The sequence below is a fragment of the Hemiscyllium ocellatum genome, chromosome 12 (assembly GCF_020745735.1).
Source record: "Hemiscyllium ocellatum isolate sHemOce1 chromosome 12, sHemOce1.pat.X.cur, whole genome shotgun sequence".
Classification (NCBI taxonomy): domain Eukaryota; kingdom Metazoa; phylum Chordata; class Chondrichthyes; order Orectolobiformes; family Hemiscylliidae; genus Hemiscyllium; species Hemiscyllium ocellatum.
This window is the reverse complement of record NC_083412.1, coordinates 82077617-82149705: the sequence shown is the minus strand read 5'-3', so window position 1 is coordinate 82149705 and position 72089 is coordinate 82077617. Positions and strand designations below refer to the sequence as shown.

The 72089-nt window shown below is 40.2% G+C and overlaps 2 protein-coding genes across 2 annotated transcripts; one reads left to right on the top strand and one right to left on the bottom strand.

The window, feature by feature from the left end:
* Window positions 1–32713: 32713 nt before the first annotated feature.
* Window positions 32714–35633, bottom strand: LOC132820862 (non-histone chromosomal protein HMG-14-like). Its single transcript, XM_060833213.1, has 6 exons — window positions 35432–35633; window positions 34644–34667; window positions 34098–34133; window positions 33961–34011; window positions 33782–33886; window positions 32714–33707 (listed from the first exon to the last, which is right to left on the bottom strand). Exons 1-6 carry the CDS (start codon window positions 35444–35446, stop codon window positions 33669–33671), a joined length of 270 nt encoding a protein of 89 aa, XP_060689196.1. The 5' UTR covers window positions 35447–35633; the 3' UTR covers window positions 32714–33668.
* Window positions 35634–35809: 176 nt separating this feature from the next.
* On the top strand, window positions 35810–63857 carry get1 (guided entry of tail-anchored proteins factor 1). Its single transcript, XM_060833781.1, has 5 exons — window positions 35810–36213; window positions 55013–55178; window positions 56974–57041; window positions 59481–59595; window positions 60749–63857. Exons 1-5 carry the CDS (start codon window positions 36124–36126, stop codon window positions 60820–60822), a joined length of 513 nt encoding a protein of 170 aa, XP_060689764.1. The 5' UTR covers window positions 35810–36123; the 3' UTR covers window positions 60823–63857.
* Window positions 63858–72089: the final 8232 nt, after the last annotated feature.

Here is a 72089-nt window from a genome sequence, read left to right as displayed (position 1 = left end):
CCCCAACGGTAAATGCAAACTTATCTTGGGAATCACAACGGAGTGGGACGGACCAAAGTCCATCGGCAATATGCAATAAAGTAAAAATTTTGTGGGTCGGGAGAGCCCATTTAAGATTGTGGATGGACTGGCTACAATGGGGTGTAATTTAGAAGTGATCTTTATCAGGGCCATGTAATCAATCATGAGATGGTAATTCTCATCAGGTTTACCGACTGACCAGGTAGGGTACTCATAGTCTCTTGGAGAATTTCCCTCTCCACCAGTCCTTCCACAATTTCTACAACTGACTTTTGGCTTCAGGTTTTATGGGGTATTGGCAGCACAGTTTGTGTTCCGGACCCTCCACGTCTATGGGGTTGATTTTAATTAGGCCTGTATCTAATTTTGTTTCTGCCCATACCCCCAGGATGGAGGCACAAGTGGCACCGAAGCCATTGTCCTCTAATTGCCAAACGCATCCTGTGGCAGATGCGACTTGGACAATGCCCAAGTGGCTCGCATATGTTCCCATTTTTTTCTTCCCTCCCATTGGGACGGGGACAGACTAATTCACCCTTCCCACAATCTGTAAGGACTTCATATTCTTTCATTAAATCATTCCCCATAATAGCTCCTTCATCACTTTTACGCACACAAAATCACATCGGTATGTACAGATTATTGATTTCTACGAGAGTGATCTCACTCAAGTATGCACGTGTTCATTGTCCAATAATCCCCTTCATTTAGATCATTTTGTTGGTTGTGAGCAGGGGTAGGTCAGTAATAGATTTGGAGGCTCCTGTATCCACTAGCATATCACGCTGTCTACTCCCAACCAGTGCAGACATGTAATCCTACTCTCCTTATTACCTATATCCATGGGGGCTGCCAACGTCGGTCCGACTTGTTCTCGGCTTTCTTGGTTTGTTGTGTTTCTCCCACACGTGTCTTCAGAGTGGCCTTTCTTGCCACGGTGTTGGCAAACCCACCAAGACCTCCCTTTGTTCTGTTTTGAGCACCTGGCAAAGTGAGCTGTCTTGACACAGGTGTGACAAGTAGATTTTGGTTTTGGTTTTGTTACGGCACCTAAGTTTTTTTTTCTTGTTTTATTTGGACAGGGGTTTCTCTCCCATCCCCTCTTTAATTCGGGACTCCCATTCTCCCAAGGCGTCATAATCTTGGGTGGCGATTACTCCCATTTTGAGGATCGCCTGATGGGCAGGTGACATCATCCTTTAAAGGCTTGTATAAATGCCCTATCCAATCTATTTGTCATAGGCATACCTGAAATTCCTGGTATATCTTAAACCGTCTTTCTTCGTATTCGATTCCCCTTCACTGTTTTGTTGTTTTGTGTTTGTGATATTTGACCAATGTGTAGGGGTGTTTCACAGGACCCGTTGGACCTTGGCCATAAAGTGACCAGTGGGTTCTTGCTGGCCATTATTTTGGTTCTCACGCCAACACCTTGGGTCCACTGACCACCCCTGCAGTCATGCTTTGCCTGACTGCCAGGACCATCCTCATGAGAACCATTACCCATCCCCCACCACTTTTCTTGTGAGCAGGCTGCCTGGACAAGTTGGTGTATATCAGCCACAGAGGTGGCCCACCCAGACAGTGTCTAATTCTGCCCAAAATTTTGCATTCAAACTTCGGGGTAGCCCCAGTGATGCCACAATTTGTTGGAGCTCACCCAGGGTAAAGGGTTTGTGATGGGCCATTGGGTTTTCCTGAGATCCCCCTCTATTGGGGCGGCACCTACTTCCTCTGGGGAATTGTCTGGCAGTGGCGGAGGCCTTTTATACCCTTCATTGCATATCGTGTCACGTTCGCCTTCCTCTGGAAGGACCACAGAGCATTCCAGGCTATTGTCTGTCGCAAGATGTTTCTGCTGTTGCTGGCTGTGTTGTTTTGTTAGGTAGCACATTATGATGATGCTTTGCACAATAATAGGAACAGCCTTTATCAGAACAGGAATAGGCTCTCTGCAGTTGCTTGCAGAATCTAGTTTTGCACAGAAACAAAAACAGCCCTTCGACAGTCATTTGCAAAATCTAAAGGTCACTCTACAGTTAGCACAGCATTTGTCCATTTAACCTTTTAATTTCATGCCTTCAAGAGCAATGGCTGTGAGTCAAACTTTGAACAGCTGCTTTCTGTAAAAGAGAAGAGAACAAAAGAGGATATTATCTGTTGGGAACTGGCCTGGAATAATACATAGATAGAACATAAAAAAGTACAGCAGATCGCCCTTTGGCCCATCATGTCTGTGCTAACCATGATGCCATTTTAAACTAATCCCATCTGCCTGCACAAGGTCCATATCCCTGTATTCACTGCCTGTTCATGTGCCTGTCTAAATGTCTCTTTAACATTGCCATTGTCTCTGCTTTTACCACCTCCCTGCTCTTCCAGCTCTCAAATATCTATCTTCCCCTGGATCATGACCCGACCACAGGATACCAGGCCATTGTGTCCACAACGATCACTGATCTTGTTTCATCCAATGGTATCCCCCCTCTGCCTCCAAGTTCATAGTCCCCCAACCCATGACAGCCTGCTTCTACCTCCTTCCCAGAATCCACAAACAGGACTGCTGGGCAGTCTTTGCCTGCTCCTGTGCCTCAGTACTCATCGCTTCCTACCTCACCTCTACTTTTTCTCCTCCTGTCCAGTCCCTTCCCACTTATATTCACGATTCTTCTGACACTTTAAATCAGTTTCAGAATGTTCAGGTATAGACATGTACAGCACGGAAACAGACCCTTCAATCCAACTTGTCCATGCCAACCAGATATCCTAACCCCTGTAGTCCTATTTGCCTGCACTTGGCCCACATCCCTCTATACCTTCATATTCATATACCCATCCAGATACCTTTTAAAAGCTGTAATTTTACTAGTCTCCACCGCTTCCTCTGGCAGCTCATTCCATACACGCACCACCCTCTGCATAAAAATGTTGCCCCTCACCCTAAACCTATGCCCTCTAGTTCTGGATTCCTCCTTTATAAATCCATTCCCCCATCAGGATGGTCTCAGGACTCTCTGTTCCTTCCTGGAAAATAGGCCTGAATCTGCCCCATCCACCACCATCCTTGTCCGCCTGGCCAAACTCATCCTCACTGAATAAATTCTCCTTCAAATCTTCTCACTATCTTCAGGTCAAAGGAGTTGTCATGGTAACCAGCATAGGCTCCAGTTATGCCTGTCCCTTCGAGGGATATGTGGAACATGTCTTGTTCCAGTCCTACTCCGGCCCATTTCCACAACTCCTTCTCCAGTACATCGATGACACTGTCAATGCTGCTTCCCTCTGAGTCAAAATTGGAAAACATTAATCAGTTTTGCTTCCAATTTCCACCACACACTCACCTTTACTTGGTCCATCTCTGTCTCCTCCCTTCTCTACCTCGACATCTCTGTTTCCATTTCCGAGAATAGACTAGCCACCAATATCCACTTCCAACTCGCTGACTCCCACAGTTATCTTGACTCTAAATCCTCACAGTGTACTTCCTATAAAGTCTCTCCTCCATTCTCCCAGTTCCTCCATCTCTGTCGCAATGATGCCAGCTTCAACAAAGGGGCCTCTGAAAACTCCATCTTCTTCCTCAGCCAAAGATTCACCACCACCATGGTTGACAGGGCCCTCAGACATGTCCAACTATCTCCTGCACTTCAGCCCTCATCCCCTCTCTTTCCTCCAACAACTACGTTAGGGTGCCCCTCATCCTTGCTTACCATCCCATTAGAAGCTACATCCAAAGGATCATTAGCTGCCATTTCTATCACCTCCACCAATGCCACCACCAGAAACATAGTCTCCTTCCCTCCTTTGTCAGTCATAGCTGGGATGATTCCCTCTGGGACACCCTGATCTACACCTCCTCCACTACACACCCTCTTGGCACTTGCTCACTCAATCACAGAAGGTATGATAGCTGCCGTTTATTTCCTCCCCCTTCACTATCCAAGGCTCCCGACACCTTCCAGGTGAAGCAGCAACTTACCTGAACTTGGAATAAAAGACTACCAAAATAAAACCATTTTGCCAGTTCTGTGGTTTTTCCGCCTACATGAAAATTAAGAAAAGCAGATCTTTATGATCGGACATATCAGGATATTAGAACATGATATTTAGCTATCCCATGTGTTTCCCTCAGTCATTGTAATCTAGCTAAACTACACATTGTACAGCCCAAGCATTCAATACTGTGCAGAAAGAGAAGTAACTTACATATGTCAGTGTAATTTTCAGATTCATAGGAAAGCAGCTTTGTGTTTTGTATCAGACCAGAAAACATCCATGCGAAGTATGATTGTCCAGAATGGAAATAATGTCATTTACCATGGATTCCCATGAACAGTAATATGGAGGAGAGTTATTCCCCACAAAAAGATCTACCTTTTGTTTTAAGCCAAGCTTGATCTTCCGAATAGCAAGTCATCTTTTGTTCCTGCACCAATTCATAGGGCGGCATGGTGGCTCAGTGGTGAATACTGCTGCCTCACAGTGCTAGGGACCTGGGATCAATCCCAACCTTGGGCGACTGTCTGTGTGAAGTTTGCACATTTTCCCCATGTCTGTATGCAATTCCTTTGGGTACTCCAGTTTCTTCCCATAGGCCAGGTGAATTGGCCATGCTAAATCACCCATAGCATTCAAGGATGTGTAGGTTAGGTGCATTAGTCAGGGGAAATGTAGAGTAAGAGGGTAGGAGAATGGGTCTGATTAGGGTACTCATCGGAGGATTGGTGTGGACTTGTTGGGTCAAGTGGCCTGTTTCCACTCTGTGGAGATTCTATTATATCATTGAGTTAAGGGTCAACTTTTTAATAGTGGACGAGGTGCTTAAAGCAATGGCAGAGTTTGGATACCCTTTAGAAATTAAGTCTGAAAGCTGCAGTAGTGTCTGCGATGACCTCACAACAGCACTTCATCAAAATAAATCAGGATTGTGAGCAAAGAGACAATAGGATAAGGGCAAAATAACACCAGGCAGTACCACGTTAATAATTATTCAGATCCAGACTTTGGTATCTTGATCAGTAAATTGAATAAACAAGCTAATAACTCAAAACTTTCATTAATCAATAGAAATTGTTAATTATTGAGTGATCAGTAAATATACTTCACCCTTAAAGTCGAAAACCTCGTGGAAAATCCTATCTTGCAATCAAACTATATTCACTTTGTCAAGTTTGCTGTATTAGCACAGTAGGGAGTTCCCTAAGAACTCTGGGTAACTTACTCTCACTTGAAATTATGAGTGCTATGACTTTTAAAAGTGAATCGTTAACACCAATTGCACTGACAAATCCACATGTTTAACATAGAATTCAAAGAACCCAAACTCACAGTAAATAGTGTTAAAATAGGTATACATACACATTCATAAATCTCAATTTCATCACATATTCCCACCCCCCCTCAAAAAAAGAATGAAAATGTATCTGAAAGAGGACTGCAATGGTTCAAGAAACTAGCTCACTGTCACCTTCTCAGGGCAGGCAATAAATACTGGTCCAGCCAGGTATCCCTCATTCCATTAGTGAACGAAAAAAAATTATGTATCAAAATTATTTAGTCATACTTACAGTAATAACATTAGCATTAAATATACAATGACTGGTGCGGCAAACATTTTCACGTGCACTCTCAACAATGCAACAACATTCTGTATTGCAGGAAAAATTCTCAAATTATATGGTTAGAGAATTAAACACTGATGAAAAGCTTTAAGCTTCTGTCCTGAAATCTTTTCAAGAAAGGAGTGGCACGGTGGCTCAGTGGTTAGTACTGCTGCCTCATAGCACTAAGGACCCGGGTGTGTGGAGTTTGCACATTCTCTCCATTTCTGTGTGAGTTTCCTCCCACAGTCCAAAGATGTGCAGATTAGGTGAATTGGCCATGCTAAATTGTGCATAGTGTTCAGGTTAGGTGCATTACTGGGGGTAAATTTTGGGGAATAGGTCTAGATGAGTTATTCTTTAGAGGGTTGGTCAGACTTGTTGGGCCGAAGGGCCTGTTTCCACACAGTAGGAATTCTATGAAAATCAAAGGATTTTGTTCCTTATAAATGATAGCTCCTTCCATGTTATTACAGGTTATTCTGCTATAATGTGCATTTTGTTAATACAAATTCGCTGTAACATGTTTGACAAATTGGAGACACTACTTCCAAAGTGCAAACGTTTAAAATGTGTGTTGGCTGTAATGCACTTATACCTCCAACACCTCAAGCACTATTTCTAAAGCATGGTTTTTCTATAATGTGTGGTTGCACAAGAACGCAACTATCGCATTATATAAGAACTACCTGTACATGAAGTGTGAATATAAAGATGATGTGGAGTCAACACAAGTCCCAAAGTCTCTTTTTTTTTAAGTTGAATATTTCTCTTGGCAGTGTTGTTCGTTTGAAAAGTAACTGACAAGTCATTCCATTCTCAACTCATCATCTTGTGTAAAACAGTTTCCGCACCAAGGTCATTGGCATCAAAAGTCAGTTTGAAAGGTTTTACATCATGTGAAACATCTACCTCTGGTGTTAATGTCAGTCTAGCTTCCTAATTCTTAAAGGCAATTCTTGTGTCCATTTCAATCTTTTACTTATTTTCAACATGTTTGTTAACTATGCAATAACAGTACTTAAGTTTGAAACAAACTTTTGATAGAACATAAAATTTGGTCTTCGATATTGGATTCTCCAAAGTACCATGCATCATAACCCACTGAGTCTGTACTAACCCTCCAAAGAGAATCCCACCCTAACCCCATAACCCGACATTTACCATAGTTAACCCACCTAGCCTGTAAACTTCGGGACAATCTAGCCTGGCCAATCTGCCTAACCTGCACATCTTTAGACTTTGGGAGGAAACTGGAGCACCTAGAGGAAACTCACACAGGTATGGGAAGAATGTGCAAATTCCACACAGACAGTCACCCAAGCTGGAATCAAATCCAGGCACTGTGAGGCAACAATGATTACCACTGTGCCACCCTAAAATTTTGTATAACTTGATGCTACTTAGCCTTGTGCCACAGTATTGGCCAACTAAATCCTTTTGATGTTGGCAAATGGTACAAAACTTGGAAAGATTGTAAACCATGATGAGGACAATGTGGAATTCCAAGAAAAGCTTGACAACTTGTTGGGATGGTGAGATAGGTGTCAGATTAGGTTCAATTCAGTAAAGTATGAAGTGTAGGAGGAACATTGAAAGGTAACATAAATAGGGGTTTAATTCTAAAATGGATGCAGGAGCAAAAGGACCTGAATGTATATGTGTACAGATCATTGAAAGTGGAAAGACAGATGGAAGGAGCAGTTAATAAAGCAAACAGTGTCCTTGGTGTAATTAATTGAATGCAAGAACAAGGAAGAGGTTTGATTTGGATAAGACACAGTTTAGACATCAATTGGTGTCTTGTGTACTGTTGATGGCATCATATTATAGGAAAGACGTAAATGCAGTAGAGTGCAGAAGCAATTTACAAGAATGCTTCCAGTAAAGGACAACTTATAGACTGAAGAAGTTGGCACTGTTTTCCTTGGAAAGAAGAAGGCTGAGAGGAGATTTTTCAAAATTGAGTGGCTGGATAGAGTAGATAGTGAGAAACAATTCTTAATTATTTAAGGAACAAGAGTGAGAGTGCGTAGATTAAAAGTGATCTGCAAAAGAAGCAAGGGTGATCTGTGGAAAAAAATTTTTTCATACAGGGAGTAGTCAGGGTGTAGAATGTACTGCCTGGGAATATGGTGGACGCAGGTTGAGTTGAAGCATTCAAGAGAGAATTTGGTGATTATGTGGATAGAAATTGAGTCCAAGGTTAGGGTTAAAATACAGAAGATTGATGCTAGGTAATGATGCTCATTTCGAGAATGGTGCTGGAAAAGCACAGAACGTCAGGCAGCATCAGAGGAACAGAAGAATCAACGTTTTGGGCATAAGCCTTTCATCAGGAATGCGGCTGTGGACCAGTAGGGCTGAGATAAATGGGAGGAGGGTGGAGCTGGGGGAAAGGTAGCTGTGAATGTGATACGTATGTGTGAAATGATAGGTCGGAGAGGAGGGTGGAATGGATAGGTGGGAAGGAAGATGGACAGGTCAAGAGGGCGGTCCTGAATTGGAGGCTTGGGACTGGGATGAGGTGGGGAAGGGAAATGAGGAAACCGGTGCTCATTTGAAGAGTTGATACTGTTGATGTCCTCCTTCTGTGCCATAACAATTCTATGATTTAATGTGTTAATCTTTTGCAACATTAAGTGATTTGAATTGGTAATTCACAAATGACTATCTTAAGATAGCTTGATATCTTAAGATAGGCAGTGCCTGCCTACTGAATCTTCTACTTATGTGCAGGGTCTCAGCTGACATGTGAAGAATAGTTACAGCAAGTTAGCAAAAGACTACTAGCCCAGAAGAATTAAAATTTAAGATGACACAGTGATACTTGGTGTAGAGAAAAAGGGAAGAGAAATAGGATGACATAGTAAACACCTTTTGTGAAACTGGGGTCATATCAGCTCCTCAGGAAATATGGAACCACAGATGATCTGGTCTTTGTCCACAGAATAACAAAAATACACAACTGACTCAGGACTAAGCTTTACATTAATGTGTATTCATGGAGAATTTGTCCTAACTTTGTTTGGCTTTTTCCACATGAGCAAGTACTGCCTGTCCACCTGTTTCAATGCTCATCTATACTAATCTTTCAAAGAAGATTAAGACTTTTATCATACAGAAACACAGAAATTAAGAGCAGGAGTAGGCCATTCAGCCCACTAAGCTCATTAATTATGAACAGGGCACTGATAATTAAGCCTATCTATTCCACAAGCTGCTACTGATGTGTACTAATCTAACGAAACCACAAAAATCAATTTATTTGACTGACTGTAATTCGCAACCAAATGTAAAGGCACAATGGGTTTCATGATGATCAGGAAAAGTAACTATTATAAAGACTTATGCTTTAACAGAAATGAAAAAAGAATTACTAATTACTTCTGTCAAGATGTACCTTCGAACTCTGTGGGAAGCTAAGGAAGTGATTGCTGGGCCACTTACTGAGATATTTGTATAATCAATTGTCACAGGTGAGGTGCTGGAAGACTGGAGGTTGGCTAACATGGTGCCACTGTTTAAGAAAGGTGGTAAGGACAAGCCAGGGAACTATAGATCAGTGAGCCTGATGTTGGTGGTGGGCAAGTTGTTGGAGGGAATCCTGAGGGACAGGATATGCGTGTATTTGGAAAGGCAGGGACTGATTAGGGATAGTCAACATGGCTTTATGTGTGGGAAATCATGTCTCAAACTTGATTGAGTTTTTTGAAAAAGCAACAAAGAGGATCAATGAGGGCGGAGTGGTAGATGTGATCTATATGGACTCAGTAAGGTGTTTGACAAGGTTCCCCATAGGAGACTGATTAGCAAAGTTAGATCTGATGGAATACAGGGAGAACTTGCCATTTGGATACAGAACTGGCTCAAAGGTAGAAGACAGAGGGTGGTGGTGGAGGGTTGTTTTTCAGACTGGAGGCCTGTGACCAGTGGAGCGCCATGAGGATCGGTGCTGGGTCCACTACTCTTCATCATTGATATGAATGATTTGGATGCGAGCATAAGAGGTATAGTTAGTAAGTTTGCAGATGACACCAAAATTGGAGATGTAGTGGACAGCAAAGAAGGTTACCTTAGATTAGAAAGGGATCTTGATCACATGGGCCACTGAGCTGAAGTGGCAGATGGAGTATAATTTAGATAAATTTGAGGCGCTACATTTTGGGAAAGCAAATCTTAGCAGGACATATACACTTAATGGTAAGGTCCTTGGGAGTGTTACTGAACAAAGAGAATTTGGAGTGCAGGTTCATAATTCCTTGAAAGTGGAGTGGCAGGTAGATAGGATAGTGAAGAAGGCATTTGGTATGCTTTCCTTTATTGGTCAGAGTATTGAGTACAGGAGTTGAGAGGTCATGTTGCAGCTGTACAGGACATTGGTTAGGCCACTGCTGGAACATTGCGTGCAATTCTGGTCTCTTCCTATTGGAAAGATGCTGTAAAATCTGAAAGGGTTCAGAAAAGATTGACAAGGATGTTGCCAGCATTGGAGGATTTGAGCTATAGGGAGAGGTTGAATAGGCCAGGGCTATTTCCCCTGGAGTGTTGGCAGCTGAGGGGTGACCTTATAGAGGTTTATAAAATCATCAGGGACATGGATAGGATAAATAATCAAAGCTTTTTTGGTGGGGTGGGGAAGTCCAGAACTAGAGGGCATTTGTTTAGGGTGAAAGGGGAAAGATATAAGAGAGACCTAAGGGGCAACTTTTTCACGCAGAGGGTGGTACGTGTATGGAATGTGCTGCCAGAGGAAGCGGTGGAGGCTGGTACAATTGCAGCATTTAAAAGGCATCTGGATGGGTATATGAATAGGAAGGGTTTGGAGGGATATGGGCCAGGTGGGACTAGATTGTGCTGGGATATCTGGTCGGCATTGATGAGTTGGTCCGAAGGGTCTTTTTCCATGCTGTACATCTCTATGACTCAACAACTTAAGCCATATCTACTTTACCCACAATACTCACTCATTCATGAGTGTCACAAAAAAAAACAGCTTGATGCAAATATTATTGATAGAGACAACATAAAGTTATGGAAAACACAATTCTATATCACATGCCCTGAACGCATACATAGGATCAGTTGTTTTCAAAGTCTTCATAATTCTTATTTATGATAACATAATATTTTCTTTTGTTTTTCATCATTCACAAAATGTGGGCATCACTAGCTAAGCCAGCATTTATTGCCCATCTCTATTTGCCTGGTAGGCAGTTAAGAGTCAACTACATTGCTGTGGATCAAGAGTCACATCTAGGCCAGACAAGATAAGGAAGGCAGATTTCCTTTCCTGAAGGACATTAGTGAACCAGATGGGTTTTCCTAACAATCAGCACCAGTTTCAAGGTCGTCACTGGACTCTTAATTCCAGATTGTGAATGGAGTCCAAATTCCATCATCTGCCATGATGGGATTCGAAACATGATAGTCTTTAATTTACTGATTGCTTGGTTGGACCCAGGGCCTTTCCTTTTCCTTTACGCTTTAGAATTCTTTCAGTGTTGCTGAATGTAGATTTTCCTGCTCTTTGGACAGGGAGAGGGAGGCCCATGCAGCCAGAAAGAAAATTAGATGGATATCTGGTTATGAGTTAGTTTTTAGTACTGCATTGACTTTTCTATCATCTATACAGAATTTAGTTGCACCATATGAATTAGGAAACAACACCAAGGATGAAGTTCGCCTGCTCGGTTAAGTCAGGTATTCTTTATTGCATCTATTTCCACTTGAATTTGATTTCATGGCTTAACTACGAAGGATGTTTTATTGACACCACTTCTCTTAGTAGGCAGAAGTGAGGACTGCAGATGGAGATCAGAGTCGAGATTAGAGTAGTGCTGCCTGACCTGCTGTGATTTTCTAGCATCTACACACCAATTCTCTGATGTCCAAATCATGTCCAGCTAACATAGTACATCCAGATGTACATCTCTATGACTCTACATATTTCCTTGTACTTTTAAGAGAACTTACCTGTCGTCCTTCCTCTAAGTATGAAAATACTTGTCTTACTATTCCAGTACGTCCATACTGGCTAGTCCATACAGGCCTATGAACTGCCCACCTCTCCCATCTCATTCTTGCTGTCACTGTCATCCTCCATTATCCTACCATCTGACCCACTTTCTCTTCCTTTCTTCCTATGATGAGGGTCACCCTGCTACAAGAAGGATGTTATTAAAGGAAAGGTTGCAAAAAATATTTTCAAGGATGTTACTGACATTGGAGGGTTTGAGTTAAAAGGAAAATTTGAATAGACAAGGACTTTTTCTCCCTGGAGTGTGGGAAGCTGAGGGATGACCTTAGTGAGGTTTATAAAATGATGGGGGAGGGGGCATGGATCAGGTAAATAGCCGAGGTTTTTTCCCCCCAGGGTAGAGGTTTTAGGTAAGAGGGGAAAGAATTAAAAGGGACCTGAGGTGCATCTGTGGAGTTTGGGGCATTTCCTGCTATCTGTTGTTTATTCTGGCCACTTACATCCTTTTACTCATTCACATCCTTTAAGAATCATAGAGTCTTAGAGATGAACAGCAGGGAAACAGACCCTTCGGTCCAACCCATCCATGCAGACCAGATATCCCAACCCAATCTAGTCCCACCTGCCAGCACCCGGCTCATATCCCTCCAAACCCTTTCTATTCATATCCACATCCAAATGCCTCTTAAATGTTGTAATAGTACCAGCCTCCACCACTTCTTCTGGCAGTTCCTTCCATACACGTACCACCCTCTGTGTGAAAAGGTTGCCCCGTAGGTCTCTTATATTTTTCCCCTCTCACCCTGAACCTATGCCCTCTAGTTCTGGACTCCCCGCCCCCAGGGAAAAGACTTTGCCTATTTACCCTGTCCATGCCCTCATAATTTTGTAAACTTCTATAAGGTCACCCCTCAGCCTCCAACACTCCAGGGAAAACAGCCCCAGTCTGTTCAGCCTTTCCCTATAGCTCAAATCCTCCAACCCTGGCAACATCCTTGTAAATCTTTTCTGAACCCTTTCAAGTTTCACAACATCTTTCCGATAGGAAGGAGACCAGGATTGCATGCAATATTCCAACAGTGGCCTAACCAATGTCCTGTATAGCTACAACATGACCTCCCAACACCTATACTCAATACTCTGGCCAATAAAGGAAAGCATACCAAACGCCTTCTTCACTATCCTATCTTTCAAGGACTGCCACAAACACTACGTGGTCCAACAGGAAGAAAGTTAGCCACCAGGATACACGAACACCAGCTGGCCACAAAAAGACAAGATTCTCTCTCCCTCGTAGCCCTACATACGGATGAAAAAAACCACCATTTCGACTGGGACAACACATCTATCCAGGGACAGGCTAAGCAAAGACATGCCAGAGAATTCCTAGAGGCCTGGCACTCCAACCACAACGTCATAAACAAACACATAGCTCTAGATGCCCCTCAGAAAACAAACAGGAAATGACATCACCACAAACCCCAGGAACCCCATCCAAGAGAAAGATATAAATAGAAAGCAGGAGACAACAGCTTCACTTCACTTGGAGGTCGCCACTGATGATGTTACCTCGCCAGGTAATGAAACATCAGAATATCAAACCTACAGCTCAGCGAGCAAACCTACACCCTAAACCAGGTATAGTCCAACAAATTTATTTGAAAGTACAATTGTTCAGAGCACTGTTCCTTTGTCAGGTAGCTAGTGGGGCAAGATCATAGGACACAGAATTTAAAGATCATTGTGTCATACAACTTATGTGATACATTGAACAAACCTAAGTTGCTGTTAAATCTTTCATCTTTTAGAATGGGTTGCAGGTTTTCAATTCATTAATATGTAAATCCCAGAACTTCTTTCATGTCACATTCATAGAACATAGAACATTACAGCACAAAACAGGGCCTTCGGCCCTCGATGTTGCACCGCCCTGTCATACTAATCTGAAGCCCATCCCACCTACACTATTCCATGTACATCCATTTGCCTGTCCAGTGACGACTTAAATGCACTTAAACTTGGCAAATCTACTACCGATGCAGGCAAGCATTCCATACCTTTATTACTCTGAGTAAAGAAACTACCTCTGACATCTGTCTTACACCTATCTCCCCTCACTTTAAAGTTGCGTCCCCTCATGTTTGCCGTCCCCGTACTTGGAAAAAAAAGGCTTTCCCTGTCCACCCTATCTAACACTCTGATTATCTTGTATGTCTCTATTAAGTCACCTCTCAACCTTCTTCTCTCTAATGAGAACAGCCTCAAGGCCCTAAGCCTTTCCTCGTAAGACCTTCCCTCCATACCAGGCAACATCCTAGTACATCTCCTCTGCACCCTTTCCAAAGCTTTCACATCCTTCTTATAATGCAGTGACCAGAACTGTACACAATACTCCAAGTGTGGCCGTACCAGAGCTTTGTACAGCTGCAGCATAACCTCCTGGTTCCGGAACTCAATCCCTCTATTAATAAAGGCCAAAACATTGAATGCCTTCTTAACAACCCTGTCAATCTGGGTGACAACTTTCAGGAATCTGTGTACATGGACACCGAGATCTCTCTGCTCATTTGCACTCCCAAGAATCCTACCATTAGCCCAGTACTTTGCATTCCGATTACTCCGACCAAAGTGAATCACCTCACATTTGTCCACATTAAACTCCATTTGCCACCTCTCAGTCCAGCTCTGCATCCTATCTATGTCTCTGTGCAACCTACTACATCCTTCGTCACTATCCACAACTTCACCGACCTTAGTGTCGTCCGCAAATTTACTAACCCACCCTTCTAAGTCCTCATCTAGGTAATTTATAAAAATGACGAACAGCAGCGGACCCAACACCGACACTTGCGGTACGCCGCTAGTAACTGGACACCAAGATGAACATGTTCCATCAGCTACAACCCTCTTATCTTTCAGCAAGCCAATTACTGATCCAAATTGCTAGGTCTCCCACAATCCCATTCCTCCGCATTTTGTATCATAGCCTACTGTGGGGAACCTTATTGAACGCCTTGCTGAAATCCATATACGCCACATCAACCAGTTTACTCTGATCTACTTATTTGGTCACTTTGTCAAAAAATTAAATAAGATTCGTTAGGCACGACCTACCCTTCACAAAACCGTGCTGACTGTCCCTGATCAGATTATTCTTTTCTAGATGGTTATAAATCCTATCTCTTGTAACCTTTTCCAACACCTTACCAACAACTGAAGTGAGACTCACTGATCTATAACTAGCAGGGTTGTCTCTACTACCCTTTTTGAACAAGGGAACCATATTTGCTATCCTCCAGTCCTCAGGCACTATTCTGCAGACAATGATGATTTGAAGATCAATGCCAAAGGCTCGGCAATCTCTTCCCTTGCTTCCCAGAAGATCCTAGGATAGATCCCATCCGGCCCAGGGGACTTGTCTATTTTCACACTCTGCAGTATTTCTAATACACCTTCCTTGTGAACCTCAATCTCTTCTAGTCTAGGTGCATGTATCTCTGTGTCTTTCTCGCCAACATGTTCATTTTCTATAGCGAACACTGTCGAAAAATATTTATTTAGTGCTTCCCCTATCTCCTCTGATTCCACACACAACTTCTCACTATTATCCTTGATTGGCCCTAATTTAACCCTAGTCGTTCTTTTATTCCTGACATACCTATGGAAAGCCTTAGGGTTCACCCTGATCCTATTTGCCAACAACTTCTCATGTCCCCTCCTGGCTCTTCTGAGCTCTCTTTTTAGGTCTTTCCTGATCTCCTTGTAACCCTCAAGCGCCCTGAGTTTTCACATTTTGTCCTAACATAAGCCTTCTTCTTCTTCTTGACCATGGATTCCACTTCCTTAGTAAACCACTGATCACGCATTCTATATCTTCTTCCCTGCCTGACAGGTGCACACTTATCTAGGACACACAGGAGCTTTTCCTTGAATAAGCTCCACATTTTTAATGTGCTCATCCCCTGCAGTTTCCTTCCCCATTCTACGCTTCCTAAATCTTTCCTAATTGCATCGTATTTCCCTTCCCCCAGCTGTAACTCTTGCTCGGTGGAGTACACCTATCCCTTTCCATCACTAAAGTAAACCTGACAGAATTGTGATTGCTGTCTCCAAAGTGCTCACCTACTTCCAAATCTAACACCTGGCCAGGCTCGTTACCCAGTACTAAATCTGAAGTGGCTTCGCCCCTTGTAGGCCTGTCTATATAGTGTGTCAGGAAGCCCTCCTGCACACACTGGACAAACACCAACCCATCTATAGTACTCGTGCTGTAGTGATCCCAGTCAATATTTGGATAGTTGAAGTCTCCCGTGACAACTACCTTGTCTCTCACTTCTATCGAGAATCATCTTTGCTATCCTTTCCTCTACATCTCTGGGACTATTCGGAGGCCTATAGAAAACTCCCAGCATGGTGACTTCTTTTCCTGTTTCTATCCTCAGCCCATACTACCTCAGTTATCGAGTCCCCAGACATCCTTTCTACAACTGTAATATTGTCCCTGATCAACAATGCTACACCTCCCCCTCTTTTACCATCTTCTCTGTTCTTACTGAAATATCCGAATCCCGGAACCTGCAACAGTCATTCCTGTCCCTGCTCTATCCATGTCTCCGTAATGGCCACAACATCGAAGTCCCAGGTACCAACCCACGCTGCCAGTTCACCCACTTTATTTCGGATGCTCCTCACGTTGAAGTATACACACTTCAAACCAGGTTCTCGCTTGCCAGTGTCTGATATTTGATTTGGGAACGCTCTACTCTCATCCTCTTCTATACCTGTACTACAATTTTGGTTCCCATCCCCCTGCTGTATTAGTTTAAATCCACCTTAATAGCTTGAGCGAATTTCCCACCCAGGATATTGGTAGCCCCCTGGTTTAGATGAAGACCATCCTGCTTGTAGAGGTCCCACCTACCCCAGAAAGAGCTCTGATTATCCAAAAACCCGAAACCCTCCCTCCTGCACCATCCCTGTGTAGCCACGTGTTCAACTCCTTTCTCTCCCTATTCCTCACCTCACTAGCACGGGCAGCAAACCAGAGAAAACAATTCTGCTTGTCCTAGCTCTAAGCTTCCATCCTAGCTCCCTGAATTTCTGCCTCAAGTCCCCATCTCTCTTTCGACCTATGTCGTTGGTGCCAATGTGGACCACGACTTGGGGCTACTCTCGCCGCCCCCCCCCCGAAGGATCCCAAAAACACGATCAGAAACATCACTGACTCTGGCACCCAGGAGGCAACACACCAACCATGAGTCTCTCTCGTCCCCACAGAACCTATCTGTCCCCCTAACTATCGAGTCCCCAATGACTACTGCTCTGCTCCTCTTCCCCCTTCCCTTCTGAGCAGCAGATGCCCCACTGCTTTCCCCCGGTAAGTCATCCCCCCAACAGTATCCAAAACGGTATACTTATTGTTGAGGGGAATGGCCACAAGGGATCCCTGAACTGCCTGCTCGTTCCCTTTCTGTCCCCTAACTGTCACCCATCTGTCTTTTTCTTTTATCTGGGGAGTGACTACCTCTCTGTAAGTCCTGTCAATAACCCCCTCTGCCTCCTGAATGATCCGTAGTTCATCCAACTCTAGCTCCAGTTCCCTAATGTGGTTTTCGAGGAGCTGGTGTTGGGTGCACTTCCCACGGATATAGTCAGCAGGGACACTAGTGGTGACCCTTACTTCCCACATTCTACAGGAGGAACATTCCATTGTCCTACACTCCATTCCCACTGTTCTAACTCCCGAAGTGACTAGTAATAAAAAAGGATTAGGAAATAAACTATTTACTTTACCTTGTCAATCTGGCTCCCACAACTTTTTTTTTAGGTTAGACGAAGAGGATGGGTGGGAGACACTACCCGAGTAGTTATCCTGAGATAACTTAAGTTTTTTTTCAATAGAGGTGACATCTCAGCTCAGACAATGCATTAAAGGAGTGAGGTTAGAGTCTATCCGTATCCTAATCTTGAGTCAGACTGGTTCTGTTTCCAAAGTAGGAATTTGTAAAATGTCACTTGGATTGACTGCCTGCAGATTGTGTGCTTTCTGAGCAAAATAGAATGTACCTGCAAATACAAATCTGTAAATGTAAATTCACCCCATAAACCTTTATGTTTGTGTACATGCATGCGAAGGAGAGAGAGAGAGAGAGAGAGTGAGTATGTGTGTGTGTGTGTTTATGAAAAGGAGAGAGTGTGTGCATGTGTGCATGCTTGATCGAGTGCGTGAGTGTTACTGAGTATATGCCTGTGAGAGGATCTGAGTGTGGTTGTGAGTGTGGGGTGGTGTATGTGTGTCTGAGAGTGTGTGCTACGAGAGGATCGCGTGAGTATGTAAGTGTGTGTGTGTGAGAGAATGTATAGTGTAGTGCAGTCACTTGTAGTGTGACATAAACTGTGACACTTCAGTGATCAGGGACATTCGGCCTCTGATCTTAAGGTGACAATCCTCCAAGGCAGACTTCTGGATATGCAACAGTGTAGAATGACAAGCAGAGGCTGATAGCTGAATTCGGTATCCATGAGGATGGCCTCAACTGGGACCTTGGGTTCATGTCACACTACAGGTGACCCCACTATGCTATATACTCACACACACACACTCTCACTCTCACTCTCACTCTCACTCCCCCTCACATGCACGGACACACACATGTAAGTCTATGGGGTGAATTTGTATTCGCAGATACATTATAATTTTGTTCAAAAAGTTTACAATCTGTAGGCAATTTTACATTGACGCATTCAAAATATCCCAGCAAAAAGTACCTAAATGCTTGTCATGACAGTGTTACTGATAATCAAGTCCCACAATTCCTCAGGCCGTGCCAAATATATATGAATCGAATTAAACCACAGAAATCAATTTACCTAACTGGCTGCAATTCAGCATTCAAAAGTAAGACACACCAAAACTCGTCATGAACATGAAAAGTAATTCTACTTATTACAAAAACATTTATAAACACTTATGCTTTAACAAAAATGAGTAAAAGATGAATTATTAATTAATGGCATGAATGTAAGCTTTTACATACATTTACAAATGACAAAAGACAGACATTTTGACTCATATACTAAGGACTGCAAAAAAAAGTCAAAGAAAACAGTGCGAATCCTCCCAACTCCTGAATGTTAGCGTCAGGGGGAAAGTTGGGGAAATTGTATGAGATGGCCAGTGAGAAGCTCCTTGATGTTGAGAACAAAAAGTGTTATATTCCAGTCAAGAACTGTGAGATGCAGTTCTCACGATTGAGTGGCAAGAGGCCTATTTGCATATATTATCAGCTTATTATTATTATATGATATCACTAATTAATATACAGTTGCCCATTCTTCTATCTGCTGGATTGACACTAGACAGCAACAATTCCTAACATGAAATTCAGAGTGGTTACCTAGCAACTTTAGCTTACTGCTTGGTCTTCTGGGACACCTGACACCAAAACATACCAAGACTCACCACATCAAGGGGGTACAAGTTACAGTACCCACATGCTGACTTGTCATGATTGATACAGCAGGACTTTCAGATTTATTCGCTATACTTTTACTGCAGAGTTATGCAGTCATCAGTTTAAATAATATACTGCTTTGACTCATTTTGATTTCTAAGTTTAATTGAAAATAAACATTGACAACAAGAAAAATTAGTCTTTGCATTCAATTGAGTCACATTCACAGCCATTTTGAGACAAGGCCATTTGGTTATAGAGATGTACAGTACGGAAACAGACCCTTGGGTCCAACTCGTCCATTACGACCAGATATCCCAACGCAATCTAGTCCCATCTGCCAGCACCCAGCCCATAAACCTCCAAACCCTTCCTATTCATATATCTATCCAGATGCTTTTTAAAATGCAATTCTACTTGCCTCCACCACTTCCTCTGTCAACTCATTCCATACATGTACCACCCTCCGAGTAAAAAAGTTGCCTCTTAGGTCTCTTTTATACCTTTCTCCTGTCACCCTAAAGCAATACCCTCTTATTCTGGACGCCCCACCCCAGAGAAAAGACTTTGTCTCCGTATCCTACCCATGCCCCTCATGATTTTATAAATGTCTATAAGGTCACCCCTCAGCCTCCAATGCTTCAGGGAAAACAGCCCTAGCCTATTCAGCCTCTTCCTATAGTTCAATCCTCCAACCCTGGCAACATCCCTGTAAATCTTTTCTGAACCCTTTCAAGTTTCACAACATCTTTCCGATAGGAAGGAAACCAGAATTGCACGCAATATTCCAACAGTGGCTTAACCAATGTCCTGTACAGCCGCAACATAACCTCCCAACTCCTGAACTCAATACTCTGACCAATAAGGGAAAGCATACCAAACGCCTTCTTCACTACACTCCCTAGGACCTTACCATTAAGTGTACAAGTCCAGCTAAGATTTGCTTTCCCAAAATGCAGCACCTCGCATTTATCGGAATTAAACTCCGTCTGCCACTTCTCAGCCCGTTGGCCCATCCGGACCAGGTCCTGTTGTAATCTGAGGTAACCCTCTTCGCTGTCCACTACACCTCCAATTTTGGTGTCATCTGCAAACTTACTAACCGTACCTCTTATGCTTGCATCCAAATCATTTATGTAAATGACAAAAAATAGAGGACCCAGCACCGATCCTTGTGGCACTCCACTGGTCACAGGCCTTCAGTCTGAAAAACAAGCCTCCACCACCACTCTGTCTTCTACCTTTGAGCCAGTTCTGTATCCAAATGGCTAGTTCTCCTTGTATTCCATGAGATCTAACTTTGCTAATCAGTCTCCCATGGGGAACTTTGTCGAACATCTTACTGAAGTCCATATAAGAGAGGTCAGAGAGAGAGAAGACCAGCATAGGCCTGCTTCTTTGCATGCAACAGCTTCAAAACTGACTGCCTGCTTTCAGTGAATAGCCAGACTGCTTAAACTGAATTAAACCAGAGAAAAGCTGAGGTGGGAGAACTGGCCACTCCCCTTTCATTGTACAAGTGTTTTTTCTAAAAACCTGAAAGCCTTTTTTTCCTGAGGCAGTATCTGTTAGCTATAATCAAATTGGTCCTAAAACTCTTCAAACTTCTGTGGATATTGATGGTTCATTTTCATTAAGTTGGCGGGGGGAGGGGGGGTGGGGTTGATGATGCTGCTCCTTTAACGAAACCGTGTTGTCCTTGTTTTTTTCTGAGAAGTCATAAAAGACACAGACTGCGAAAAGTCTACGTTTGAAGAGTTCTTGTGGCACTCCACTGGTCATAGGCCTCCAGTCTGAAAAACAACCTATATAAATCACATCTACTGCTCTACCTTCATCAATCTTCTTTGTTACTTCTTCAAAAAAACTCAATCAAGTTTGTGAGACATGATTTCCCACGCAGAAAGCCATGTTGACTATCGACTATCCCTAATCAGTCCTTGCCTTTCCAAATACATGTACATCCTGTCCCTCAGGATTACCTCCAACAACTTACCAACCACTGAGGTCAGGCTCACTGATCTATAGTTCCCTGGCTTGCCTTTACCACCCTTCTTAAACAGTGACACCACATTTGCCAACCTCCGGTCTTCCGGCACCTCACCTGTGACTATCGATGATATAAATATCTCAGCAAGAGGCCCAGCAATCATTTCTCTAGCTTCACACAGAGTTCTCGGGTACATCTGATCAGGTCCTGTGGGATTTATCCACCTTTAACCGTTTCAAGACATCCAGCACTTCCTCCTCTGTAATCTGGACATTTTGCAAGATGTCACCATCTATTTCCCTACAGTCTATCTCTTACATATCCTTTTCCGCAGTAAATACTGATGCAAAATATTCATTTACTATCTCCTCCATTTTCGGTGGCTCCACACAAAGGCCGCCTTGCTGATCTTTGAGGGGCCCTATTCTCTCCCTAGTTACCCTTTTGTCCTTAATATATTTGTAAAAACCCCTTGGATTCTCCTTAATTCTATTTTCCAAAGCTATCGCTTGTCCCCTTTTTGCCCTCCTGATTTCCCTCTTCAGTATACTCCTACTTCCTTTATACTCTAAGGATTCACTCGATGTATCCTGTCTATACCTGACAAATGCTTCCTTCTTTTCCTTAACCAAACCCTCAATTTCTTTAGTCATCCAGCATTCCCTATACCTACCAGCCTTCCCTTGCCCTGACAGGAATATACATTCTCTGGATTCTTGTTATCTCATTTCTGAAGGCTTCGCATTTTCCAGCCGTCCCTTTATCTGCGAACATCTGCCTCCAATCAGCTTTCAAAAGTTCTTGCCTAATACTGTAGAAAGACAAGTCAATACCATAAAGATAGAATGTGTTGTTCTAGTGTTACATTTTTATTAATGACATAATGTTGACTGTAAATTGTGATCAGTCTTTAATTCATCGTTTAATCAATTGAATTGGGTCTTTCCTTTTCCTTTGTTTTAGATTATTTTCTTTCATTGTCTTTGAATGTAGTTTCACCTGTTCTTGAGAGCGAGAGAGAGAGAGAGAGAGCGAGCGAGAGATGTCAGTTTCTGGCGGTTTCTCCCATCCTCTCTCACATATCTGAAGACTTGTCTATTGAAAAGGCAAATCTGGGCAGCATTCCCCTGAACAAACAACAGGTGGTGCCAGTTTGTCTGGTCACAGTATTGAATCTGTTTCAAGAGAATACAATATTGTGTTATATACACACCACTCCTTGCCATTTCAAAAGAATAAAAGCAGCGTCCATTTTACCATTTACAGTCCACATTGCAAAGTGAAAAACTGTGATCATTTTCTCATAGTTGATCCTGTCTCAATGGTATGCTTCTGCTGTCACCCCAACAACTTTAGCTTCCAGCAATATTTGACTTAAGTAAGTAATTGTCCTAGGATATTAGCAGGGGCTTCTGCTAAAAATTGAACATTTGTCTGGAGCTTGTTGATCATCTTGATATGTTTAATTCCAAATTTACCAAGGGTCTTTTTCCATGCTGTACAATTCTATGACACAAGTTCTATGTAAATGAAGCTGCACCTTATGATGTATCTGCAGCACAGCACAGCACCTGACTGAAGTGACAATGCAGTGAAAAAAATGTCATTAATTTATCCAGATTGAGGGCAGAGGATGTATAAAAGACTGTCAGTCACAACAAGGGGCACAACATAGTAAGATAAAAAGAGGTGTCAAGAGCTTATAGTTTATTATTTATTGATTTGGTTGTTTAACATTTACGGTTTGTTTCAGCAGCATTTTAAAATAAAGTATTTAAAATACTTTTAAAATAATTTTAAATTGCTTTTGACAGCATTTTAACACATGAAATTGGTAACCTAAAGTTCATTGTGCCTGGTCAAGCATCAGCAGTCCAGATTTGCTTTTCACCTTGCACTCCAAGGCAGCAATCTGATGCTCACAGGACCCACTTCATTTCACGTACAACTGAACTTTCACACAGCTAACTATAGAATTCTGTAGTTTGTTTATTGGGTGAATGGGCATAGAAGCGCTAGGAACTTGTGCGAGGGTCTTATGGGGTCACTGATGGAGGCATGCACAAGTGCTTTTGAAATTACTCAGAACACTGGTTCACAGCTCCTCTGAGGGGAACTATCTGCTCCGATGTTGCTTTGCAGAAGGGAACATTGTTTGGAAATACCAAACCCCACAGTGGTGCTTGCCAGGTCAGGAATGTGAACCCGTCCTTTTCTCCCCTACTAGTGTAAATTGGAAGGAGTCAGGAATTGGATGGGAATCCCAGAACTGGGTCCTTTCTGCCATTTAGAAGTCTGTGGAATCACCATAACTGTAGGCCAAAATGGTAAATCTTCCCAGATAACTGTTGGGTTTCTGTCGGATTTGAACAGATATTACACAATATTGTGTTACACCCTTTACATCTATTATATCTTTGCGAATTTGGAAATACTGAAGATTCAGTTAATATTCCTCATTGGCATGAATTTAATGATGTAACAAAACACAGTTCTACCCAAGCAATGTAGGGGGATATAAATACTAATTTAAAATTATGTGATTGCATGCATGCATATTATCTTGACTGCTTATCATAGCTTTGGAAAGACCAGAGATTCTCAAAAAACTCTTTACGTGGTTTTTATGCTTAATTATATAGGAAAGATATGGGTACCATATGTCATGTTCTATCTGTATGCTATTGACACTTAAAACTAATTTAGTTCTTAATTTGTTGTGCATCTTTTAGAAATCTGTTTATCACACTCTGGGCATTTCAGACAGGTGAACATTATTTCATCTCATCTATTCCCACTGCATCCATAGGCCTATTCATGTTCACCTCTCCGTCCATATTCTTGACAGATTTGCTGTATCAAATTATCAAGACTGATTCTGGAGATAGCAGGACTGACAATACAAAGAAAGACTACGTCCATTAGGACTAAATTAATTTAGAAGTTAAGAATGAAGGGGTCATAGAAACCTTCAAAAATTTTAATGGGACTAACAGGATAAACTCAGTGTTCCAGATGACCAGGGAGACCAAAACCAAGGTCACAGTCTAATGATATGGAGGAGGTCATTTAGGACTGAAATGTAGAATCATTTCTTCACCCATAGATTGGTGAGCCTCTGGCATTCTCTGCTATATGAAGCAGTAAAGGCCAAAACTTTAACTGTTTAAAGGAGATATGGTTCTTGGAGCTAAAAGGTGAAAGCAGGAACAGGGTACTGAGTAGAATGATCAGCAATCATATTGAATAGTGGAGCAGGCTTAAGGGCTGAATGGCCTAGTTTTGTGTCTATTTCCTACATTTCTATATTCCTTTCCTCTTCTCATTGATGGTTAATCCTGTCTGTCTTTCCAGCCTGATACCTTATTACCCTTGCAGGAGTGAATACTTTTATGCCAGTATGTTTTTCAAAAGCTTCCCCTTACTATTCTATTTCCTTTGTATATATGCTGCCCTGTGCTGAGCTACTACTTAATCACTTTGATTGGAAAGTGAAAATGTTTAAATGTTGCTTAGGATCTAGTTCAGTGTCTATTGCAGATGTCAATCATAATTAAAAGCTGTGAGTGCTCTGAAACTATACTATTATTCTTTCCTTTTGTGAAGATGGAAATAATGACTTTAGCAGTGACAGATTGGATATCTGTACTATTTACTTACCTAGAACTTTGCACTTATATTTCTTAGTCTTGACTTTGTAGTTAGTCTCCAAAGGCTTACAAATTTCCTCAGAGCTGACCTAATTAATTATGGTTTCTACTGTATTTGCAGCAAAATTCTGCTGACCTGGAATTCCTTGACCAAAGTGTAGTCATAAAGTAAAATTGAGTTAGAGAATGAGAGCTAATTTGGAATATAGATTCAAAGAAGGAAAGACTTACATTTATATGGCTTTTTCACAACAGCAGAACCTCTCAAAGCACTTTATAGCCAACGGAGTACTTCAGGAAGTGTGGTCATGAAGCTCAGTAGTCGACACGCACTCCATAAACTTCCACATACATAATGTGACAATACCAGATAATTATTTTTTAAAGCACTGGCCAAGACATCAGGGATAATCTCTTCATCCCACTTCTTTAAAATAGCAGATGGGATCTTTATATGCAACAAAGTACATAGATGGTGCCTCAGCTTAATGTCTGTTCTAAAAAGTGGAACAGTGTAGCATCCCATTAGTAGTACATGAGTGTGTTAGCCTGTTTTCTGCCGAATTCCTGGATTGGTAATCAACCTGGAATCTGGTGACTTAGAGGTGGGAACATGATCAACTATGGCACAACCGATCCTGTCAATATAATTATTTCAATAAAAACTATTAATGTTTTCTTGTATTTGTATTTATCCACCTCTTCCCATTTATTTCTGATGTATGAAATTTTATAATTAAGCAATTAGCATTTACTATTTCTGTAAACAAAAACATAGATGACACATATTATTTTAATGTTTTCAGTAAAAATGTGAGGGGAAATGTGTTAATGTCTGTGTACTCATGATCTCCACTTAATACAACTCGAGAAATGCTGACTGATGTGTAGTACACATATGCCAGTTTAAGTATAAGCACATTCCACACCAAACCTTTTAAAAAAAAATTGTCTCAATAAAATTTGAAAATATCTGCTCTTGATTTAAAGAATTAGTGAGTATAAAATTGCTAGAAAATAGAAGTATAATAGCAGTAGCATTGAATAAACTGAATGTTCTGGAAAATTAAGTACAGTCCATACATTCAATTTAAACACAGTCCAAATTCAGCATGCAGTCACAGCTTGATGCAAACTGCAAATAACAATTTGTATATATACACACACACACACACACCTTTATTAAAGTCCCACAATATGCTTCACAGGAGCAAATATCAAACATAAATTGACAAGCCACATAAATAGTTGAGTATGATTAATTATTGGGGCAGCATGGTAGCTCAGGGGATAGCACTGCTGTCTCACACAGTGACAGGGACTCTGGTTCAATTCCAGCCTTGGTCGATGTGAGGTTTGCACATTCTTCCCACGTCTGCGTGGGTTCCCTCCGGGTAGTCCAGTTTGCTCCCACAGTCCAAAGATGTGCAAGTCAGGTGAATTGGCCAATTTAGCATAACCATAGTGTTAGATGCAGGGGTAAATGTAGGGGAGTGAGTCTGGATGGGTTACTGTTTGGAGGGTCGGTGTGGACCTGTTGGGCTAAATGGCCTGTTTCCATACAGTAGGGAATCTAATCTAATTACTTAATTATTAGTGAGAATAATTGACCAAAGAGATAGATTTTAGTGTCTTAAGTGATGAAAAATAAGATTGTGCAAGGATTGTGGCTAGAAGAGTATTGGTATAGTCGAGTTTCGGGGGTAACAAAAACAGAGACAAATGGTTCAGGGAGAATCAAAGTTTCAAACAATTTTCAGACACAAATCAGTGGCCAAGGAAAAGTTCATTTACTCACTGCCTGGAGAACAGGCAGGAATCAAAAAGATAGAGTGAATGCTATTTTACACAAAGCTTACAATCACGTGTCATATGACTAATTAGCAGTCTCAGTATACTGAAGGATTGAAAATATCTAACATTTGGCTGTGAAGTAGATACCCGAGTTGGTTGCTGTTTTGAAAATAATTCAAAATTTAACCAGTTTAAAATTGTGCTCCAGGATACTAACACCCAGTCAAGCTTGAATTTATTGGTTAGAGGTTGGCAAAACAATGAGACGATCTGGTGCTAGGGGTATTTAAAAAAAAAACAGGCATTTTGAAAGTCAAACAGAGTAACTGCCATCAAGAAAGACTATCATTCAAAACATTCTCTATCAAAAGGTACCTTTTTCCGTATGAAACATCTTTGCAGTAAAAGACAAATGTTGACTCTGCCAAGATCTTCAACTGAAAAGGTGGTGGACACCTGTGACGACACCACTGTGTGGTTTTAAAATTAAGTTGATGTAATTTTAAAATAGGTTCTTATTGGAACAGTATATTGTTAAGAGTTGGAAGCAGATAACAAAGAGTTAAGAGAATGGGGGGCTTAGAGTTGTGAATATTTGTTAATGTTCACTTTTAGAGTTAAGAAATAAATTGATATTATTCTCTTTAAATAGTGGAATTTGGGAGTTCTCTGTCACTTATATTTTAACAGATTACAAAAGGTGAGCTATGTGTCTGGTTTAATTAACAGAAAGGTCACTGCCGTTATGTGATAATCGTTAAATGTCTTGGGAGAAACAAAATTTCTTTGAAAAATAAAACTGAATTTAATTTTTGCATTTATAATTGAGCAAAATAAAAAACATGTTAATGAATGGGCCACCAGTTATCTCTTTCACCCAATTATGAAAAAGAAAATTGAGCAAAGCATAAAATGGAGGCATTTATTATCCAGAGGGAAAGGAGAAAATTCACCTTTAATTGTTTGTAATTTTAATGTGTTAGCTGCATAGAATTCAAATTCCTTATCTTATGCCAGAAATCTTTCAGGAAATCTAATCACTTGTTAGATGAAGTAAATCTGGAGTCATTATTTCGGCTTCAGACATTGCCTGGTACTTGTCTGAATACAATAGTCATTTCCAATGAAATAATTTTTAGTTTATAGTCAAAAGACTTCCAATTAATGCATCCTCCTTATTAAAATCTTGGATGTCATTATCAACCAAAAGCTAGGTAAACACTGTGGCCAAAAGAGCTCAGAAATCAGGAAGTACAATTTAATTGGAATATAGAATACAGCACAAGAACAGGCCTATCAGTCCATGATGTTGTGTCGAACATGGTCCCAAATTAAGCTAATCACTTTTCCCTGCCTTTGGTCCAAATCCCTTCATTCCTTGTGTATTCATGTGCAGATCTAAATGTCCCTTAAATGCCCTATTATGTCTGCCTCCATCACCATCCCCTGCAGCACATTTCAGACTCTGAAAAACTTGCCCTTCATGTCTCCTTTTAACGCCTCTCTCATCTTAAATGCATGTCCCCCAGTATTAGATTTTCAACTCTGGTAAAAAGATTCTGACTGTCAACCCTATCTATGTATCTTGTAATTTTATAAAATTCTATTAAGTCTCTCCTCAGCCTTCACTGCTCTAAAGAAAACAAACTGAATTTTTCTAGCCTCTCCTTTTAGCTCATACCCTCTAATCCAGGCAGCATCCTGATAAACCTCTTTTGCACCCTGTCCAAAGCCTCCCTGTCCCTCCTGTGATATAACTAGAGTTTAATGTAATACTCTTAAGTTGTGGCCTAACCAAAGCTGCAACAGGACATCCTGACTCTTTTACTCAATTCCCCGACCAATAAAGATAAGCATGCCATTCACCTTATTTACTACTATGTACTTGCGTGACCACTTCCAGGGATCTACGGACTTGATCCCTGTAAATCAATGCTGTTCAGGGCTCTGCTATTGACTTTTGCATTTGATCACCCAAAGTGCAGCATCTTACACTTACCCAGATTAAACTGTCTGCCATTTGTGCAACTAGATCTGCATCCTTTGACAACCATCTACACGATCCACAACTCCACCAAACTTTGTATTGTCTGCAAACTTACTAATTCCCCAAAGCTTTTCTATCAGGAGAGCAAGGATAGACTCTCTACTTGCACATGATTGCAGCTCTGACAACTCAAGCCTGAACATCCAAGGCAAAACAAGTTTTTTTTAAAATAACTGCTTTTATCACTTACACAACATGGCTACAATGTGAATTATTTCATACGTGACCTCTACTGGTGAGGTCAAGCAAGGTTCCCTCCAAGGTAATGCATTTAAGGTGGAATGACACGGACAGACAGGAGTACAATGCTCAAGAGCATGTAGGAACTCAGGGAACTGGGTGTGTACATGCACATATAGTTGAACAGGATAGGTGGAGAGAGCAGTTAAAACAGCATACAGTATCCCAGGCTTTATTCTTAAAAGCGTACAAGAGCAAGGAGACTTGTTCAAGTAAAAAATGAGGTCTGCAGACTTGTTCAACCTTATCTGGAGTATGGAGCGCTATTGTGGGTGCCACATTATAAAAGGAATTTGAGTGTGTTGGGGACAGCGTACAAGCGATTTCCAAGAATGGTTCCAGGGAAGAAAAACTTCCCGGGAAGAGGATAGATTGGAGAGAAAATAAAGAGATCTGTAAGAAGTTTTCAAAATCATGAGGGGGCTGGACAAAAAGATAAGCTATTCCTGCTCAAAATAAAACATCAATTGACAAAAAAAAAGGCACAGATTTGAACTGATTCACAAAAGTTGAAAATGTGGTGAGAAAGAAATTTATTGCAACTGGAAAACACTGCATGGAAATATGGTGGAAGCATTAGAGAGGACATTAGATGATTATTTAACTAGAAATGACATGTATGGTATGGAGAGCAAGACAGGACAATGACACTAAATTTTTATGCTTATGGAGAGAGCTGGTGCAGATACAGTAGGCTAAATGGCCTCCTGCTATGCCATAATACTTCAGTGAAGTCCCACACCATCCAAACTTCAATCCATATTGACATTCTTTCACCACTGCTTTTCAAAACTCTTCATCTTCTCCCAACATTATGGGAGGACTATCCACAATACGAACTGCAGTGGTTTACTTCACAACATTAACTACAATAGTTCAAAGTGACCCATAAACACTCTGAAGGGTAACAAATATTGGCAGTAGTGCTCTATTCCCAAGAATTAAATGGAAAAAAATTAAGCTGGGCTTCTCCAACATGTATGAAAGCTGACTCTGGAGCCAAGAGCAACCTGCTTCTCCTTTCCTGGTTTACCTCAGTTTCATGTGTTGTTAGATTGGATTTAAAAAAAAAGATGGCCAATTGAAACCAAAACTAATGAAATCTGTCCTCTTCATGTTCCATCTCAGGTCATTGAATATCTTTCCGAAACAGATGAGAATTTCTTAATGACTACTGAAACTTCTGCCAAACTGAAAAATCATCAAATCTAAATATGATTTTTTTTTCAAAGTTTGAAACTAGTGGTTAAATCTTGATTATCACACAGTGGTAGCATGCTTAACTCTGACCCCGGAGGCTCAGGTTCAAGTAATACCTGCTACAGAGGTATGTCATAACATCCCCAACAGGTTGATATAAAAATACATTTTTTCTAACTCGCAGAAGTAAATAACAAATTCATTTTAAATCTCATTCACTTTGGTCTCCGTTCCAATCACTAGCCAATGGTCCCTTTAAAGAATGATTTCATTTATCATTTTCACAGCCAGATATCATAAGCAATTCACAGACATTGAAGACTTCTAAAATGTGCAGTTATCAAAATCGAGAATGACGTTCAGGAAAAAGTCTAGACAATTGTAAGGCACTGCCAATTGTTAGATTCAGTGAATTCAAAGGTAAGAGGACTGTTGACACAAATACAACCATATCCCTAACATTAGTAAATGCCTTAAAACAAAATAGGTTTCACCATCTTTCTGAAAAATATTTGAACATTCTACTCGAAACTCAGTATTCTAATCAGATATCAAAAAATCAGGATAAATTCAATTCAATGAAAAGTACAAACAGAGCACATGTAAATTCAGATTTAAGTGAACTGTAAGATTAAACTCCAGATCATTGTCTGTGGACCCTGCTGCAAAATTTACAAAGTAATCAAATTGGAAGAATTACCATTAAAAACATCAAAAGCCATCCATTGCTTTTGTATGATACCAACATTAAATCCATCATTTACTTATTGCTCACAATATGGTCTCCTCTATGCTGGGGAGATGGAAGCGCAGACAGAGCAGAGACTGGGCAAATACTTTGCATAACACCCATGTTCTGTCCACAAAAATACCCCTCAGCTTCCCCATTGCCTGCCATTTCAACATTGCATGTTGCCCAGCCAGCATCTGTCTCAGGCTCGCTACACTGTTCTACTGAAGTTCAACGCAAGCTGGAAAAACCTCGTTTTCCACCCTGCAACCTTCTGGACTCAGTATTGAATTCGATAATTTTAAGACTTAAGCACCTTCTCCCATGTCTTTACTCCAACCACCACATATCACACCCTATTATTAAATTGGCTGCTACCACACACAACCCATTGCCAGCCACTAATGTTTTCCATTAGCAACTATTCATTCTCCCAGGCTGACCTTTGCTCATTCTTTTGTCTGCCCAAACGGTTTTTTCCTCTCTTGCTCTGGGTTCCATCTCCACCTACTCCTGTCTCCATCAACCTTTTCCTGGCTACAATCTAGGCTGAAGGGTCACTGGACCCAAAACGTTAGCTCTTCCTTCTCTCCGTGGATGCTGACAGACCTGAGTTTTTCCAGCAATTTCTGATTTTGTTCGATCATTAAATCTTGGAGATTTCACAACGCAACTTGTACCAAAGGTACAAGACAGATGTTGGAATTTGCATGTCATTATCACCATAAGTTGGAAAGTTAAGTTCTTCTGATATCAGATAGCAGAAAAGTAAAAAGGTTTATTTCAACCAAGCAGAAGTATCCTTCCTGCATTACTAATATTCTTTGCAGAATCCAAACTTTCAATCAGATATTTACGTACTTATTCCCTCAGGTTAGACTTTGCCCTCCCACCATGAGCATTCTCCATTAAACCTAGCTCATTCAAAACTGTTCTTGAATCCAACTTGCCACTAAGTCCTATTCATTCATCACCCACACTTTTGGCATACATTGACTCCCAATTAAAAAGATTTTGATTTCAAAATCCTCAGTGTTCAAATTCACTTATGGACATGTCCCCTACCAACTCCATAACATAGGCTTATAACCCTGATAGAATGATATACCCTTTCAATTGTACAGATTCCAATTACCTTCAGAGTTTAGATTAGAGTAGTGCTGGAAAAGCACAGCAGGTCAGGAAGCATCCAAGGAGCATGAAAAAAAAAATCGAAGTTTCGGGCCTTCATCAGGAATAGAGGTAGAGAACCTCCAGGGTGGAGAGATAAAGTGTGTGTGTGTGTGTGTGTGGGGGGGGCAGCTAGGGAGAAGGTACCAAAGAGTACAATAGATGAATGGGGGTGGAGATGGAGGTGATAGGTCAGAGAGAAGGGAGATTGGCAGGTAGATCAGGTCATGAGGACAGTACTGAGCTGGAAGAATGGAACTGGGGTAAGGGGGGTGGGGGAAGAGGAGTGGAGGGGAAAATGAGGAAACTGGTGAAGCCCACATTGATGCCCTAGGGTTGAAGTGTTCAGAGGTGGCTTTTGCCCGAAACGTCGATTTTCCTGCTTCTCGGACGCTGCCTGACCTGACCTGCTGTGCTTTTCCAGCACCACTCTAATCTAAACTCTAGTTTCCAGCATCTGCAGTCCTCACTTTTGTCCAATTACCTTCACCCTATCTGAACAGCTTTTCCTCCAGCAAGTCAAGCCCTGAACTATCCCATTTCTTCCTCAAAAATCAAATCTCCTCCATCCTCTAAGAATTATTTTCAAACTTACCTCTTTGACTAAGTTTTGGGTCAACTGTTCCAATATTTCTTTATGTAGTTCAGTGGCAAATATTCCCTGACAAAAGTTCCAGGTGCCTTGGAATTGTTTTAATCACTTTAATGATACATTGTTCCAAGATGGCTTTGTGAATAATTATTTTTCTTAAAAATTAAGTGTTTCTCAACACCCTTTTTTTTCCAAAAGAAAAAACCAGCCCATTTCTATGACCTAAAAATCCACAAAGTCCACACTTAAGCCATGTATTTTATTGATTTTTTTAAAATTCACCATTACACAGATACAGCTATGAACAGTCTGTACAATCCTACACAGAACCTGTACCGAAATAGGAAGAAAGGTTTCAAAATACTTGTAGTTAAAAATGTTAATACCATAATTCCAAAGTTTCAGTGACCTTTCAGCATGATGTTTTGAAAACTTATGTAACTATGGGAACATTGACCAAATATGTATAACATTTGTTACGCACGCATGGCAGTCAGAACTTTCTGTAGGTAATTAACCTATTCATACTGCTGACATATCACACTATAAACCCCCAAAGCTATCTTACTGAACCCATTCACAGCAGTTTCACAGAAGAAAAAAGGAAGTCCAAGAAATACTATCACAGATATTGTCCAGACAAAATTGCCACACAGTCTATGAGGGAAATCCATGACTAAAGCAGATTTGGAGGCAAAAGTTATCTATTAAAATTTCAAACAATGGGCACACAAGTTTCCTAAACCTTTGTTGTTTAACATACAAACAAGTCTAAAATATTTTGAGAAAAGCCAGTTTTTCAGTTCTTTTAAAATGTCCATGACAGTCAGGATAATAAACTGTCCCACCCTTGCCCATGGAATGTTACATGGATTATCAAAACAGATTTTCAAACTCACTAACATCTCTCACCAGTGTGTTTGTGGATTTCATGGCAAAATTCCTGTAACATCCAAGTACACAATTATTTTATCTTTAATATAAAAGAAATTAACATTTACACACATTAACTTCTTTAGATGGAAAACGGATGGCAGGGAAGAAAGAACGGTGTAATTGTGTTGGGATTCCCTCCTATTTCAAAATGGCGTTGCCCATTTTTGAACTACTAAAACCTTGCATTTACAAAATAGTTGATAAAAATATTCCTCTGAATTGTACAAGAGGTACATCGACCAATGATAAGGGGCAAGACAGATGTTATTCTGACTTGGCTTCATTCTCTCCAGCAATGGGTGCCTGAAAAATATGAATCTGCATTAATATCCAAAGTAAACAAAAATTCATATGATCATTTTGATTAATCTATTTACCTCATTGTTTTTCCGTTCACCATTTTCTGCAGGTACAGAATCATCAGTGGTTTCTTGATTAGCTTGTGGTGGATTTGCTTTGGCTGCTCTGGCCTTGGTTTTTTTCTGCAGAAGAAAGGCAGTTCTAGGGAATATTTCAGGGGAAAAAAATTCAGAATTGATAACGAACTGAAACTCACTTGAGGAGTCGCTTTCTTTTTTGGGTTTTCTTTGGTTGGTTTTATACTTCTCTGAGAAGGTAGAAGGTTAAAAAGTCAATCATATTCTACAAAAGAACTTCACTTAAATGAAAATTAAAATGAGTTTTATGCCATACCTTCCTCAATTGCATATAACCTGGTGCTGGTAGTGACTACAAGAGAACAAATAATTAGTCAGTTTATACAATTAAAATGCAGACCTTCTCCATACATTGACATCTTGCATTCAACTCCTATATGTTGCAGACATACTTCAACATAAATATCTCTGCAATGAAGCTCAGCTTCTTAAAATTCAAAAGAAAAAGCTGAATCAAGGTTGCCAAAAATTCTTCTCTGATAACTTGAGAGAAAGGCAGCATAACTTGGCTTTACTAGAAACAAATCTAGTTATCAATTTGCACTTTCAGTAGTGATGTAGTGCGATATGGAGAGGAACAATAACACATTGCTTCGAGATAAAACAAAATTTCAAACTACACATTTATAATATTTAAACAATTTCAATAATCTTACTAGTGATTCATAATCAGCAATTAATGTGCACTTTTCCAAATAATGTTTTAACACCTTTTGTACAATTGCGATTTAAATCAGATTTGTAACTCTAGACTATAATCGTAAACAAAGTTGACAGCAATATTAATGAAAATGCATCTTACTTTGTCTATTACTGTATCAGCGGCCTGTTAAATAAAAAAAACAGCAGTTACAAAAATAACTAATTTAATAGCGCAAGCAACAACGTCATGGAGGAAAAAAAGCCTTGAGGACCAGGACGGTACTGCCGAAATGTTTGCAAACATCCTAGTCCGGAAGATCGAGGAAACATGCGTAAGGGGGATGATGCAGAGCGCAATAAGGGACGTAATGCAAATCCTTCCCGCCTATTTGTAACCTGCTGGACAAACTTCAGAACTCCGTACTGCATTCTCACCCCTCCAAAGGGTTACAGAATATTCCAGATTCTGAATGGAGCTGCCCAGTTTACAGAATGAACAACAGCAACCTAAATCAACATGGCTCTTTACCATTTCGCGCCCACCCCCACACACCTTTGTCTCCTGGAAAAGCCCGTCTGTAAAAAATAAATACGCGAAGAAAATATTTTCAACACTTTTATGCACGTGCGGTTGCGTGTGGAACAATGTACTATACTTTAATTTACCGACAAGATTTTGACCTTTCACAGAATTGGTGGAAGCGCAATTTTCCAGTCTGCTTCTGGAAAGGGTTTGCTACAGTTTTAAAAACATTCTAGTACACCTCGTCGCAACAGAATTTTTTAAAAGGGTATTTTTTTTAAAGCCAAAAGCCAAACGTTGCAGAATTCTGATTACAATTCCATTAAAAAGTCAAACATTTAATACACTCGCAATATCTCTCGTCACCCCTTTTACAAATCTATTTGTTCCCTCCTCGAAAAAAATTAAAATTAAAAACTACTCACCGCCTTCTTAGGCATGTTTGGAGGATTTGTATAAAATATTTTTCTGCGTAATAAAAAAATTGGGATGCAAGATAACTAATACACAAACAGATTGCACTCCTACAACATCAAGTTGCACTGCCAAACCCCGGATCCTATACAACTACCTTGTTACAATACAAGTCTGGAACGTTAATACATCCAAACCAACTAGTTCGAACCAGATTCGTTCCTTCACTCAATATCAACGAACATGATGGCAAGTCCCGGGCGCCGATTGGCTGTCGTATCGTATTCGAAACATAGACAGCACGTTGATTGGTGCAGAATGGCTATCAATCACATAGCCCCGCGCCGTGCGGACTGTTTGATGTTTTAGTTGGGAGGGGGGCGCGTGCAGAGCAGCAATGCTGATTGGAAGCTGTCTCGCTCTCAGGTTTCTACACGTTTTGCCGTCTTCAACAAAGGCGTAGTGAAAGCCTTCTGTGATTGCAAATTTCAAATCCAAACGATTATTTCCAACGTGTATGCATTAAACCATTTGTAACCCTCCCCTGTAGCTTTTTAAAAAATTGTTGTATTCCACTCAAATTGCCTTACTGATGAAATTCATTATTAGTGGAGGGTACCATTTGCGAGGAATGACTGGAGTTTAACTCCATTTGCGGCTGTAACCGTGAGCTTTTTTTGGGGTGGGGTTAAATGATAGCAACATGGCGGAGAGCTGTGCGTGGTTGTTAGTGCTTGGCTCAGTTTTGTTATGTAGTCTGTTCAAGATGCTACTGCCAACCCTTTCCTCACTTGTAAGTATTTGTTTGCAAGTCCAGACTAACAATGATAGTTGAGTAGTTTTGTTAAAAGTGCCGTATATATATATATTACACATTTTAATGTTTTTTTCTGTACAGATATTGCAATGAAGAAAAATGTTTAATTAGGTGCGTAAAACGCAGTAAAATTTTGGAAGATATCTTTTATAATTTAGATACGTTGCTGTCCTTCTATTAACATAAAACGCATTTAAAGCAAACGTTCTCATTAGCGATTCCTTTTCAACAATGTTAAGTCACTTGTACTTTATACTGTATTTACAAATGGAGCCAGAGTTATTTAAATCTGGGGATTAAAGTGTGTCATAAACTGCAATGAATGATGCTTGTGTCTTATTAAATTAAGATCACTGAACCTGATGCTCAACTCTGATTTCTCTCCATAGATGCTGTCGGACCTGCTGAGTTTTTTCCAGCCGTTTCTATTTCTTGTTTCGGATTTATATCAACCGCAGTTCTTATCTAAATTGTGGGGTGGGTTGGGGGGGTCTCGCATGTAATTGCCAACAGCTAGGGGAAATATGTACAGTACGTTTATGGAAGCCTGTGGTTTTTATTTGCCTTTTTGTAGACTCAAACTTTATGATCTGTGACTTTATTATGTGGTTTAAGGAAGATGAATAAAGCTGATAACCAAAATTTACCATGATTTCTTTTTAAAAATCCAGATTGTGATTACAAAAAAATACAGTAAATTGGGTATTATGTTAAACATAGCTACTAATACCTTCAGAAACTAAGACTTTAAATGGTGGTTTAGGTGATGTTACAACAAAAATGTTTTCATAGTTTAATTTTATTGTCTATGGGTTCAGTGTTGGTGAAATTAAAATAATAATATTTGTCATGTGAAAGCACAGATTGAAGGTTCAGAAATTAATTTCTTCAAATTTGAAATGTTTCTGGCAATTTGATGCTTAATTAAAATTGACATTGCTGAATTAAATATTGCTAATTGATGACCAAGTTCAGTAGATCAATGTTTAAAAATAAATATTTCTTCTTGACTTTAACCATTTTTGAGATTGAAATGGAAGGGCAAACTACCAATTTTTCCTCTGTATCCTCTCCCAGAAATATTCCAAGGATGAAATGAAGGCTCACAACTTCACAACGTGCTGTATATTTTTTATTTGAAACTATGTCAAACTATTTATTACCAACCCTGTTGGGTACAATCATCAGATCCAAAAGAGATGAAGTGGGCTGAATTTTTTGGCTAAGGATTATTCATAATTTAAAATATACTAGCAAAATGGAGAACAAAAATTGCATGGTGGCATGCTTCCTTTTTCTCAGAACATGCTGACCGATTTATACGGTTATGATTTGTTCCTTCACTTTGTTTTTGCTACTACTTGAACTTCATTGAGAAAGTGTGAGGACACAAAATTGCAGTTCACAGTCACTGAAATGCACAAGTTGCAGTTTGGGATCAAAGCGTTAGTGTATATGTGTGTGTTAACTTCATTCAGAGACCTTTTTGAACCCTTTGCATTTTTAAATTAATTGCTGTATTATTACAATGCAGCACAAGAACAGGCCTTTCGGCCTTTTGTCTGTGACAAAAACCAACAGTGCAAGTGGCAGTAGTGGGATAAGAATCCATGCCTACATTTATACTGAGCCTAAATCCTAAACAGTACTAAAATATGAAATCTCTGGGATGCTTTTTAAGGAAATCATATTGTCAGAGAAAATGTAGATTATGAAGAGGAAAGCAAATTAGTACAACAGTTTTCTCTATTGGCACATAGGAAGGAATGGGGTAAGTCACACCATACGTATGGTCACATTAGTGGGGATACATAGCTTGCAATCGTCTGTTGTAATATGTCGGGGTCTCCAATGACCATTGCTATGGACTTGACTAAATGTTTATTTAGTGAGGTGAGCATTTTAGTATTTGTTGAAGGTGGGTGTAGTCTGAAAAATCATTAAATTATGTGTGAAGAATGTAAATTTATTAAAGATGTTGTGCTTGAGCCTTGACATTGTTTTAAGGTTTGCAGATTCCAAATGAAAATGCTCAGGAATAGTTTAGTGGTTTTAATTGTGGGCGGCACAGTGGTTAGCACTGCTGCCTCACAGCACCAGAGACCCGGATTCAATTCCTGACTCTGGCGACTGACTGTGTGGAGTTTGCACGTTCTCCCCATGTCTGCGTGGGTTTCCTCTGGGTGCTCCAGTTTCCTCCCACAGTCCAAAAATGTGCAGGTTAGGTGAATTGGCCATGCTAAATTGCCCGTAGTGTTAGGTAAAAGGGGTAAATGTAGGGGAATGGGTGGGTTGCGCTTCGGCGGGTCGGCGTGGACTTGTTGGGCCGAAGGGCCTGTTTCCACACTGTAAGTAATCTATTCTAATCTAATGTGACAGGTGTAATTGTGAGTCAACTGCATTCCTTCAGAGTTCCATGTACAGTACTACCTAGTTTGCAGCATTATTTTACAGTCATGCCCTTGCTTTTACTTGTTTAAAGGAGCAATGTTATAAATGCTGACTTAACAAGGCAACAGGAATGTAAATCGACTGCGACTTTTAAGTTGGACAGTCATTTTCATTCTATTGAAATATGTGCAATATTGAGTAATTCTGCTTTTGAAATTCCTTTTCTTTGATACCTGGACAATTACTTTCATATTCTGGACTAGGAAAACATGACTTAATATTTCGTTTCTTATGAAATTCAACTGGTTGAAGCAAGCACACTTACATTTTAATCAGCGCAATTCTGATTAGAATTTAACTAAATCAACTGTGGAAGCTACCAGTTTTAAACTTGCTGCGATCTAATAAGAGATCTTGCTTTTTTTAATCAGAAAATCAAATTATGATCATTATATTACTAGTTCAACATGCACATCTGATCATATCTAAAGTTTGATATACTTAACCTGCCTAAAGCAATAAATTAGCAGACAACTGTCATTTATATTAAATTAAAAATGGGCAAAATCTAAATTCTGAGGAAGGGTCACCAAACCCAAAATGTTAACTTTGATGTCTATTCGCAGATGCTGCCAAACCTGCTGAGCAGTTCCAGCAGCTTCTTATGTCATTTATATTGTCTGTGTTTATGATTCCGTAATACCTTTTGAAGCTTTATGTGCTGACCCCATTCTTTGGCTTATTTCATACCTGTGGAAAAAGCAATCATTCATTTAATGATGTCTTGAGAAGCAAATGTTAGAGACCTTAGCAGCTGACCCAAATCATAGAGATGTATAGCACGGAAACAGACCCTTCAGTTCAACTTGTCCATGCCGACAAGATATCTCAAGCCAAATCTAGTCCCATCTGCCATCACTCAGCGCAATCACTCCAAACCCTTCGTATGCATATACCCATCCAGATGCTTTTTAAATGTTGCAGTTGTACTAGCCTCCACCACATCCTGTGGCAGCTCATTCCATACACGTACCACTCTGTGTGAAAAAGTTGCTCTTTAGGTCTCTTTCATATCTTTCCCCTCTCACCCCAAACCTATGCCCTCTAGTTCTGGACACCCCGACCCCAAGGACAAGACTTTGCCTATTTACCCTATCCATGTCCCACCAGGATGAAGGGCTTCTGTCCAAAACGTCGATTCTCCTGCTCCTCGAATGCTGTATGGCCTGCTGCGATTTTTCAGCACCGCACACTCTCTCTCAACTTTGATCTCCGGCATCTGCAGTCTTCACTTTCTCCCAGGTTAGGCCATGATAGAACCTATCAAATCAGTGCTGGCTTTTTCTTTTGAAATGCAGTTTTTTTTATTATCTAGTCGGGTCTGGCATGGATGCATGAGGCCCAGTGGAATTGGGTAAAAACAAGGACTGCAGATGCTGGAAACAAGATTCTAAATTAGAGTGGTGCTAGAAAAGCACAGCAGTTCAGGCAGCATCTGAGGAGCAGGAAAATCAACGTTTCGGGCAAAGCCCTGTGGAATTGGGGTATAGGTAATGGCTACATGCTAATTAAGTGATATTGTTGTTTATAAATTGTCAATGATATGAGAAATGTCATCAGTGGAGTTGGAGTTGTGGTGAGTGTAGGGATAATCTGAAAAGCACTTGCCTGCTCTCCTTCTAAACATTTTGTAATCTTCGGTGTTCAGCAGTCCAGTTAGTTACACTCGGTGCCTGTTTTCTCAAAAACATGCAATATTTTTCTCTTTCAAAATATTTAAGTATTAAGTCGTTTCCATGACACTCAAGGTAGTGCATTGAAAATCCTAAAAAAAATCTGTCATCTTTTTGTTACCTTTACCAAATGCATCAAATTTGTACTGTCCTCTATCTTTCTGCAGTTGGAAACAATTTAGTCTCGGATTCTCTCTCACGGTAAACTTGCAGGTTGAGCCACCATTTCGGAAGGCAGTGATGGCATTTATTTTAAGAGGACTTTGAATATAAAAGCAGGGATGTGTGAGGCTTTATAAGGCTCTGGTCATACCACATTTGGAGTATTGTGTGCAGTTTTGGGCCCATTTCTCAGGAAGGATGAACTGGCCCTGGAGTGTATTGAGGAGGTGCATGAGAATGGTCCCAGGGAAAGCTGAACATATGAGGAATGTTTTTAGGACTCTGGGTTTATACTCAGTGGAGTTTAGAAGGATATGGGGGAGATCTAATTGAAATGTAGAGAAATCTGAATGGCCTGGACAGAGTAGATGTTGGGAAGATGTTTCCATTGGTAGGAGAGACTAGGACCTGAGGCACAGCCTTGCAGTAAAGGGAGATTTTTGTAGAGTGGAGATAAGGAGAAACCTCTTCAGCCAGAGAATGGCGAATCTACAGAATTCATTGCCACAGAAGGCTGTGGAGGCCCAGTCATTGAGTATATTTAAGACTGAGATAGAGAAGTTCTTGAGCATCAAAGGTTATGGAGACAAATGAGGGAATGGGGTTGACAAACATACCAGCCATGATTGAATGAATGGCCTAATTTCAGCTCTTAGTCTTATGGTTTTATATTGATGTAAACTGTGAAATATATTAAAATCAGTTATTGTATATTTAGGTTTTTTGTGTCAAAGTTAATAACTATGTATTTCTGACTCCTAGTGATTTCTTTTAAGAATAGATTTTGAAGCTTAACTTTAGAATTAAGAGTTAAGGAGAATCCAAAGAACTAGGGAGAGAAGGAATCAGAGTGGCTATCTACGTGAGGAACCAAAGGAGATTGGTAAGGTACTAAACAAATAGTTTGTCAGTATTTACTGTGGAGAAGGACTTGGAAGCTAGGGAACTTAGGGAAATGTCTTGAAAACATTTCATATTAGTGAAGAAATGCTGAAGGTCTTAAAAGGCATAATGATAGATAAATCCCTGAGACTTGATCAGGTGTTTCCCAAAACTTTGTGGGAAGCTAGGGAACGAATTATAGGACCCCTTGCTGAAATATTTGTATCATTGATAGTCACGCTGAGGTGCTAAGGAAAAGCAAGGGAAATGTAGACTGGTAAGCCTGACGTTGGTGGTGGGCAAGTTGTTGGAGGGGATTCTAAGGGCCAGGATTGATATTGGGGATAGTCAGCATGGCTTTATGCATAGGAAATTGTGTCTGTTTAACTTGATTGAGTTTGTTGAAGAGCTAACAGAGAAGCGTGATGAAGGCAGAGCAGTAAGTGTTATCTATGTGGACTTCAGCAAAGCATTCAACAAGATTCTGCATGGTAGACTGATTAGTAAGATTAGATCACGTGGAAACAGGGCGATCTAGCCAATTGGATACAAAATTGACTTGAAGGTAGAAGACAGAGGATGGTGGTTGTGGAGGGTTGCTTTTTGGCCTGGAGGACTGACCAGCAATGTGCCACAACGATTGGTGCTGTGTCTACTGCTTTTCATCACTTCTTTTTTATTATATATTATTTGGATGTGAATATAGAAGGTATGGTTAGTAAGTTTGCAGATGATGCCAAAATTGGAGGTGTAGTGGCCAGTAAAGAAGATTATCTCAAAACACAACAGGATCATAGTCCGATGAGCCAATGGGCTGAGTGGCAGATGGAGTTTAATTTAGGTAAATGTGAGGTGTTGCATTTTGGGTACAGCAAACCAGGGCAGGACTTGTACAGTTAACAATGGGGCCCTGGGGAGTGTTGCTGAACAGAGACCTAGCAGTGCAGATGCGTAGGTACTATAAAGTGGATTTATAGGTTGACGAGATGATGAAGGCGGCATTTGGCACACTTACCTTCATTGGTCAAAACACTGCATGTCGAAGTGGGGATGTCATGTTATGGCTGTTCAGGGCATGGATGAGGCCACATTTGGAATACTGCACAAATTTGTGGTCCTCCTCCTGTAGGAAGGATGTTGTTAAACTTGAGAGGATGGTGAAAAGATTTCCAAGGATCCTGCTGGGATTTGAGCTATGGAGAGAGGCTGAATGGGCTGGGACTTTTTTCCCTGGGACTTTTCAGAAGCTGAGGGGTGACCTTCTAGAGGTTTGTAAAATCATGAAGGGTATGGATCGGGTGCATAGAAATGTCTTTCCCCAGGTTAGATGAGTCCAAAACTAGGGGGCATGGGTTTAAGATGAGAGGGAACTAGCAGCTACAGGAGGTGGTGGAGATGGGTTCAATTACTACTATTTAAAACAAAGTATCTGGATGGGTACATGAATAGGAAGGGTTTAGAGGGATATGGGCCAAATGCTGGCAAATAGTGCTAAGTCTGATTGCAAGGCTACATCTGACATCACCAGTATCCTCTTTGTTCTAAATGCCCACATGCCACCTTATGCTTATGTAACTGGTGTGCTATGTAGAACTAACTGTCTTATCAAAATTGGTGTTTGACTTGATACTGATTCAATTTGGGCTAGCTGTCTGTTTATCCTTGTATGATACAGTCCTCCAAGCATAGACTCTTGTAGATGCAGTGCAAAAACTGTCAATTGTCTTGTGTTTGTGACTTGGGAGATTGCAATAGTTTCATACCTGTACTTAAAATTGGTAATGTCTTGTGGAGAATGGGATGCGATTTGTACACAGTAATTGTCAGATCTGACCAGGGAATTTGTATGCTTTTTTTGAAATTTTATTCTTTATTTCATAACTACTAAATCTAACTGATCACTACCACTAATGTTTTTCCATTGATACTCCTTCCACCTCCAAGTTAAATTCCTGTATACAGGCTGCAAGATTTTTTTTGAATGTATTTTAAGAATTCAGCACCCTCTACTATCTTTAACAATAATTTTAAAGGATGCTTAAAATCTCCTATCATGTCCTATGTTTTGCATTTTCTTAGCAATTTTCCAACTATAAACTCTGTTTCCTTCTAACTGCTGGAAGCAAATTATGTGACTCTTGAACAATGTGACCATAAGTCCTCATCCCTTTTCTTTCAGTTTTCCTGTTTTCAAACTTGGCCCCCACCCCAATCTATCAGAATTATCTGTAGTATTTATAATTCTGGAAATTTCTCAAATATTCTGATTTATTTAAATTCTTCCAGAAAGTATTGATAAATATGTATTCAGAAGAGCTGATGTACTGTTGTATTCATGTTCAGTCTGCTTCATGTCCAGCAATGCATCGTTTAGCCAGATTAACATTTTGGGCTATGTATTATTCTTTACTATTCACTAAACCCTTTCCGTTCCACCAGCTGTCATTTTCCAAGAAAAATTATCTGCACATAAAACTCAAAGGAATCTATGCACAAAACTTGCTTTGAAATCCTAAATGCTGTTGGTTGGTATATTATAAATATAATCCAAACAATAATGAAAGTGGGTTACCCATCCTCCTTTACTTCAAATTTAGGGTTCGAGGGTTGTTGTCAAAATGTCTGCTTTTTATTTTGTTTTGAACTTTAGTTTGAATCTCATTATTTTCTTGAACTTGGCTTGCTTTCTTGCAATTGGTATAGAATTATGAGCATCCACTTGGTTATGACCAATTAGTCCTCCACTTAACATTTTCTAAAACCACTCCTTTTATGATTAAATTAGATTCTCTACAGTGTGGAAACAGGCCCATTGGCCAAACCAATCCACAATGACACTCTAAAGAGTAACCCACCCAGACCCATTTCCCTCTGACTGATGCACCTAACACTACGGGAAATTTAGCATGGCCAATTCAACTGACCTGCACATCTTTGTGACTGTGGGAGGAAACCCTCACAGACACTGGGAGAATGTGCAAACTCCACACAGACTGTTGTCCAAGGCTAGAATCAAACGTAGGACCCTGGTGCTGTGAGGTAGCAGTGCTAAAAACTGAGCCACCATACCGCCCCAAATATAATATTGCATTAGATTTGTCTCATTAATTTGATCACTGTGCATATGAAAAGTAAAACATTGTGTCAAAGATGTCCAATATAGTACCATTCCTTTTTGTCTTTGAGGTGCATCTCTGATACCACATCCTCTCTGTTGCCAAGACTGCTGACATCCTTCTCTCTTATTACTTAACTTTATACTGCCTCAGGCCTATTGCTAAAATCTCTATCTATCCTCATCTTGTATCTCCTGTAAAGTTTTTTCTAATTGAAAGTGCTGCTCATATCCTAACTTGCACAACATCTCACTCATCAACTCTGTTTTAATTGACTTACTTTGCCTTTCAGTCTGAAAACCCCTTGATTTTCAAGTTAACTGTTTTAATCTGTAGCTTGGAATATTGTATTATGGGAAATTACAAATGTAGCCAGTTGTTCAGGTTCCCTCCACTTTTTAGTTAATCATTAACTAGTATCTTCCTCTTCACCCCACTACCGTTTTACTAGTGTGTGCTGCATTGGCAATTGTTTTTTTTTTGCCAGTTTTAATGTCAATTTTCTGTAAAGTGTTGACTCCGAGGAGCAAAATTGAAAGAACCATTTCTCAAAATATAATTGATCTGGAACCAATACTTTCTTCAGTTGCTGAGTCCATTCATTTCATCAGGTCTCATTAATTCAATTGAGATTAATTTGGTTCCATTATGGACTGAAACTGTTTAGTGATTAGAAAAACCACAGATCTACTAGATGTAATTTTAATGTGGAGAAAGCATCACCATTAATGTCTGGTAGTAACATTGACTTCCTTCAAGTTTTTGTATCTTATTAAGATTGTGGACTGGAACTGTCCACAACTGATTGTGTACTGTTGACCTTTCCAGAATGATTGTGTTTGCATCTTTTCCTGATGCAGGATGGTGTAAGTCTGGTCCACGTGTGGAATTAATCTTGTGTGCGTAAATTGGATTGGGAGTGATTTAACTTTCAAATCCAGCTCTAGGCAACAAGGTCTTTTCCCATTTGCTGTTGGAACCCAATCCTAAGATTTGTTTTTCGACTGACACTAGTTCTTCTTAAAAAAAACTATATAATATATGATGACCTTGTATTCAGACCTTGTACACTTTTTTGTAAAATCAGCTTGAATCTTTACCTATTTATAGTTTTAATTCCTTTCTGAAGTGATATATTTTGCAACTTCACATAAAGATTATGACTTATGAAAATGAGGATTCAATTTAAAGTGAACTCTTTTGTCACTTGGGGCTTTTTTCCTATTAACTTTTTTTAAATCCAGTGACAGTTTCCCTCACTTCTCAGTGCTGTCTTCAACTATCTGTTGCAAAGTGTTAAACAAAGAACAGCTTTGCCAACCATGGAATGGCAAGGAATGCTGCGCTACTCTAGTCAGGTACTAAGTTGTAAAACAGTACTATTGGTTTATCCTGTGATATTTGCTTTCTCAACAAAATCAGAGTCATAGATGTACAGCACGGAAACTGACCCTTCGGTTCAACACACCCATGCTGGCCAGATATCCCATCCTAATCTAGTCCCACTTGTCAGCATTTGACCGGTATCCCTGTAAACCCTTCCTATTCATATACCCATTCAGATGCCTTTAAATGTTATAATTTTACTAGCCTCCACCACTTCCTCTGGCAGTGCATTCCATACACAATAGACAATACGTGCAGGAGTAGGCCATTTGGCCCTTTCAGCCAGCACCACCATTCATTATGATCATGTGATCACCCAAAATCAGTATCCTGTTCCTGCCTTATCCCCATAATTGTTGATTCCACTATCTTTTAAGAGCTCTATCCATCTCTCTCTTGAAAGTATCCAGAGACTTTGCCTCCATTGCCTTCTGGGGCAGAGCATTCTATATATCCACTACTTAGCGAGTTTTGAGAAGATTTAGAACATAGAACATAGAACATAGAAGGATACAGCGCAGTACAGGCCCTTCGGCCCTCGATGTTGCGCCGACCGAATCCTACCTAACCTATACTAGCCCAATAACTTCCAAATGCCTATCCAATGCCCGCTTAAATGACCATAAAGAAGGAGAGTTCACCACTGATACGGGCAGGGCATTCCATGAACTCACAACCCGCTGTGTGAAGAATCTACCCCTAACATCTGTCCTATACCTACCACCCCTTAATTTAAAGCTATGTCCCCTAGTAACACCTGACTCCATTAGCGGTAAAAGGTTCTTAGTATCTACCCTATCTAAACCCCTAATCATCTTATACACTTCTATCAGATCTCCCCTAAACCTTCTCTTCTCCAATGAGAACAGCCCCAAGTGCCTCAGCCTTTCCTCATAAGATTTTCCTACCATTCCAGGCAACATCCTGGTAAACCTCCTCTGCACTCGTTCTAAAGCTTCCACATCCTTCCTATAGTATGGCGACCAAAACTGCACACAATACTCCAGATGAGGCCGCACCAGAGTCTTATACAACTGCAACATGACCTCAGGACTCCGGAACTCAATTCCTCTGCCAATAAAGCCCAGTACACCATATGCCTTCCTCACAGCACTATTTACCTGGGTGGCAACTTTCAGAGATCTGTGTACATGGACACCAAGATCCCTCTGCTCATCCACACTACCAAGTAGCCTACCATTAGCCCAGTAATCCATCATCTTGTTATTCCTACCAAAGTGAACGACTTCGCACTTAGCTACATTGAATTCCATTTGCCACATTTCCGCCCAGCTCTGCAACTTATCTATATCCCGCTGTAACCTACCACTTCCTTCCTCACTATCCACAACTCCACCGACTTTTGTGTCATCCGCAAACTTGCTTACCCAGCTTTCAAGTCCTTCCTCTAGATCATTTATAAAGATAACAAAAAGCAATGGTCCCAAAACAGATCCTTGTGGTACACCGCTAGTAACTGCGCTCCAAGATGAACATAATCCATCAACTACTACCCTCTGTCTCCTTCCAGCCAGCCAATTCCTAATCCAAACCTCTAATGTATCCTCAATGCCATACCTCCGAAGTTTTAGCATTAGCCTACCATGGGGAACCTTATCGAACGCCTTACTAAAATCCATATACACAACATCTACTGCTTTACCCTCATCCACTTCCTTGGTCACCTTCTCAAAGAACTCAATAAGGTTTGTGAGGCACGACCTGCCCTTCACAAAACCATGCTGGCTATCCCTGATCACGTTATTCCTACCCAGATGTTCATAAATCTTATCCCTTACCATTCTCTCTAAGACTTTGCCCACCACTGAAGTCAGACTCACTGGCCTATAGTTGCTAGGGCTATCCCTACTCCCTTTCTTGAACAATGGGACCACATTCGCTATCCTCCAGTCCTCTGGTACTATTCCTGTTGACAACGACGACATAAAAATCCAGGCCAATGGCTCTGCTATCTCCTCCCTAGCTTCCCATAGGATCCTGGGGTAAATGCCATCAGGCCCAGGAGACTTATCTATATTCATCCTTTCCAATATTCCCAAAACCTCTTCCCTGCATATTTCCAGGGCATCCATTCTAATTATTTGTGATTCCATATTCACATCAGCAACAGTGTCCTGTTCCTGAGTGAATACTGATGAAAAGTACTGATTTAATGTCTCTCCAATCTCCTCCGCCTCCACACACAACTTCCCACTACTATCCTTGACAGGACCGATACCTACCCTAGTCATCCTTTTATTCTTGACATACCTATAGAAAGCCTTTGGGTTTTCCCTAATCCTACCAGCTAAAGACTTTTCATGTCCCCTTCTCGCTTTTCTTAGCTCCCTCTTTAGCTCCTTCCTGGCTACCTTATAACTCTCAATCGCCCCTACTGAACCTTCACGTCTCATCTTTACATATGCCGCCTTCTTCCCTTTCACAAGGGACTCCAATTCCTTACTAAACCACGGCTGCCTCACAAGGCCCTTTACACCATGCCTGACTGGTACATACCTATCGAGGACACGCAGTAGCTGCTCCTTGAACACTCCCCACATCTCATTAGTGTTCTTCTCTTGAAGCCTGTTTTTCCAATCCACACATCCTAAGTCATGCCTCACTGCATCATAATTTCCCTGCCCCCAGCTATAGCTCTTGCCCTGCGGCACACGATTATCCCTCTCCATCACTAAAGTAAAAGTCACCGAGTTGTGGTCACTGTCCCCGAAGTGCTCACCTACCTCCAAGTCCAACACCTGGCCTGGTTCATTACCTAGAACCAAATCCAATATAGCCTCCCCTCTTGTTGGCCTGTCGACATATTGTGTCAGGAAACCCTCCTGCACACATTGTACAAACACCGACCCATCTAATGAACTCGAGCTATAGCTCTCCCAGTCAATATCTGGGAAGTTAAAGTCCCCCATAACAACCACCCTACTACCTTCACTCTTTTCCTGAATCATCCTCGCAATATTATCCTCTACTTCTCTAGGACTATTAGGAGGCCTGTAGAAAACACCTAACAGGGTGACCTCACCTTTCCTATTTCTAACCTCAGCCCAAACTACCTCAGATGGCAAGTCCTCTTCCATCGTCCATTCCACTGCTGTGATACTGTCTTTGACAAGTAATGCCACGCCTCCCCCTTTTTTACCCCCATGTCTGATCCTACTAAAACATTTGAACCCTGGAACGTGCAACAGCCATTCTTGTCCCTGTTCTACCCACGTCTCTGTAATGGCCACAACATCGAAGTCCCAGGTACCAACCCACGCTGCAAGTTCACCTACCTTATTCCTTATACTTCTGGCATTGAAGTATACACACTTCAATCCACCTTTCTGGTTACAGGCACCCTCCTTAGAGATTGCTGCATTATTCCTAACCTCCCTACACTCAAGGTCCTGTACCCTAAAGCTACAGTCCTGGTTCCCATGCCCCCGCGGAGTTAGTTTAAACCCTCCCAAAGAGCACTAGCAAACCTCCCCCCAAGGATACTGGTGCCCCTCAGGTTCAAGTGTAGACCATCCTTTTTATAGAGGTCCCACCTTCCCCAGAAAGGACCCCAGTTATCCAGAAACCGGAATCCCTCCCTCCTGCACCATCCCTGTAGCCACGCATTTAACTGCTCTCTCTCCCTGTTCCTCGACTCTCTATCACGTGGCACGGGTAACAAACCAGAGACTACAACTCTGTTTGTTCTAACTCGGAGCTTCCAACCTAGCTCCCTGAAAGCCTGCCTTACATCCTCACCCTTCTTCCTACCTATATCGTTGGTGCCAACGTGGACCACGATCTGGGGCTGCTCCCCCTCCCCCTTAAGGACCCGGAAAACACGATCAGCGACATCACGTACCCTTGCACCTGGGAGGCAACATACCAAACGTGAGTCCCTGTCGCCCCCACAAAACCGTCTGTCTGTACCCCTCACTATCGAGTCCCCAAGAACAATTGCTCTACCTTTCTCCACCCTACCCTTCTGAGCAACGGGGCCAGGCTCTGTGCCAGAGGCCTGAACCTCGTTGCTTGCCCCTGGTAAGTCATCCCCCCCTACAAGCATTTGTAGCTCAGGTTGAGGTTTTGGATGTAGGTTTGCTCGATGAGCTGCAAGGTTCATTTCCAGACGTTTTGTTACCCTACTAGGTGACATCTTCAGTGGGCCTCAGGCGAAGCAATGCTGAAAATTCCTGCTTTCTATTTATACGTTTGGTTTTCTTTGGGTTGACGATGTCATTTCCTGTAGTGATGTTATTTCCTGTGTTATTTCCATCACCACAGGAAATGACATCGTCAACCCAAAGAAAACCAAACTTATAAATGGAAGTCAGGGATTTGCAGCATTGCTTCACCTGAGGCCCACTGAGGATGATACCTAGTAGGATAATGAAACATCTGGAAATGAACCTTTTTCAGCGAGCAAACCTACATTCAAAATATCCAGTACTCTCTGGGTGAAGAAGTTTCTCCTCGATTCTGTTCTAAATGGCCTACCCTTTATTTTTAAACTGTGTCCTCTGGTTCTGGACTCCCCACATCAGTGCAAAGATGCTTCCTGCTTCCAGGATGTCCAATCCTTTGAGACGTATAAGATTATTAATCAGATCCGCTCTCATCCTTCTAAGCTCAAGTGTGTACAAGCCCAGTCATTCCAATCTTTCAACATATGATAGTTTGCCATTCTGGGAATTGACCTTGTAAACCTATGCTGCACACTCTCAATAGCCAGAATGTCCTTCCTCAAATTTGGAGACCAAAACTGCACACAATACTCCAGGTGCGGTCTCGGCAGGGCCCTGTACAGCTTCAGGAGGACTTCTTCGTTCCAGTATCAATTCTTCTTGTTATGAAGGCCAGCATGCCATTAGCTTTCTTCACGGCCTGCTGTACCTGCTTGCTTGCTTTCATTGACTGATATACAAGAACACCTAGATCTTGTTGTACTTCTCCTTTACCTAAACGGAGTCCAGTTAGGTAGTAATCTGCCTTTCTGTTCTTGCACATTTATCCACATTAAATGGCATCTGACATGCAATTGTCCACTCACCTAACCTGTCTGAGTCACCCTGTATTCACATAACATCCTCCTCCCATTTCATCCTGCCACCCAGCTTTGTGTTATCAGCAAATTTGCTAATATTACTTTTAATGCCTTTATCTAATCGTTGATGTATATTGTAAACAGCTGTGGTCCCAGCATCCTTTGCATGAAAATATTGCCCCTTGGATCTCTCTTATATCTTTCTCCTCTCACCCTAAACCTATGCTCTCTAGTTCTGGAAAAGACTGTCTGTTTATCCTACCCATGCCCCTCATGATTTTATAAACCCCTATATGGTTACCCCTCAGCCTCCGCTCCAGGGAAAACCGCCCCAGCCTCCACCTATAGCTCAAATCCTTCAATCCTGGCAATATCCTTTAATCTTTTTTGAGCCTTTCAGGTTTCACAACATCCTTTTGGATAAGATGGAGACCAGAATTGTATGCAATATTCCAAAAGTAGCCTAACCATTGTCCTGTAGCGCTGCAACATGACCTCCAATCCTGTACTCAATACTCTGACCAATAAAGGAAAGCACACCAAACACCACCTTCACTATCCTACCTACCTGTAACTCTACTTTCAAGGAGCTTTGTACCTGCACTCCAAGGTCTTTGTTTAGCAACACTCTCTAGGACCTTACCATTAAGTGTGTACGTCCTGCAAAGATTTGCTTTCCCAAAATGCAGCACCTCTCAAATATCTAAATTAAACACCATCTGCCACTCCTCAGTCCATTGACTCATCTGGTCAAGATCCCGTTGTAATCTGAAGTAACCTTCACTGACCACTACACCTCCAACTTTGGTGTTATCTGCAAACTTCACTAACTATACTTCTTATGCTCACATCCAAATAATTTATATAAATGATGAAAAGTAGTGGACCCAGCACCGAACCTTGTGACACTCCACAGGTCACAGGCCCACAGTCTGAAAAACAACTCTCCACTACCATCCTCTGTCTTCTACTTTTGAGCCAGTTCTGTATCCAAATGGCTAGTTCTCCCTGTATTCCATCAGATCTAATCTTGCTAACCAGTGTCACATGGGAAACCTTGTCAAATGCCTTACTGAAGTCCATTGATCATGTCCACCCCTCTGCACCTCATCAATTCTTTTTGTTAGTTCTTCAAAAAAAAACCATAATCAAGTTAGTGAGACATGATTTCCCTCACATAAAACCATGCTGACTATCCTTAATCGGTCCTTGCCTTTCCAAATACGTGTACATCCTGTCCCTCAGGATTTTCTCCAACAAACTCCTTGAGTTGTGAGGAACAGTGTGAAAGTGCATCCTATAGCTGTAGATTTGGGCATTTAACTTCATTAAGTTAATTCAGGTTAGTCTTTTGTTGCCATTTATGAAATTTATACCTGAAGTTGGTGATTTAATGTTTTAGTACGATACCAAAGGGAGCTTCGAGTTTTGTTCTGTTTGTACTTGGGTTGTGAATAAGGTAGCTTTAATTTGTTTCTCAGGTTGCTCTAATAAATCCCACATAGGGATTGGACAATAAAGACCAGGACTCATATCCAGGGGCAATAGAAGATGTTAATGTGTATCCAAGTTAGGCTTCTTAACTTGAAGGTGATGATTCTGTATGTTATGCTTGGTAGTTGAGACTACGGGGTGAGTTTCAACAATGCACCATGTAGATTATCTGTAATACAGTCAAAATTGGATGGACATCCAGTTGGTAGGAGCCCAACAAATCAGCTATCCTGTCCTGAATGATATTGAACCTCTTGAAGTTACGCACACGTCCAGGATGAGACGTATTTTTCTCTTTTGTCTGGATAGGGCTACCTCAGCAATTTTCCACTGTCTAGTAAATTACAGGTGGTGCACAGATCTTCAAGACTACCAGTAAGCTGTCAGGGTCTGTCACCTTAATGTATGAACTGAATGGAACTCTGCTGAAGGCAGACAGATGGTGGGGAGCTCAGGCTGAGTAGGATTATCCACTCAGCATTTTGAAGGTGCTTGCAAATGTTTTAACCCTGCCCAAGTGGTTACACTCTACGTAAGCCTAAATAGGGAGAGCTAGCAGAGGATGAGCTTTCAATCAAATTCCAATCCTAACAAATAAATGCTTCTTTCCATTTCACTAACATCATCTGTTTCTGCCTCTGCTGTTAAGATCCTTATCCTTTTTTTTAAAACGTAAGACTATTCTCACCAACTCCTAGCCAGCCTCCTGCATTCTCAAAGTGTGGTGTTGGATGTTTTGATGTGTACATAAACTTTCAGGAGACACTCTATACAGTGCCATTCAGAGATTTTATGCAAAAAACATTCTAATTCATGTCGCAAGATAATAATAAAATAACCGGAAACAAAGTTCTGAAGAGTCATCTAGACATTAGCTTCCTCTCTTTCCATGGATACTGCCTGAACCACTGATTTCTAAAAATTTTGTTTGTTTTCAGTACAGATTCCAGCACCGCCAGTAATTTGCTCCTTCAGGAAATCAAGTATTGGTCATTGGTTATTATTCAGGCTAGAGGAAGGTTTGTAATGGAGTTCTCCCATACTTTTCCTGATAGAGTCAAATGATCTTACTCTTGACCCTGCACATCATGATCATGGTACTGGAAAAGCACAGCAGTTCAGGCAGCATCCGAGGAGCATGAGAATTGACATTTTGGACGTAAGCTCCTCGGATGCTGCCTGTCCTGTGCATTTCCAGCACCACAGTCTTCACTCTGATCTCCAGCATCTGCAGTCCTCATTTTCTCCATGGCATACAGGGTATCATTTCAGACTTTATGGATTTTTCTGAAGCTTGGAAGAACTAAACTGAAAAGAGGTAAAGTAAACTGTAAATGTGTAGAACCCCAAAAGGCCATGCACAGATTAGTGCAGTGAATGGATAGGTGACAGTTGAACTCCATTCAGAAATGTCTGAGGTGCTGCATTTTGGTAGGAAGAACACAGACAGACAGAATAACGCAGGGGATGCATTTCTAAGGAGGTGCAGGAGCGTAGGGACCTTGGTGTACATGCACACAGATCATTGAAGGTGGAAGGTTGGGTAGTGAGAACAGTCAGTAAAGCATGCAGTATCCTCATTCTTGTTAGTAGGAGCATACAAAGCACTGAGGTTATGACTAATTTGTATAAGACACTTGTTGGATCTCAACTAGTGTGTTGTGAACTGAGCGCCACGCCATAAGGAGAATGTGAATGTAATGGAGAAAGTGCAAGACATTTACAAGAAAATCTCCAGTTATGAGAAACTTCAGTGATGAGGATAGATTGAACAGTCTCAGAGTGAAGGGGCAATCCTTGAGAACTGAGTTGAGGAGGATTTTCTTCAGCCAGAGGGTAATAGAACCTGTGAAATTCGTTGCCACAAAAGGCTGTGGGGGCCAAGTTATTGTATATTTTTTAAGACCGCTAAATAGGTTCTTGAATAGTAAGAAGATCAAGGGTTAGGTGGAGAAGGCAGGAGACTGGGATTGAGAAATATATTGGCCATGCTCAAATGATGGATCAGACCAGCTGGGCCAGTTGGCCTAATTCTGCTCCTGTATCCTATTGTCAAATGTTGGTACTTTTCTTGAATAGAAGAAGCTGAGAGGAGATGTGATTATATTTCCTCAAAATTTGAGGAGGCTGAATGGAAGAAAAAGGAGAGAAATCTCCCACTCAAAATGCTAAAGAATAAGGGAGCGCATAAGTGATTTACAAAGGAAGTAAATGCAAGACGAGGGGGAAAAAGTCTTTTTCCTATAATGAGTGGTTCAAGTCGAGAATGCAGTGCCTGAAAATGTGGTGGAGGCAGGTTCAATTAAGGCATTCAAGATGACACGAGATGATTGTTTAAATAGAAACAATATGTAAGAGTATGGGAAACAGGCAGGAGGTTGGCACCAAGTCATGATACTTATTTAGAAAGCTGGTGCAGATGGCAATTTACCATAATGGCCGCCTTTTACACTGTAACACTTGTGATTTTGTGCTGAAGAGGCACAAAGAGTGTCTAATTGAAAACACAGGTATTTAAGTGGTACTTTACTAAACACACTTTTTTTTTATTCTGGTGTCTTTTTCAGGTGGCCAAACTTTTGCAAAAAGATGGAGAGACTGAGCTTCAAATGAGATATGAAATTGGAAACATGAAGCAGGAGTTGGCAACAATCAGCATGATGGATGAGTTTGCCAGATATGCACGGCTGGAGCGCAAGATAAACAAAATGACTGATAAACTGAAAACTCACGGTACTGAGAAACCTGTTTCCCTTTGTAAGAGTGCAGCAGGCAAAAGTTTAAACAAAAATAACAACTCACTAGCTAAAGAACTGAAAGATTGAAAAATCAAAAATTATTGTAGCTTCCCCACACTCTCTCCCTATCATGACATTTTGACACTGAATGGAAGAGGATTTGGAGGATTATGTTTTGAATTTAGATTTGACAGAATTACTTTTGGTTTTCTTTCAACTCCTTTTTCTTTCATCAGCTCAGCCTCAGGGGATCTTAAATACAATATTATTCAAAACTATTTTTACCCATTTTTCTGAAGTCATCAACTCTCTCAGCGATGTAGTTCTGCACCCACGCCCTCATGCTTTGTTCATGTGGGAGCCGTAAAGTTTATTGCCAGCAGGGTGTGGTGACACGCAGATCCAATCTGTCTCGTTTTTCAATGTTCACACCTAACATTCAGCATGTCTCTATAGGTTCCAGTTACGAACATTTCCACTGCTCTTCCTGCCTCACACACCTTCATTTGTTCATGTGACCAATACCATTTCCCTTGCTGAAATTAATTAACTCCGCTTCAGGTCAAGTTTCTGCTTCTTGCCTTGAGATTTTCCTTTCAAGCCGTCAAGATGGTACTTTTTATTTTCCAAAACACAAATAAACAAATTTATTTAAGCAAAAGCAAACCATTGCAGTTGGTGGAAATCTGGAATAAGAATAGAAAATGACGTATTCAGCAGGTGTGGCAGCATCTGAGGCATGACAGATTTAACACGAGGTCGATGACTTTTTGTCAGAGTTACAAGAAGTTCAAGATTGATAGATACTTCTCTCATACACCATTTGGTGTAGCGGCCAAAGCCGTATTTAACAGGTTTTAAACAAGTTGAGGCTGGGAAAGTGAGAAAAGAACAAAAGGGAAGGTCTATGATAAAAGTGAAGGTCAGTAGTGATTAAACAGCTTTTGAAATGGTGGTGTAAGGCAAAAGGGCATAGTAATGTGATAAGAAACAAACAAAGGCTCCAGAACAGTAAATAGCAATAATGGAATCACTACTAACAACTATTACCTTAAAAAAATGGGAACAGATTGATCTAAAACCTGTGAAACTAGCATCATCCTTGATTGATGTTTTATGGACAGTTAAGTGGTGAACTTGTTTTTTTTTCATTTTGTTTTCATACTTTTTCTCTCTTTTCTAATTGATTCTCTTGTATTATTGACTTGGTCTTTCTAATTTACTGTAGTTCTGCAATCCATAGCAACATAGCATATTGCAGCAGAAAAGGCTACAGTTTGGCCCATTAAGCCAAATACTAGCCCTTTTTGGAAAAAAAATCTAATTAATGTTAGTCTTTTTCCATCATCTTGCAGTATTTTCCCTTTCTGAATTAATCAAATTCAGATTTGAAAGTGATTATTCAACCTGCTGCCATCACACTTTGAGAGAGTGCATTGTGCTCAATGGAAATTGGTCAGTTTTGCTGATGGTATCCACTTATCAGGATTAGTTCATTCTAATTATGATGTGGACATGCCAGTGTTGGACTGATCTGACAAAGTCAGAAGTCACATGACACCGGGTTATAGTCCAACAGGTGATTTAAAATCACAAGCTTTCGAAGCGCTGCTCCTTCGTCAGGTGAATGCTTTCCTCCATTGAGAGCAGCTCAAAGACATGCATTTCTTTTTTGATCTTATAAAGTGATGAATTCTGGTTTGCACTAGTTAGGATCTTACTGTTTTAAATGGAATATCTTCTCTCAATTGTCTAAAACACTGTACTGAGCAGAAATTTTTCTTTTGTAGTCAAAACAAGAACGGCACAGTTAGCAAAAATCAAGTGGGTGGTGAATATTGTGTTTTATATTGTGCAGGTGAGTATGCATTTTTTTAAAAAAATAGATGCAGAATTTGAATTTTGACCTGTTCATTAAAAGTAGTCATCCTGTTGCTGTTAGTGAGCTCTTTCAGAAAGTGGTTGCCAAGTTATAAACTTGAAAATAATAACTTAAGTTTAGATTACTTAGTGTGGAAACAGGCCCTTCGGCCCAACAAGTCCACACGGACCCGCCGAAGCACAACCCACCCATACCCCTACATTTACCCCTTACCTAACACTACGGGCAATTTAGCATGGCCAATTCAGCTGACCCGCACATCTTTGGACTGTGGGAGTAAACCGGAGCACCCGGAGGAAACCCACGCAGTCACGGGGAGAATGTGCAAACTCTACACAGTCAGTCGCCTGAGTCGGGAATTGAACCCAGGTCTCAGGCGCTGTGAGACAGCAGTGCTAACCACCGTGCCACCGTGCCGCCCAGTTTCTGTGACATAAAGGTCTATATAAATACAAGTGTAAAAGATTTGCTCATTTAGGGTAGGCAATATGTCATGAAGCTTTGTGATTTTATATTTATTATTATTTGGGAACTTTGTACTAAAGTGGAGGTAGACAGATTTTTGGTTTTAGTTTTGTAAAAGTGACATTTTTTTGTTTTACAAATCAGAAAATCCATTTTAAGAGTAAGTTCAAAACAGCATTTCTAGAAAAGCAAGTGACTTGAGATAATTAACGGGATCTGCTCCTTTATGAAATTATTTAAGTGTTTATGAAATTGACCTTCTTTTATGACCAGAAAGACAAGTCAGAAGCTATAACTAGGTTCAGTTCAGAATATGGAAAAGATTTATAACTGCAAAAGGACAGTTTAGTTTTTGCAGTCTCCAAGCTATCTGAGCCTGAAGAACTGTTTTAGTAGTCCAAATAGACAATGTGCAAAAAATAAAAGCCAAAAGGAAATGCTTGTGATTGATTAAGATATTTTAAAAAGAAGATAGGACTGGTACTTCTTTACAGACATTGAGTCCATATGAATATTGCTTGGGTAGGGGCAGGGGGAGGAAGGGAAGAAGGGTTAAATTATTGTTTGCGCTGTTAATAAAATCTTCTAAAAAATTGTCATGTATTGTCTTTTGTGTAATGAACTTACTGTTCTTTTTTTGTTAAAAGTATATTGTCACCCCAAATGAATATGTTTAATGACTGACCACCTTGATACCCAAATTGCAAAATTAAAATGTGCAGTCCTTTGCAACAGGTTCCACTCTGGATTCTGCCTTGTTCAGTCATTAATGCTATTGATTGGTTAAACATTTTTTTTTTGACTATGCCAGCACTGAGCTATCCCAGATGCAGAGTCAAGTATGTCATTGAATATCATTGAATCCCTTCAGTGTGGAAACAGGCCCTTCAGCCCTCAGAACAGTAGCCCACCCAAACCCATTGCCCCTACCCTATATTTACCCCTGACTGTTGCACCTAACCTGAATATCCCTGAATACTATGGGCAATTTAGCACAAGCAATTCACCTAACGTGTGCATCTCTGTACTGTGGAAGGAAACCGGAGCACCTGGGGGAAACCTACACAGACATTGGGAGAATGTGCAAACTCCGACCGAAGCTAGAATCGAACCTATGTCCTTGGCGCTGTGAAGCAGCAGTGCTAACCACTGATCCACTGTGCCAACCATGTAGCTTCCTTATCTTAACAATGTGCTTCCATTCCAAACTTTTTAAAAAAAAAAGTCTTGTTGCATTGTGTGATATCTGCTTACTTTGTCAATGTGTGCTACTTTGCGGTTGAAAATCCCGACTCCAGTCCTGTTCAGACTGTACATAAGATGTATATTACTGGAAAAGAATTTAGACAAAGAGAGAAAACTTTCACATCATTCAGCCCAATGAATCAGCCATTTTTTTTAAACTTGTGCTATTCATGTAGTGTATTGTGAGATTCTGAAAGAGGATAGAATCGAAGTTGAGTTTATTTGCTGACCGCACAGAAATCGGTGTGATCTTTACAGCAGGTTGTCTGCATAATTGGGGGGAAATTGATGAATTTCCTGTTTGTGATAAGAACCTAATTCAAAAATAACCGAAATAGTTTTTGGTAGATAATGTGTTCTAACCCAGATAATGAGAGAGTCTAATTTTTTTCCCTTTTTGGAGATGGAAAATTGGAAGGTAAATTCATTGATAATATATCTAAAGTTTTGTGCACTGCACATACTTCCTGCAGTGATCACATTTACTTTCAGTAGTACTGCCCCCTAATTTAGTAGCACCAATGTTGTTAGAACAGCAAATGCTGTGATTTGAATCACCAGATATATGCTGTTATGACTGGTTGTTGGTAAAAGTATATTCCAAAAGGATACCTTTTGGAAAAGTGCTCAAGTTGGAGTAATTATCTTGATATTTGGCGAATTCACCACTGTGTAAATTATTAAATGATGATTATTCTCTTCCAGGCAGTTTTAATGATTTCCCTGATATTGAAATATTATTCAAAACCTGTTGCTGTGCTTCCACGAAAATGGATGGCACCTTTGGAACGGATGGTAGCTTTCCCAACTGGAGTAGAAGGTGCAGTATGTTTTAAGAATAGTTTCATTTTAAATTGATCTGACCATTTCCAACCAGCCCAGGCGTACAAAAATTAGAAATGCAATTATGTGATTGGACATCATTTACTAAATAATCCTGACTGTGTTGAACATTACACTTCCAAGCAACTTAAGGCAGTCTGGTGCACACTATGGTGTGTTTGCATGTGGCAGAAACTACATAGATTAATAAATCAAATCTGTTCTTTGTAGATAGAAATAACGTAGGTACTTTAGTGCCTTTTTCAACTTGACAAAATAGGTGACAGCTATTCTCTGGTTCATTTCTTGGGAATGCTGTGACTAGTAGTCAACTGCCTTGTTCAAATTTAGACTAAACTGGGCAGTTAACTGTTGGTCATCACAATACCAATTAGCTCACTTGTCAGTCAATTAACACACTTCACAAATTGTATAAGAAAGGTTATTTTCCCTTTACATTGGTATTTCATGTGAATTATACTGGAGTGCAAGACAAAAAAAAAATTGTCAATGCTAAATCATCCCTGAATACAATATCATTTCCAGGTGAGCTAGTGTCATAATGGATATTTTCATTATTTTCCCATAACTAAATCCTTCACACTGCCCTATTTGTCACGATTGCTACTTCTCATAAATGGAAAATTATTGAAGATTAGAAATCTTGATGTCAAATGAACTTTGTTTTTTTGTTTAATTGGTGTGAAGACTTGCAACCATGGGGTAGGACTCTTAAACATGAGATGTCCAAAGCAAAATCTTTGCAACAAATTCAATAGAAATTCACCAACAAGTTAATTCCCATTAAATTCCAACAGTTACCAGCAGAAGTGTTTGGTAAACATATAGATCGTCACAATTTCTAAATCATCACTTGTACCCAATTCATTTGGAGCAGCTAATTGCTTATATCTTGCAGAGAATCAATTTTATCATGTACACCATTCTCATCAGGGTAGGGAGGGATGAGCACAAAGGTTTTGGTTTTCCTAGCTAACTTTGCCTGCGTGAATATTTTACCTCTGGTTTACAGAGGACAAGACAGATTATGCTTCTTAATTTGGTGATTCCACAGTAATCGGTGGACTCTTGTCGTAAATACATAGGACTTTCTATCAGGGTGTGCATCGAACGTGTCTTTATTTTTGCAGGTGGAGTTGGAATCACATGCTGGCTCTTGGTCTGCAATAAAGTTGTGGCTGTAGCGTTACAGCCATTCACCTGAACTGTGATGCTGGGAATTCAAGACCTGTATTTATTATTTTGCCAGCTCCCCTTCTGGAATCAATTTTTTAAAAAAATTGTTGTGGTTTCTAAATTATTTGCAATATCATTTTGTGAAGTTTTTTTAACTGCTTTGATTTAAATTGGGGATATGAACAAATGTCCAGAAACACATTTTGTCAAGTATATCAATTTTGGGGACCAATATAATAGGATTGATAGGTTTTAAAATTCATTTCAAATTAGAAGAGGGCATTTGGGGATAGTTCTGAATGATTGTTTATAGTTTTTAATGTCTGAGAAAACAATTATAAGTTGTGATGCCAAACTGTTTGTTTTTGGTGGTCTGTATGTACTAATTCATATCCTGATGTTGAGTTTATTGGTTTTGTACAGGTGTTGCAATCGAGAAGGTTGCCATATATTTATTGGATCATTGTTTTGCATCGCATAGCAATTTGTTTAAAATGATAACTCTTTACAGACTTAAAAATAGTGCTGACAGAAACTAAGTAATTGAAGGAAGATAAAGATAGACACTGTTTAAAAAAAACCCAACAGGTTAGGCAGCATCTATATAGAGCAATTGACTCAAATGTTTCAGGTCAGGTTTTACTTCTTTTGAAATAAAACTTGAACGGGACCTCCATGGAGGGTTAAACCTGTAACATTGGCATTGACAGTAGAGAGGCAGGAGAAGAATATGTGCTATGGCGTTGAGCTAAAGATCCACATGTCCAATGATTAGTGGTCTTTTTACAGTTTAAAATTAAATGCATTCTGTCCTGGATCCCAAGAAAGACTTTGAACTAAAACTGTCAATTGCATTATTTTTAGTAAGAAGGAGAGAGGTATTTATTAATTTAATTTATATATTGTTACTAGAAACCTAAATTTGAACAATCTGAAGTGTTTTAACAATATGTTGCAGACTAATTGTTGACTTTACTAAGAACTTGGGTATTTTGTGCTAATGATATTTATCAGCATTTAAATGTTGAATCTTGCCATGTGTAAGTGTCATTGTCAGTACAATTTTCCAATGAGAGTCAAACCCTGCTTGAAGATAAATTGCAAAGTTCACAAACAAACTAGGAAATTACTGGACCTTGAATATAGTTTCCTTGGCTATGTGCTACAGAATCTATGTCTGAGAAATAGGGAGTACTCATTTGTATGCAGGTTGTTTAATCTGCTTTTTAGAATAAAGCTTTTGATTTTCTGATAGGAGTTGTTTGGACGTAGTGTTTTAGATCTACTTTGCTTTATGGTTCAAAATATTGTTGTCAAAGCTCCGCTGATGAGACATTTGGAGAAAATGTACAGAATGATGTGCTGTTAAACTGTTTAGATGCAGATCTTTTGGAAGACTTATTTGTTACCTTTGTTGTATGGACAAAGAGGTCTCCCACCTCTTCGCCATCTCTGAAGTGGCAAAACTCGGGCTGTTTTGTATCCTGATAGCTGTCAAATGGAAATGAGAGGTATTGGATGAGAATGGGACGAAGCAAGCTATTCTAGCCTCTCTTTCATGATTAAAAATAAGTCGCTGAATATCTCTATCATGTTATAAGCATACGAACATTGTCTGTGGGTATTCACTATTCTTTCTTTGAAGGGAAGCATTCAGATTTGAGGCAGCCTAGCAGTGAGCAGCTGTACACAGTAAATCTTGTTTGTGAACGTACATAAGGGACATTGTGTGCTTCAGTTGGAATTCACAATGACACTTAAACGGATGTTTTTAAAAACATTAAAACAACGACAAAGATGCTGATAAGTGAGATCATACAGGCAAGAGTTCTTGAACTCAAAAGATCCTTGAAAGAAAATTAATTGATTTGACTGAGCTTTTGTAAACTTGGCTTAAATCAGCAGTTGATAAGCAGACAAATTGTTTTTCAGAACATTGAATGGATTTCATATCTGCAGCATCCCACCGATTAGTGACAAGTATCACTATTTCTCGGCTGTAGTTCAGTATTTCAGGAACATGAATTTAGTGTCCATTGCTTTTTGACAAAATTGAAAGATTTCTAGCCCCTCAACTCTGCTCTCATCTTGTGGCTTGATGCTGTTTGGTCAGCAGCTGGGAAATTACCTTTCGCTCTCTTCTAATCGTTGTGTTATTGACCATTAGGAATACTTTTCTTTGTGTCTATAAATACCACCAGGATTTTGTTTTAAGTTGTCACTCTACTAAACCAAGAAAAAATGTGGTTTAAAGAATATGCCGGTGTTAATGTTTTGTTAATTTTATTATTTTCTAAGCATGACCATTACTATTTACGTATGAATTGTCTTAATCTTTCTAACAGAATAATTCTTTTAAGTATACCATTTGCTTTAATGGTTACTTAAAATTGAATGTAGGACACATTTGATGTATTTTTTTGTCTCCATCAGTATTCTTTTAAATCACATGGTTGAAAAGGGGACTGTCAAAAGATGTTTTTTAAAAAATTCTTAGGGCTATTTTTCTCCCCTCTTGAGTCCACTTCATAATGAGACGCACTGTTTATGGACACTTGGGTAGACTATGATACCTTGTCCAATTGGCAGTCCCAATCTGTTGTATTCAAATTATTTATTGGCTGAATGAGGATTGACTAAGGACATTCTCTGTCTGTTTTGTTCCACAGAAATGAATAAACATAGAATTTCACTTTCAGTTGTTTCAGCAGCATATTCGAATAATGCCTCAGGTGAGGAGGGTACCAGTTTAATTCCTTCCCAGTCTCCTGCATTTCTGATGTTAATACCTGGTCAAAGGCCTAAATTGAAAGGAAGATTATCTTTCTGTCCCTTCCCCACAGTGCTAGATGATATCATCATGGTATAATGCCAGAGTCATTGAGGAGTGAGTGGGAAAAACATTTTTTATTTTAAAATAAATTAATCTTATTTGGGAGACAAATTCTCAGTTGAAGATGGCCACACCATACTCTTCGAGCTATTAGAAACAAATCTGTAACTACATTTTGTTATATTGTGCCTGATTACCTGTATTGCCTGTTAATAAACACTTGATACCTATGTGGTGATTTTGTATGAACTGTTTATAATGTCCAGACTGAACATACAGTAGTGATGTTGGTTTGTTTCTTAATCTGAAGTTCAAAAGAGAATTTGAAATACTTCATGTCCTACTTGAGGCGACCTTAAAAATTAGTTCGTAAATTGTCACACATTTTGTATCCACATGTTCAAACAAGGTCTTTTCTCATAGAGGGAATCTATGCAGGAATTGTATTAATGATCAAGGGCTTTCATTGCATTTGTGTGCAGATTGCAACCACGAGAACAATATGTACAGATTGTGCAATTGTGGAAGAGGCCATACTATACTTATTTCAATTACTAGTACCATCCCTCCCGTTGATGACAAAGGTGAACTCTGTACAGGAATTATTTATCTTTTGGATCGTTCATCATGTCTTAAGGTATTCCATATACTTGTCAATGAATGCTTGTGCTTAGAAAGCAGTGTTCCTTTGTACATGGATCAAGATAACTGGGTTAGAGTTTAATTTGTAACATGGCTTTCAGTTGCTCAGATGTATCAAAATCAGTGAGAAGTGAAAAAGTAGCAACAATGGAAATGAGTTGTCCACCTGTTACAGGTGTTTTTCTACCCATGAACAAAAGAAATTGGTAAATGTTTTCTCAACCCTAACCCTAACTCATTATGGTTTTAAGGTGAAACAGTTGCTAAATAATTAGCTTTATGGACCAGGCCAGAACCCCTCAAAACATTTCAAGAAAGTAGCCCAGACCCTAACTTTGCTCGTTGTTTTAAGCAGTTGTAATGCGGATATTCAGGAGCGATGCAGCTGGTCAAACCATTTATTTTTAAACAAAACAGTTTATTTACAAGATTACCAAGTGAAACACAAACAAAAAGAACAGAATAACGAAAAACTTATCCAAAAACCCAACAGACCATCCCAACTTAATGATGCTGTTCCGGATACTTGCAACAATGCCCTTAAACATCCCTTGGCACAAAAGGTTAAAATCAAACACACCAGTTCAAGCACGAGAGAAGTCAGAGACAGTTTCAGCATGGACCTTAAGACCATAAGACATAGGAGTGGAAGTAAGGCCATTCGGCCCATCGAGTCCACTCCGCCATTCAATCATGGCTGATGGGCATTTCAACTCCACTTACCCACATTCTCCCCGTAGCCCTTAATTCCTCAAGACAACATTGCATTCGCTTTCTTAATCACAGACTCAACCTGCATGTTTACTTTTTGAGAATCCTCGACTAGCACTCCCAGATCCCTTTGTACTTTGGCTTTACAAATTTTCTCACCATTTAGAAAGTAGTCTATGCTTTTATTCTTTTTGCCAAAGCGTAAGACCTCGCATTTGCTCACGTTGAATTCCATCAGCCTGCTTCTTTGGGTTCGTCAACTTCCCAACTGCCTAATTGTTTTCAGTGAACATCCAGACTGGTAATCACCAAATCAAACCAGAGAAAAGCTGAACTGGGAGAACTCCCCTTTCATTGTACAAGTGTTTTTATTAAACTTACTGCCTCGGGCAAAAGGTTTTATCTGTTAACTGATTTAATCAAATTAACAATTTAATCAAATTGGCCCTAAAATTCTTCCAACTTCAACTTTTCAGAGTCTGGAAAAAAAAAATAGCCAAGGACACCATAATCTTGTTGTGCAGCATCATCAAAAGCAATATTGTCATATTAAATGCTAACTAAGATGTGAAGTCTTTGCTGCCATGTCATATTAGAAAATTATGGAATGTCCCTAATTCACCCATGATTCAGTTGGGTAGGAAAAAACTTTAAACATTACTTGACAATAGCCCAGATAATGTTGTCTCGGGCAGTTTTTTTGCCCAATAAATTACAATTATTTTGTATAAAATCATGATGATATGGCAGCAGAGCCCTCCAATGTTTAAGGCCAGCTAAACTAAACAAACAACTGTTCCAGAAATTAACAAAGGTCATTCTGATTAGCCATAACCAAGGTGGTGTATTTAATTTACATTAGCTATTAGCTCCAGTGAGACCACCTCTTGAGTTCTAATGATACAAAGATGGTTAATAACTTGTATCACAGCATGATGTAAAGCAGTAATCATAATCTGCACTAAAATTCTTCCTTTTTCTACAGAATTTCCCATGAATCAGTACTGGATTTGGAATTTGTCACTGCCCATGCTCTCACCTTGAAATGCTTGCCAATTGCCCTGTTCTTGCCTTGAGTGAAGAAATATATAAGCTATTAATATATAACAATGTGCAACCAAGGATGGCTGTTGCTGCACATGCCTATTTACCAAGTCTGAGACGAAACTTCACACATTGATACAAAGCAACAACAGCCATCCTTGGCTACACAAAAAACTGAAGAACATTTTAGGGAGGTTATCCTTCAATTACTCAGGGAACGGGTGAGACTTCCTTTGGATGCTGCACAGAATATTGAAGAAATATGAATGTGTTGGTAGCATTCAGAGAAGATTTACTAAAATAGTACATGGAATTGGCAGGTTGTAATAAGAGTAAATGTTGGATAGGCTAAGCTTGTGTCCACTAGCATTTAGGTGAGGAAAAGTTCAATTTATGGAAAGATATAAAGTCCCGAGGGCTCTTTAAAGGGTGAAGATGTTTCCTTTGATGGGAAAATGAAAACCTGGGGTCACCTTTAAAAATAAGGATTGGCCATTGAAACAAATGTGGCAACATTTTTCTATATTCCTGATAAGTCTTTGAATATTTTTGAATAATGAGATGGATACGTATTTGCTGATCTAAGCAGTGAAATGTTACCAGTAGTAGACAACAAAATGGATTTGTGGTTACCATGAGATCAGCCATGATATAATTAAATAAAAAACTAGGCATGAGGTAGCAAATTACCTATTTCTGCACCTTGTTAACATGCAAGTCAGAAAAAGTTAGAATGTAGATACAACAAATCACGAAGAAAGCTCATAAAATGCTATCCTTTTATTATGAGAGGAACATTAAAATTTAGAATCAAAAACAGAAATTGATGGAGAACTCAGCAAATCTGGCAGCATCTTTGGAGAGACAAACAATTAACACTTCAGGTCCAGTGCTCCTTCAGATCTAGTAATAGCGAGGAAAAGGTGGAATATAGCTGCAGACAGGTGAGGATGTAAAGGAGTAAGCGATAAGTGGAGATAGAGCTCAGGGAGAGAATGATGGTTAAGCAGCCAAAGGGATGGATAATGGTAAGCCAGAGAGAAAGAAAATATGCTCATGGTTGACCATTAATGAAAATGGGTTGGCTGTACTGAAAGCAGCTCTTGTGATGACAGAGCCTAGGATGCAGCGATGGGTAAAGGACATGGAAAGTGCTCAGTCCCTAAAGTTACTGAACTCTCTACTGAGTGCCACAGGCTGCATGGTTCCCAAATGGGCAATGAGGTGCTGTTCTAGCTTCGACAGTTTCAGTGGAGTACTGCAGTGATTGCTCAGTCTACATTTTGAAAACAAAATGTTGAGTAGACCTCGTGAGCAGTGGATAGAGTAGACTACATTGAGTGAAGTGCAGGTAAGTCACTGCTTCATCTGGATGATGTGTCTGGGCCATTGGATAGTTAGGAAGAAAATAAATGGGTAGGTGTTCCACCTTGTAAGATTGCATGGAAAGTGCAGTGGGCATTTTTGGGGAGGGATGGCATTTGAAATGGAGAAGGAGTGGATAAATATCCCAGATGGAACAATCCCTGCAAAATGCTGACTTGTCTGGTCGTGGCATCCTGTTGGAAATGGTGGCTTGTGGTCTTTTGGATGTGGATGCTAGAGACATTAGGTGAGGACAACAGCAATCACTTGTGGGAGAGAAGGGGTGAGGGTAGGAATGCAGGAAATAGGTCAAATGTGACTCAAGGCTTTGTCAACCACTGGTGGGGAACCCTTGATTGACATAAAATGTAGACATTTTTAAGGCTCCCCTGTGGAAGATGGCATCATCAGAACTGGTGCAACAGAATGAGAAGCTAGGAGAATGGGATGGAGTCTTTGGAGGAAGCAGTGTGTGAGGATGTAACTGGGAGTCAGTGGGTTTATAGTGGATAATGGTGGCCAATCTACCCCTAGAACTGGAAATAGATGTCTAGGAAGGGAGGAGTCAGAGATGGACCAAATTAAAATTTAGAATGTTATGCAACAGTTACATCGGGCATTGGTGGGACCATGTATTGTGTGTAGTTTTGGTCATCTTATTTAACAAAGCATGTAAATGTTTTTGAGGTGTTTCAGAGGAGGGTTACTAGATTGATGCTTGAAAAGAGCAGATTGCCGTATGAGGATAGAATTATTAGATTGAATTTTGCTTGTATTCACCAGAGTTTAGAAAAGTTGGGGGGGGGGGGGGGGGGGGGAAAGAGAGGGGTTGATTAAAATGATAAAATTCTGAATGGTCTTGAGAAGGTAAATATGGAAATACTGTTTCCTCTCGTGAACATGTCCAGAACTAGGGGATGCTATTAGTGGTCCCCTATTTTAGCATCAAACACCATTTGCAGGGTTTTGTAGCTTTGAAACCTGGGCAAAATCTTTTAGGGGTCTGAATGACATGCGCTATGGTGCTAAATCTGGGAGAAATGCATGAAAAGTCTGGCAAAAAGTTTCTTGACACATTTTTCAACAATGTTTTCAGACATATTAAATTTTCAAGTTGTAATTCTTGTTGGAGAGTGGCAAAGTGCCTATTAATGGGGGATTATTGCTAATCAGCCTCTAACTGCAGCGCTCACGTAGTTCATAGGATCACAATCTGGAAGCAAACCTTTGTCCCATTGACTCCACACTCGCCCTCCAAAGACCATCCCACTCAGACCCAATCCCTACCACCTTAACCCCACATTTCTCCATGACCATCCAACCTAGCCTAAACATCCCTGGACAATTTAGCATTATCACATCATCATACCTGCACCATCTTTGGATTGTGGGAGGAAATCCATACAGACACAGGGAGAATGCGCAAACCCCATGCAGTAACCTGAGGCTGGAATCAAACCCTGGTGCCTGGCTCTGTGAGGCAGCAGTGGTGACCACTCAGCCAATATACTGCCTGATTGTTAATATTACATCAATAAACAGCTTTCTATTCCACCTCATACAGCAAGGAAACCAGATGTCAGCTAATCCCAATGTGAATGCAAGAATGACTACCTGCTGACTTCATTTCACCTTTATCTCCTCTGAATTACCATCTTGGCTGCCCAACAACATTTCAATGCTTAGCCCCACATCCATTACTTGGATCAAGCATCAGCCAGCCTCACAGAATGCTCCTGGTACCCTTCCAGAATCTACTCAGAGGACACTTCTGCACTTTAAAGCTTTACTTTGGGATTTGCACATCTTCCCCGTGTCTGTGTGGGTTTCCTCCGGGGTGCTCCGGTTCCTCCCACAGTCCAAAAATGTGCAGGTTAGGTGAATTGGCCATGCTAAATTGCCCATAGTGTTAGATGAAGGAGAATGGGGTCTGGGTGCGTTGTACTTCGGTGGGTTGGTGTGGACTTGTTGGGCCAAAGGGCCTGTTTCCACACTGTAACTAATCTTTCCTAAAAAAAAAATCTAATGGTCTCCTTTGCTGGTCCTGAGGGAAGTGGACATCCTGTCCACCAGGACATTCAGATGCCAAGTGGGGCATCAATTTCCCCTTATGTAATTCACCATTCAGGGAAGTGTTGGAGCACCAGTGCTCATCCAGGTGCACAAAGGTGAAAAATGGCACGGATAACAGGGATGCTAATTCCTTCCAGGATATTCCACCCACAATGAGATGACAGCAGTTGGTAAAAGGGGTGCCATGGGATCAAGGCAAGTAGTTTAATGAGTCAAAAAGTGTGGTGTTAGAAAAGCACAGGCAGCATCTGAGGAGCAAAAGAGTCGACTTTTCAAGCATAAGCTCTTCATCAGGAAGTCCTTGCTTTCTCCAGGTAGTTTTAATGAGGCTGTTTGGGATTAGACAGCAACATGTCTTGCCAGTCTCTGAAACTGACTTTCAAACCATTATAATATTTCGCCCTCTGTTGCTGAGGTGGTGGAGGTTAGCGCATTCATGTTAGGCAAGGGAATGTTAAGATTGGGAATTACAAGAATACAACATTTGAATCACAAATGCTCAGCCATGACTTTATGGAATGATGAATCAAACCCAAGAGGCTGTATAACTATTTATGCTCCTGGTTCATGAGTTCATTGCTTCCTTTAATATATATGAGCTTTCTGTGCATGGACATTGGTAACCTGGATCATTTGAACCACTAGATGTTGATTGTTAACTGTAATAAGTGTTACATCCCTTCAGTGGGTGGCACAGTGGTTAGCACTGCTACCTCACTGCGCCAGAGACCCAGGTTCAATTCCTGCCTCAGGCAACTGTCTGCGTGGAGTTTGCACATTATCCCAGTGACTGCGTGGGTTTCTTCCAGCAGTCCAAAAATGTGCAGGTTAGGTGAATTTGTCATGCTAAATTGCCCATAGTGTTAGGTGTAGGGGAATGGGTCTGGGTGGGTTGCTCTTCAGAGGGTCGGTGTGGACTTGCTGGGCTGAAGGGCCTGTTTCCACACTAAGTAATCTAACCTTTAAAAATATTTAACCAGTCAAGATATGTCATCAATGCTTGATTTTAGCTGTCCTGATCGATCAACAGATAATGAAACATTTTTTTAAAATAACGCTAATAAAGCAGCCTTTCTGTATTACCAAAGATTTTTTGATTTGGATTCCAGATTTTTGTTTGAACCAGCAGTAATCCTTTTTCACAAATTTCGTAACTAATTGGTTTATTAAATGAAGTTGGGGTTGGTTTGTGATGAAAGTTTAATGATGTTTGAACCACTATGCAAAAATAGACTAGCCATCCATAATGAGAAATAGACACCTTGTGGATATCCACAGGCTTCTGGTTGATTTGTATCTCTCATCTGTATTCTTTGCAAAGTGGTACCTTTTGAATTCGCATCATTGAGAGGTTCATCAAGTTAATTGTTCATTAAACTTACCACAGAAAGTTGTCTAGTAATTAATAGGGTAGTTGTTTTTTTGTATGGAATGTTAAACCTTTGGGTTGTGAATGATTTTGAGTTTTTAAGAATGTAATTTTGTTTCTTTGTTTCTATCCTGTCTCTTCTCTTTCTGGATCTAATCTTTCTTTATTTGTTTCCGCATCAGATTTGGCATTGAATTTACTGACTCTAATTCACCCTTCTCAGTCCTTCCACTGTTTATTCCATAATCCTATAATCTCAAAAGGACGTGTGTTATCTTGTTCATCAAGATCCCAGGTGCCCGTTACTTTCGCTGTTCCATTGTCAGTCTTAAAAAAAAAGCAACTCTGGTGGCAAGAGTGCTGAAATCTAAATGTATACTAACAACTCAGACTACTGGTGCATGCTAGGAGATAACCAACCAATGCAAAATCTCTCCCATTAGTTTACAATTGGATAGGTTTTAATCCATCAAGCACTGGATTGATTTTAAGAAAGAAACATTTGATTTAAAAATAATTTAGTCAAATACTTGACTTCCTGAAAGCTCAGTGTTTTTTAAAAGGATAGAATTTCAGACATCCTATCAGTTGAATAAAATTAATTCTTAAACTGTTGACAAATACAAAATTGATCGCTGCATAATTATTTTAAGTATGGAAGCTTATGCTGGATAGCTATTGGGCAGAACTGTGTAATAAGCCATCCTCCGCTATGCTTAAGAAATCATAATTGTTTCACCTCAACTTCCTCCCATTTTCCTTATTTTTGATTATTAAATGTTTGTTTGCTAATGTTTATGTATAGTACGTGAGTGTAACACTGGGTATATTATAAATGATTTTCATGAAATAAACTTGCTGCAAAGTGTCAATGTCCGTACTTGTAGATTTGATACGTCAACTATATGAAACTGATTTTTTGCTAGGATGGTAGTTAATTTAATCAATTTTGTTGCTCCTACCATTTGTACTGTGTGATGTTCATGGGGGGAAAAAAAAATCAGGACTTTCTCTTTCATTCCTTCATCCAAAAATAAGTTAAAGACAGCATTCTGTACACAAAAAAAATAGATCATATGATCATAAGAAATGGGAGCAGTTGGCCATTCGAACCTGTTCTGTACATTCAATATGATCATGACTGGTCCGATTGTGCCCTTTATTACTGGTCCTTGACTGCTTTTATCAATCAATAATATTTACTTTGTGGTATAGAACTTGAATATTACTAAAAATAGTGATGTTTGAAGCATTTTAT

What these genes read in the sequence shown, in the direction of transcription:
- LOC132820862 (XM_060833213.1), bottom strand. An exon ending in CTGATACAGTAATAGACAAA is followed by an intron (nt 34,134 to 34,643) that starts GTAAGATGCATT and finishes GTTCTCTTGTAG; the next exon opens with TCACTACCAGCACCAGGTTA. An exon ending in AAAAGAAAGCGACTCCTCAA is followed by an intron (nt 33,887 to 33,960) that starts GTGAGTTTCAGT and finishes TTTCTTCTGCAG; the next exon opens with AAAAAAACCAAGGCCAGAGC.
- get1 (XM_060833781.1), top strand. Translation starts at nt 36,124, where the DNA reads ATGGCGGAGAGCTGTGCGTGGTTGTTAGTGCTTGGCTCAGTTTTGTTA. An exon ending in TTGTGTTTTATATTGTGCAG is followed by an intron (nt 57,042 to 59,480) that starts GTGAGTATGCAT and finishes ATTCTCTTCCAG; the next exon opens with GCAGTTTTAATGATTTCCCT. An exon ending in TTTCCCAACTGGAGTAGAAG is followed by an intron (nt 59,596 to 60,748) that starts GTGCAGTATGTT and finishes TTATTTTTGCAG; the next exon opens with GTGGAGTTGGAATCACATGC.